Genomic DNA, 72089 nt, shown 5'->3' with positions numbered 1-72089 from the left:
CCGATATGCCCGGTATTGACCCCAGCCTTATAACTCACAAACTTAATACTGACCCTGTAGTCAGACCCATTAGACAAAAGAAACACAACTTAGCCCCAGAGCGCTGGAGGGCGGTCGATGATGAGGTCGAAAAGCTCCTCGCAGCAGACTTCATAAGGGAAGTTCATTACCCGATCTGGGTAGCCAACCCAGTGCTGGTGAAAAAGGCAAACGGCAAGTGGTGCATGTGCGTCGACTACACCGACCTGAACCGAGCTTGCTTGAAAGATTGCTTCCCCCTCCCCAGAATTGACCGCCTAGTGGACGCGACCTCGGGACATGAGTTGCTAAGCTTCTTGGATGCCTACTCAGGCTACAACCAAACCAGGATGGACTAGTCCGATGAGAAAAAAACCAGCTTCATAACCGAGTTCGGCCTGTACTGCTACAAGGTCATGCCCTTCGGATTGAAAAATGCTGGGGCGACCTTCCAAAGACTTGTAAATAGGCTGTTTCGGCCCTTAATTAGCACAAAAATAGAATGTTATGTAGATGACATGGTCGTCAAGATGCAGTTTTCACAGGAATTAATACAAGACTTAGATTCTGTCTTCCAAATTCTGTGTCAATTTAGCAAGAAACTGAACCCAAACAAGTGTGTCTTCGGTGTTACCTCGGGTAAGTTCCTAGGGTACATTGTCAACCGGCGCGGTATTGAGGCCAACCAGGACAAGATAAAGGCCATCCTAGATATGAGACCACCCAGAAAAGTAAAAGAGGTTCAAAGGCTAAACGGCCGCATAGCCGCTCTGAGCCGCTTCATGTCCAAATCAACAGACCGCTGCTTGCCTTTCTTCAAAGCAATCAAAGGCAAAGGGCTCGAATGGACCCGAGACTGCCAGCTCGCGTTCGATGAGCTAAAAAACTACCTCGCTAGTGTACCGATCTTAGCCCAGCCCGAGGAGGGCGAGGTCTTGGAACTGTACCTCTCGGCAAGCGACGAGGTGGTCAGTTCGGTACTAATAAAAGAAGTAGATCGGGTCCAACGACCCATCTATTATGTTAGTAAAATTTTGCAAGGAGCAGAGACAAGGTACCCGCAGATAGAAAAGCTAGCATACGCACTGGTGATAGTAGCTCGGAAACTCCGCCCATATTTCTCACACTGTCATCGTCTTGACTAACAAACCTCTGAGGCAAGTCTTACTCAAGCCCGAGGTTTCCGGTCGGCTGACGAAGTGGGCCATCGAACTCAGCGAGTACGACCTCCAGTATAAGCCATGAACTGCTATTAAGGCCCAAGCCTTAGCAGATTTTTTCGCCTAGTGCACGTTCAGCCTCGAGGTCCCCAGGCCGGTTGAGCCCGAGATCCCCAGTTCGGGTGAGCACGGAGCTCCCAAGCCAATAGAGTCTGAACCCCGTGAAGTAGCAGCTAGTGTGACATCTCTCCTGGTTAGGACAAACGCGAACTGGGATGAGGAGCCCTGGATCCTTCACGTAGATGGCTCCTCGAACCAACAGGGCAGTGGGTTTAGAATAGTACTACGTGGCCCAGGTGACACGAAATTGGAATACGCACTACGCTTTGAGTTTGCGGCATCCAACAACGAGGAGGAGTGAGGCACTGATAGCCGGACTGATCCTAGCGCAAAAAGTAAGGGCAAAACACATAGTTATCTGCAGCGATTCCCAGCTTGTAGTCAACCAGGTTACGGGCGAATACGAAGCACGCGAGCTGACTGTGATTGCCTACTTGGCAAAAGTAAAGGAGGCTCTGCTCAACTTTCAGTCACACTTCATCAGGCAAATACCGAGGTCAGAGAACACTGAGGCCGACGCCCTGTCCCGGTTAGCCAGCACGAGTTACAACACCATGAGAACCGTGTACATAGAGGACTTACCTCGGCCTAGCATTCTCGGTGGGGCAGAGGAGGTCGCTCTCGTCCTTGAAGCAGAACCGAGCTGGATCGACCCACTCGCGAGCTTCTTGCTAGATGGAACCCTCCCTGCGGACCACAATGCAGCCAAGAGGGTGCAGCACCTGGCAGCCAAATATGTCATAATAGACGAGCGGCTGTACCGAAGGTCCTACACGCTGCCCTACCTGCGCTACTTGCGACCTACCGAAGCCGAGCTCGTACTCTGCGACACTCATGAAGGGTCTGTGCGGCGGACACTTGGGAGGCAGGGCCCTCACTCAAAAGGCACTTTGACAAGGGTACTACTGGCCAACGATGAAGGCAGAGGCCGTCAAGCTCACCAGAAAATGTGACAAATGTCAGAAGCATGCCAATATCCACCATCAGCCTGCTGCCGACCTCAAGTACCTCACCAGTCCATGGCCCTTTGCGCAATGGGGCATCGACCTCCTGGGGCCATTCCCACCAGCAACAGGTGGGAGAAAGTACCTAGTGGTGGCGGTAGATTACTTCACAAAGTGTATAGAAGCTGAACCTCTAGCAACGTTTACAGCCCGAAACATATAGAACTTCTTTTGGAAGAACATAGTATGTCGCTTCGGGCTACCTCGGGTACTGATCTCCGACAACGGCAAGCAGTTCGAGGATATCAAGTTCCAAGAATGGTGCCAAGATATGGGAATTCGTCAGAACTTCACATCGGTCGCAAACCCGCAGGCAAACGGTCAGACAGAAGTAATGAACAGAGCCATCCTCTGCGGACTGAAAGCACGACTAGACCGAGCTAAAGGGTTGTGGGCGAACGAGCTACCAAGTGTTCTATGGGCTCACCGAACTACGGAAAAAACTGCCACGGGAGAGACCCCCTTTAACCTTACCTACGGCACTGAAGCGGTAATCCCGGCGGAGATCTTAATACCTACACTGCGACTAGAAGCATATGACGATCAGACAAACGGAGACGAGTTACGTACCAACCTCGACCTACTGGATGAGGTAAGAGACCTCGCGCACATTCGGACAGCAGCCTACCAGCAAAAAGTAGCTCGGTACTACAATGCCAGAGTAAAGAAGTGGAGCTTCCACGTCGGTGACCTGGTTCTCCGTAAGATCATGGTACCCAAACCCGGTGTGGGCAAACTTGGAACAAATTGAGAAGGGCCCTACAGAGTAAAGAGAGCGCTCGGGGGGGGGGGGGCATACGAGCTCGAAACCTTAGAGGGCAAACAAGTACCCCGAGCGTGGAACATCGTCAACTTAAGGCGATACTACCTATAGATCACCATGCGAAGTGGACAAAATCGCTACCAGAGCCTAAGGGCTAGGATGCCGAGCTAACGAAGAAACCTCGGCATAGGCAAGCAAAGGAAAAATGCGCCAACCAAAGGCTCAGGCGAAGTGTCGACCATGAACTAATAGAGGCATCGCCATCTCAGAGACTAAGTATTAACACCAAAACAGGCCGCGCAAGTGCAGTAACCCGGGCAAAAAAAAAACAGATCAGGCATATGGTCAGTTCGTCAAATACGGTCAGTTCGGGAGAAAGAACAACCAACACTTAACCAAAAGAAAGTCATTCCATTTCCAAATATGGGAGTGTACATTTCGAAGAAAAAAATAGGTATCGAGCTCACAGGCCCGGAGGTTCTTATTCTTCATCCGAAGGCACTTCAACAACACCCGAAGGTCCTGCCTCGCCCTTAGAATCCGGCTCACCATCAGCGGCGTCGGCCATCTCCTGAGTAATGCGCGACGTGGATATCGCTCTAATATCAAGCTTGAGGTATGTTTTCCGGATCATCCACCGGCTTAGTTTAAAGTCCTTTCTGTACGAGTCCACCATCAGGTCATCAAAGCGCAGCGAGGTGATGTATTCATCGACGGCCTTCTTCTTGGCGTCCTCAATGCCTTGAGAAAAGATCTGTGTCCTCTCCCTAATATCCTCTTGAATGTATTCAACCTGATGCTGCAAATCCAGCCTCAGGTCCGCCATGTGCTTCACCACAACTCCCATGGCCTCGGCATCTCTCTGAGACCTCGCCTGCCTGGCCTGCGCAGTGTGAGCAGCCGCCTCAGCAGCTCGGGAAGCCGCCTCGGCAGCCCGAAAAGCCTCTTCGGCAGCTCGCGCCTGCCTTGAGCTCCTCTCCACTTGGTCCGCCAAGGCATGGATAGAAGAATTCACCTACCAAAAGGGAAGAGCAAAATGATCAAAAGAACGACAGCAAGAAGGATAAAAGCAAAGAGCCCGACAAGAAATCTGACTTACCAGCATGGCATGAGTGGCAGCACGACAAGCTACCTGGTTCAATGGAAGCTCGGACCATGCCGCGACCTCCTCAGGATAGATGGCCTCCCTAGTCTTCTGAAGAGCGTGGTTCGATGACAACACGCTCCTGAACTCGCCTTGGGCCCCCGAGCCTAAGGGCCCAGCTCGTGTGTAAGCGGACTCAAAATTAGTGGGAGCCCCCGTGTAAGTAGCCTCGGCATAAGGGGCCCCTGCCGCTTCATGAACTGGAGGGCCCATCTCGGGCTCCCTGGGCGGATCCACAGACGGGTGGTCTGGTACTCCGGGCTCTGCGTCTTGGGGCGGCTCAGAACGAGTTCGTTTGGCGACCCGCTTCCTCCTCTTCATGTCGTGAAACAGGTGCCCACCATGAGTCCTCTCTAAGTCCATCACACCTGCAAAATGAGTTCGGCATTAGGAAAAAAACGAAAGAACAAAGCAAAACAAAAGACAAACCTGAGTAAGGAGCCTACCCGAACTCAGACCGGCCTCAATGAGCTTGGCCTCCGACAGATAATGATGGCATTTTAGCCCAAGCCGTGCCCATTGCCGGAGGCCCTTCGCCGTCTCTTTATCAAGCATAACACCGGAGTCAGGGGCGGCCATCCCCCACCCAATTTGAAATGGCCACCCCAAAACACTTCGTACCCCGAAGTAGTCCCGCTTCCACGCCGGGACCTTGTTGGGAAGTTCATGTAAAAGCTTAAAACCCGGGCGAGGAGACAGGTAATATGCCCGCCTACGCCCGGGAAGGGGACCCGCTTGCTTCTTAACCATTAAAATGGAAAAGAAGATCTCCAAGTCTAAAGGAAAGCCCTGTTCGCAAAATAGGGAGATTGTCCCCACCAAGTTACGAATAGAGTTCGGGTGAAGCTGTCCGACAGTAGACCTATTCATGGGCCGGGCCGGTCGGTGCTCGGGCCGGGCTTTTACTATGTATTAACAAATTTTTTTAAGGCCCGAGCCCGAGCCCGAGCCCGGCCCGACCATCGGGCCTACAATTTAGGCCCGAGCCCGACCCTCATAAAAAGCCCGAAGCCCGAGCCTTGGCCCGGGCCCGAAATTTAGCCAATATTATTATTATTATTATTGTTGAAGCAGATGAATAAAGAGAGAGATAGATTGAAATTATAAAGAAAAGAATAAAATATATATATATATATATTAAATTATAAATATATATTTCAATAAATATTATATTATTTATATATTTTATACAATATATAAAATACATATTATATATTTTATAAAATATATAATACTGAGTCGGGCCGGGCCGGGCTCGGGCTGGGCTTTTTTGACAAATCCCGAGCTTGGCCCGAAACACAGTCGGGCTTACTGTGTTAAGCCCGAGGTCAGGCCCGCGGGCCTAATTATATGACCAAGCCCGGCCGGGGTGCGGGCCAGGCTAGGCCGAGCCGTCGGGCTACCTGGCCCATGAACAGGTTTAGCCGACAGGAACACCGAAGTGGTTCATGACCTCGACAAGGAGGGGGTGGAAAGGCAGGTGCAACCCCGTAGCGAGCTGCTCCCGGAATATCACGATCTCATCAGGACCGTGTTCCCAAGGGAAACTACCCGAAGGTATGAAGTAGGCATACTCCCCAGGCAAGTTGAACTGGGTAATAAGGGATTGAAGCCCCTCAGGCGTCATGGTCGAGGGTCCAAACTTGTCCAACATCCGACCTCGACTAGAGGTGGACGCCAAACTACCCGAGGCCACTCGGCCTACGGATTCGAACTCTTCCTCGTGCTCTACCTCCGGTTCGCTAGGACCATCGGGGGATGCAACTCGGTTCGTAGAACCTGCATCTGACCCCCTTGAAGAACTGTCTGAGCTATCCAAGCTAGACATCGGGAGGAAAAGATGGATTCCAAGAAAGTACTCACCCGGAAAAAGGCTTGAACAAACTACGGGAACTTGAACACGAGCTAAAACCTTGAATGCGAACTAAAGGCTTGGACGCGAGCTGAAACTTGGACGCGAGCTCAAGAAGCAAAACGCAGAAGTGACAAAGTGACTGGGGTCCCCCACTATTTATACCCACAGTGATCGAGAATCAATGGCTCAGATCAAAGCCAATCCGACGACCCGCAGTCGCGCTGACCACACGTCTCCTGAGACCGAGACGTGACTGGCCACACGTCCCTCGAAACTGAAAGCACACGTCTCCTCACATTAAAGGTGGCAGCGGCACATTTTCAAATTTGAAAAGACGCCTGCTGTCGCGTCTCCCAGCGGCACGCTTTTTGAATTTTGAAATAAAGCGCGCGCTGTCACGTCTCCCAGCGGCGCACTTTTTGAATTTTGAAATAAGGCGCGTGCTGTCACGTCTGTCAGCATTTGTAGGCAGATTGGCGTGTTCCCGTCTTTTTGGCGCTCGAGAAACCCAAAAGAATCCTGACGATGTGCACCTCGCGCTATCAGTCAACCAATTCGAAGTACGGGACAAATCCACCCGCCACCTCGCGAACTCCCCGCGCCAGGGCAAGACCCTTAGCACGAGGAGTGAGGGGCAATTGATGAAGGAAGATTTGGCCCGACCTCGTAACCACTCAACACGTGGCAAAGGCAACAGCTCGGCACAACAGCTCGCCAAGGCGCGAGCTCCGAAAGGAGGAATCAGCGGTCCGAACTCCCTGTAAAGAGCCCGAACTCCCTGAAAGGAGCCCGAGCTCTCCCTTAGGCCCCGAGCCTTGCGAACACAAAGGACAACAACCCGAACTGGCCTGCTCCATGGCAGTTCGGGCCACACCTCTATCCGAACTCAAGACTTCACCTCGCACACCACTCCAGCACTTCGCCTCCAGGACGCCGAACTAGACAAACCACACCGTACCTGACGCCGAAAGAGTCCGTATCCAGGGGCGGCGCACCTGACTGACTTGGGATCTGACGCTTGACAGCCGCACTCCAATGGCCACCTGCCACCGCCATCTCCAGTTACAGAGACGGCTCCGACAAAGAGCTGTGGCGGTTCTGTCCCAGCAGAGGTGATGACACCCGAACTGGCAGAAGCACAGAAGTAATCATACCCGACCTGACAGAAGCCTAGGAGTGAGTGTGCAAAGTGGTTATAAAAGGCTCTCTACCCCCCGAGGACAAGGTGTGAACTTTGCGCCATCTGGTTTTATCTTGCCTTTGAGAGAATACTAATTTGAGCTTTGGAGTGATCTCACCAGATTCCTCCCTGGAGATTCCCCACTTTCTTCTCTGTTTCAGACCCCCCTGTCGCTCCAATCAGAGGCAAGGTTGTTAACAACTAGGACCAGCCGGATTGCACACCATCATAATCATTTTGAATTTTTAATTGGGGAAATTGGGACCTCAAGGTCCTCAGCGTTTAGCTTGAAGGAAAATAACATCAAATATTGAGAGATAAAGGTTTTGCTTTGAAAATGAAAGCCCTAATTGATGACATCATGTTATTTATCATCCTATTATTAAATATTGCCAATATTTGAGAGTTGGGGCAAATCAAATCTAGTGGGGTGTGAGCAAGTTAAGCTGGGGTCAAGCTTTTTGAAAATTGATTCAGGCGCGCAAGCCTGATAACTATTGAGTATTGACTAGCTTACTGCAATTGGTGCCCGTTTGGGAGGGCTTCTGCATTAACTGAGCTGTGTTGATCGAGCCATTTTGAACAAGTTACGTAAAATAGCTTCACCTAAAAGTAGATTTTGCAGCTTTCATTAGTACAATTCTGGCTTTTTAGACTTTTAACCAATACAGCTGACAGCTTCATGGCTTTCCAGGCTTTCTCAGATCATAGAAGGTTATAAGCAGCAGCTGTGTGAAAGTCCTCTCAATGAGATCCCATAATACCTACTGCTCCTGGGCTGTTTCTTCGAGAGAAGGCCATAGACAGGAAAATCAATTATGCAATTTTCATTTTTGAAAATTATCAGGATAGGCTCCCTCTCTCCCCTCAGTTTCTGTGGAGCAATAAATCAATAATTCCCTATTTCCCTACCTACTACGAAAAGATAGCATCTTGGGTTAGTGGATACAGGTTTAGGATCAATATATTTGCCACCTGTCTCATGTTTTCAAGCATCGGGAATTAAACGACTGTGCCAAGAATAAATTTAATCAGATGATCGAAGCACATGAAAGGTGGCAAGTTTGGGGTTGTGGGTTGGGTGCAGTAAACGGGTAGCATTAAGAAAAGTCTGAATAGAGAAACTGTCAACATGACACTTCAAATGGTTAGAAATGGGTTGGAACTTGTTCCGGAAAAATGCAGAGGTTAATACTTGCTTTGCTATAATTGTTGTCGGCATTTAGAAATTTCAACAACCCCGACTCGATCAGGATAGAAATTAAATAACCAAATTGAAATTAACCAAATCAGAATTTGGAAATGGACTTGGTGGGTCATGGTGGTTTGGTCGATAGGGTCTCGATATCCTTAACTCTTACTCTCCCTAAAACAAGATAAGATTCCTACAGAATTTCAAAACCCAAGGAGGGAAAATTAGTCATTTTTAATAAGTGATATTTGGCCAAACACCCAATTTGTTTATGGCCTTAACTCTCAACTCAGATTTAGAATTTGAGAGTAATTTAGGGAAAAATGTACTGTTGTTCTATTATAATGGGGCCATGTCTTATTACCTTCCCTCAATGTGGACAATGTGGAGGGTTAACATGGTTTATTCAGATTATTCAAAAATGTACTGTTGTTCTATTATAATGGGGTCATTTCTTTATCTTCTCCCAATGTGGACAATGTGGAGAATTAACATGGTTTTTATTCAGTTATTCATCTAAGGAGTACAAATTCAAATACGATCGATTAATTATTTTAGGCAATTGATAAATATATAAATTAAATGTTTTATTCATATAAAGCATATAAGTATAAAAATTATTTATATAATTTAAATATTATATATAAAGCATGTAAAATATTTAAATATTTTATATATTATTTATAAAAATTAAATAATTGGTTAAATTCAGATATTTATGAAATCAAATCAGGTTATATTCAAATTCAATTCAATACATCTGAATTCAACTGATTATGATATTCGAATGATCCAAATCAATTCAATTATATTAAATCTCGAATTCAAAATTGAATTTTCGAATACCATTAACACTCATTGGGATCATCACTAGTGACCACAGATGCAGTATAGCTCCAAAGCCTTTTTTTTTTTTTGGTAAATATAGTTCCAGAGCCTAGACAGCAGAATTTGATTTCTTACCTAAATGTCCATAAAATAGAAACAAGGGATAGATAGACAGGCTGAATCAAGTCATTAACTGCAGCCCATTAACTACTTGGCATGGCTAGCCATGGACTGAGCTTTTGATTTGCTCCTTAGGAGTTAGGACCGTCCTTTCCAGGCTGCATTTAGTGAAGCCGAAGCTCATCAGTCAATCACCTACACTGGCTATATCTGTATTGGGTTGTCCTTAATTTTCATTAACCTAAAAGCAAGGAATGACAACTTTGAGTTAAGACCATTTCTGTCTACTTTAATTTTTGTAAGGGAAGATGTCATATCTATGACTATTTCATTACTTTCACTTAGATTGGCTCATATTCCACATGTAGAACGACAAATACAATAATTTCCCTTGTATTGAAGTCTCTAACAAATAGGCAGAGATCTTCTAGCGTGTCTTTTGATGGGGCCCCATGTCTGTAGGGCCAAGAACCCAATTGGTTGGGAATGCAATTCGTTTCTATTATTTGAATTCTCCAATTCCAATCTATGAACTTTAACATAACTCTTGTTCCTAACAGAACATGCGTAAGTTTTGGGGTAAAGGGAAGTGTTGTTGTGTGGATAAGAAAATTAGACATAAGGCTAATTAAACTAACACTGAGTGTACATGCTCAATTGGGAGGCCACCATCAAGTAGCCCATAGAAAAAATTTGTTAAATCTTGTAACCCTACAAGTGGCATATCAACATCAAAATGGGTTTTTAGACGTTTGTGAGAACAGAAGATGCCAAGAGGCCCAAGACAGATTGAACTCATTGATTTGAACCTCAAAACGCTCCGTTTGTTTGTATTTTATAATGCAATTTCATTTGCATTAATTCAAATGTAGGGAGCACAAATCAGAGTATATTCTGATTTACTTTTGTTTCAAGTTTTACTCTGTTTTATGTTCTATTTTGCTTTATTTACTGGTTAATGCATGGTTTTCAAAACCAGACCGGACCGGACGGTCAGATTGGAAAAACCAGTAACCGTTCAGGCCCCCGGTCTTGGTTATACTATAAACCGCTAGTTCACCAAAACCCATTGAAAATGTCAGAGAACCGCTGACCCGGGTGGTCAAACCGCTAAATCGTTTCACCTGGGCAACGGTTCATGGGTTTATAATTTTTAATTTCATTGATTTAAGAAAAGAATAACAACAACAAAAAAAAGACTCCCATATCCCCGATCCTAATTCATTCGTGAGCTAGGGTTAGAACAAAACTCATTTTTGTTCTAACTCTAACCCTTCCCAGCTCTCAGCCCTCAGACCCCTCAGACCTGCGGCAGCCAGGACCTGTGGCGACCGAGGATGATTGATGGCAACTGGCAACAGTAGTGAGGCTGTATTCGGTGTTCTGAGCGCAAAAAATGTGATTATAATACAAAGCTACTTTAGGTAACTACTCTGAAATACAAGTGCTCAACCACCACATCTTTAACATCGCAACTCATTTCTGACACAGAAGTCATAACAAACAGGCTCTAGGGCTGAGCTGAATTGGGTTGAACCAGCAGGGGCTTCTTAGTTATTGAACTTCCATCCATCGTCATTCCTATCAATTAAAACTTTGGGATTCGACCAAAAACCTCACTAAGACCCTTTGTATCATAGCTTGATATAATAAAGCTCTGTTCCATACTTGCACAACATTGTGCCAAGACTCAGTTTGGATCAGGTAGGCACGATTGTTGTAACACATTAAATGAGCATTTAATTTTTTTTTTGACATTTGTCCTTTAAATATCCTTAACTTAGGTTGTTTGATTGCACTTTTTATATGTCTGAATCTGAAAATGTTACTTTTCAGACCTCATCTCTTGTTTCTATGTACTTCTTAAACTGGGTCTGAAACGGATTTTTAGATCTGAAAATCATAGACCTTAGGCCGACTCTTAACGCGCTCAGATGCGTTTCAGAGCCGGCCCAATGTCCAAAATATCCTTACAATTTTTTGTAAATGACCCGAGTTACCCCTAATACCCCTGATGAGGGCGGATTTGGCCCTCCAGTCATGTCGTGATGCATGGCATCTCAGAATGACTAGATGACACCTAGACACCACCTAAGTGATGATTTGGAGTTCCATATCATAGCTCGTCTTTACCCCGACCTGGCGACTTCGACCACAACTTAGATTGGCTTGCAACACCTCGTCCAGGTTTCTCTGAAGAGCTACCTAGCTCAGCAATCAACCCAGCTCGGCACCCAATCTACCCTCAGCTCGACCTAGTCAGCTCGACATCCAAGTCCTCATCCAGCAAAAATCCTCCACTTCAGCCTTTGAGTCGTCGGCCACCTAGAAATAGTCCGAACGATAGGGTGCTACCAAAAAACCCTTCATCAATTGGCACCGTTTGTGGGAAACGCTACAAGAAGCCAAGTTCTCACCTTCTAAAAGGCTAAGTCTTCTTCTTTCAGAATGCTAAAATCTCACCTTTTAGAAACTAAAGTTCTCATTTTCTAATTTCTATTTTTTATGAACTCAAAGGCACTTTTGAGCAGCATCAACACCCAATGAATACCGATTATTGGGGGGCAAAAACATCTATGAGAAACCTGGAGAACTCCCCTTTGACAAGAAGACAAGTTCAGGCTGACTCAACATCCCTAGTGCCCTAGATAAATACACCGCTACTGTATGTGAACACCCCTCTCCCCGCGGTAGAGCCATTAGTGGTTCCCGCCGGGATTGAAGCGTAGTAGTTCTATGAGATGAAGCATGAATTTCCAGATCTGAGCAAGGAAGAAGCCTGATGTAGACAACAATAGAACATCCTCAACTCATCCTCAACAGCATTCAGCCAGGGCGAGGCCTCATCAGCCCTGTTTCGCGAGGTCGCCTCTAGAAGATGAGCTCTTCGTAGCTTCCGCGGGAGTTGGCAACCAACGGAGTGCATGGAAGCCTTTGTAGGTCGAGCCTTCCAAGGCTCCTGTGCAAGCTGGTGACCTAGAGTCAGTAGTGCTGCTCCCGTAGGTTGAACTCCCAGTGGCTTCTTGTAGGAGTGGATGACCGGCGTCACTAACGAGGCTGATGCAGTGCAGTCATGGCCCTGAACTGCCGACTCACACCGACAACAACATTATGCCCTCGCAAGGGGGGTAGAACATGTACGTTGTGGTCTTGCAAGTACTCACCCAAGAAGATAATCCCAAGGGATGACGTAGAAGCAGCCATATGAGAAGTTACTACAGAATGACCACCCGCTTAGGCAGAAAGGTCAGGTCACACGTTGGCTAAATAAGGATAAGGAGAGTGGACCTCGAGTCACTCCCAGAGCCTAAGGGTTAAGGTGTCGAGCTGATAAAAGACCTCGGCACCACATTAGACCCAATCACCTCTTTAGCATGGGCAAGATCAAGGATAAGGAGGGTGGATTGTGAGTCGCTCTCAGAGCCTAAGGGCTAAGGTGCCGAGGTGATAAAAGACCTCGACACCACATAAGACCCAGTTGCCTCTTTTGCACGGGAGAAACAAAAAGCAGTTCGCATTCAACACGAGAAAAAGAACAAAAGAATGACTAATTCGCTCTCAACACCATGACGGATGCAAACTTGGACTATCTCTACACTTCGGTTTCAAGCTCCGTGTCGAACTCATTGGATACTCTTTTGAGAACCAGTTCGAGTGACATTGCATTGAAGTCTACTTAGGCAGAACGACCTAATAAAGCTATCACGTGGTTAGAACTCCTTATTGAGGACGGCATAAGGAGCTCCGCTCTTGAGGTAATAGGTCGGATTGTAGAACCCCTTGATGGTTGCATCCCTAATAAGGTAGATGTCCTCAGGATACCTGCTTCACCTCTCCTCGAGCGGATGAGTCCGCTTTCATGCCTCGAAAATCAAGATGGCAAGGTCCTACGTAAGGCTGCAAACACTTGAACTCTTCCGACCTGAGAAGCAAATTGGACCAACACATACGACTACGAGCTCATCAAACAGTCCTTCCGAGCCAAAAGGAATGATCTACTCCCTTCGCCGAGCTGCCCTCAGCTCAGGAATGGGGGGCAATTGATGAGGGCGGATTTGGCCCTCCAGTCACGTCATGACGCATGGCATCTCAAAATGACTAGATGACACCTAGACACCTCCTAAGTGATGATTTGGAGTTCCAGATCGCAGCTCGTCTTTAGCCCGACCTGGCGACCTCCCTTTACCACCGACCTGGTGACTTCGACCACAACTTAGGTTGGCTTGCAGCACCTCGTTCAGAGTCAGTCTATGGCACCTCGTCACCGGCCAAAGTGACCTTGACGCGAGGAGTGACCTCCCTCGAGGGCTTGCTAACCTAACTGGGGACCAGGCGGTGACCTGCGAGATGTGCTCGTTGACAAATTCGACATGCATATCCCGATGCTCCCAGGTTTCTTGGAAGTTGGCCCACGTACCGAATGTTCCAGAGGATGGTCAACATGCATGGCAGTTACCTCCGAGGATCTTGGACTGGTTAGGCACGACCTCCTAGAAATCCCGGGTGCGGTGTGTAAGGCCCACACCAAACAATGCCTATATAAAGGCACCAACCCGAATGACAAAGAAGAAGCGAGTAAACACATTCTAGCTCTCATACCTTGTGATTTTTTAGCTCACGATCTACTATGAGAGTACTAACTTAGTCATCGGAGCGATCTCGCCGGGTTAGCCACCCCGGGTCCTTTAACATTGATTCCTTATAGGTTTCTCTGAAGAGCTACCGGTTCAACAATCAACCTAGCTCGACACCCAATCTACCCCCGGCTCGGCCTAGTCAACTTGGCATCCAAGTCCTCATCCCGCAAAAATCCTCCACTTCAGCCTTTGAATCGTCGGCCACCTAAAAGTAGTCCGAACGATAAGGTGCTGCCAAAAAACCCTTCATCAACCCCCAAACCCAAAAAACCTAAACATAATGATAAGAACCCACTAGACGACCTGCTCTAGGAATTCTTGAATCAAGTTGTTATGTAAACCCAGAAGGTAGAAAACAAGTTGTAGTTGATCAGATTAGAACCTTAAGGAAACTAAGTCCTTAAAGAATCAAATCTTGAAGACGCCACAAAGGTTGATCACTCCCTTGATATGTCAAGATATTGTATTTTACCAAAAACACAAGAAGGCAAAACTAAGCTTGCTGAAAATATCTCTATACTATTGATGATCTCGTTTTACATAGTTGTAGCCTTTATATAGGCATCTAAACATCATTATCTTATAAGGAAACTCCTTAATCTAATCATGTAAACATCATTATCTTATGAGGAAACTCCTAACTAATGATGATCCCTTTAATTTAGGAAAACAAATCTGCCTTGATATATGATTCCTTCTAAAAGACTACAACTAATGACAACTAAGCATAGAAAAGTCAAAATAAAACAAAACAAGACAAACCCATCAATACATCTTAGCATGCGAATTGGGCATTTTCTTATCATGTCCATGCGCCAAGCCCATCAATACATCTTAACATGCGGATTGGGCCTTTTCTTATCATGTTCATGTGCTTTGGTCTTATGTCATGGATTTCAAGTTTTGTTCTTCAAGACCTAAGCCTTGCACAACGTCTTGCACATAAAGATAGGTGATCATCTTTGGTGAAGCTTTGGAAAATTCTAGAATAGTCTTAGAATCTTATAGAACGACCTCTTTGTCATGCACTTCCATGATTAAGCCTTGTAAAGCCTCTTTCATCCTCTTTGTCCTTGCCCTAGTCATTGGACCACCGATTCCTTGCAAAGGATCTTGAGAATATTTGGGAATATTAGCTTGAGCCATTTGGCCAACACCTTGATCTCCATTATTCCCTCATTCCTCGAAAGGTTTCATCTTTGAATAACCTACATCAAACAAAGATTAATCAGCAACATTAAAAGTCACACTAACATTACCATAGTTGCTTGGCAAATCTAGTTTGTAGGCGTTATCATTGATTCTTTCCAAGACTTGAAAATGTCCATCTCTTCTAGGCTGCAATTTTGATTTCCTTTGTGTAGGAAACCTCTCCTTACGCATGTGCACCCAAACCCAATCTCCAAGTTCAAAAACAACCTTTAAATGCCCCTTATTGCTCATTCTTCCTTTTAATGTTAGCCCAAACCTTGGCATGTAAATCCTTCACAAAAATTGCATTTTTCTTACTATCAAGATTAGCATGTTCATTAGTAAGCAAAGGTAAAATATCCACAGGAGTTAAAGGATTAAAGCCATAAACAACTTCAAAAGGTGAAAAAGAAGTAGGAGAATGAACAGACCTGTTATTTGCAAACTTAATATGTGGTAAACAGTTCTCCCACTGTCTTATGTTCTTTTGAATGATAGCACACAACAAAGTAGTGAGTGTCCTATTAACTCTTAAGGGAGGTAATCCATGGGGAATCTCCTCGGGAAATAGGTCATCAAACTCCTGCAATAAAGACACAACAACACTAGGTAAAGAGGGGTTAAGGTCATTAGTAGAAAAGTAAACATCCTTGTACACAAATACAAGTAGTTGCTGCATTGCAATCATGACACTCTTAATCTCATTTTTTTCAGCAAATACACTCATTCCCTTGTTTTTCTCTCCAATTTTCCTCTTGGCACTACTCTTTCCACTTGCACTTTTCCCCTCGGTCTCACTTGCTCTCTTTGCTTTTGCTTGTTCACTTTCTTTCTTTTTTTTTTCCTCTTGCTCACACTTTTGTTGTTCTCTCATTTTGCACTCTCTTGCTATCCTAATCTGATCTTCATAAACTTGCAAAGGTTTGAGAGGGGTTAGTACAATAATTCAGTTATTCATTACAAAAGAATATCGGTTTTTATACCCATCATGTGTAACCTTATCAAACTGCAATGATCAGCCAAGCAATATATGACCAGCATGCATTGGTGCCACATCACATAGAGCCTCATCCTCATACTTGCCAATTGAAAAGGAAACCAGAATTTGCTTGGTTACCCTCACTTCTCCACATTCATTCAGCCATTGCAATTTGTACGGTTTAGGATGCTTTATGGTATGCAAATTCAACTTATCTACTAACAACGTACTAGCAACATTAGCACAACTTCCACTATCAATAATCATAGTACATACCTTATCCTTTACATGGCATCTTGTGTGAAAAATATACTTACATTGTTCCTCATCACCATCATCCTTAGGCTGTATACTTAGGGCTCTCCTTGTAACCAGCAAATCACCATAAACGGGTTCTGCAACTTCAACATCAGAATAATCCTCCAATGGTGGCATCTCATCCTCACTTGAGCTAGCACTTTCTATTTCTCCATTCTCCAACACAATCATAACTCTTTTGTTTGGGCATTGAGAAGCAATATGCCTGAATCCTTGGCACCTAAAACACTTAACATCACGTGACTTAGAAGAAGTTTTAGTTTTGGTTTTATCTTTATGAACAACAATCGAATCATTTTGCTTTGCTTCCTCTTTTGTTTTTAAAGTAGCTTTGTTGTCATTCCAATTAGATTTCCATGAAGAACCAGATCTGAACCCTTTTGATTTGATTTGCTTCTCCACTTTAATGGCTTTGTGCAACAGCTCCTCCATCTCCACATAGTGTTGTAAATCCACCACATCAGCAATCTCCTTGTTCAAGCCTCCAATAAATCTAGTCATTGTTGCTTCTCGGTCCTCCTATATGTTTGCTCTAATCATGGCTATTCCATCTCTTTGTAATAGTCCTCTACACTCATGGAACCTTGAACCAGCCCTTGCAACTTTCTATGCAAATCTCTATAGTAATGGCTAGGTATAAATCTCTTGTACATTACCAATTTCATCTCTTCCCATGATCGAATTGGCCTCTATCCATTCCTACGCCTATTAATCACCAATTGATCCCACCATATGCTTGCATAATCTGTGAACTCCACGACTGCTACTTTTACTTTCTTTTCCTCGGAGTAATCATGGCAATCAAATACGTGCTCAATCTTTCTTTCCCACTCCAAGTATAGTTCGAAATCATTCTTTCCTTGAAATGTCAGAATCTTTATCTTTATCTTGACCAAATTGCTATATCTTTTGGAAACAACCTTTTTGCCTCGTTTAGAACTTGATTATTCCAAATTCGAATAATCTTCCTCTTCTTCCTCAAACACACGTCTTCTAGTGGACTTAAAAATAGATGGGGATTGCAAATCATCCAACCTCGCATTCAACTTTCTAAATTGTTCATTAACAGCCCTTATGAATAATTTTATGTCAATCTTTTGTGGTTCTCCTTCAATACTCATGGTTATAACCTGCAAAAACTCGTTGGAAATAAAAGAATTTTGTTCCTCACATCTCTTTGCCTTTTTTTTTGTTCCTCACACACTCCCTCACGTCTTTGCACTCAAATTAGATGGTTATCACTATTTGACTTTTCTCGACGATGATCTCACCTCTCTTTGCATTTTTTTTCCCACTCAAGCTAGCCCCCTTTATGTTCTTAACAAAATCAAGATCAACAAATCTCAAGGAGCAATCGGTTAGATGGTGGCAAATCTCAAAATCAGAACTTTAAAAACTTAGTTGAAGCAAACGGTAGAAATAAGGAAGGAAAAATTCAATTATAGGAGCGAAATAATAAGAAATTTCAAAAGGAAGCAAAAGACATGCAAAAGAAATCACAAGAATATGGAGCACGAAATTAAATTAATTTAGACACAAGAATCCTTATTTGATAAGGATTAGTAATAATTAATATAGTAAGACAACAGTTTAAGGGAAAAAAATCACAATTCAAAAAGGATTATACAGTTGGTTCTTGAATTAGTCAATTAGTCAAACCCAAAAAAGGAAATATGATCTTGCAATTCAAGAAATCCCATTTATGCTGGGAAAATGATTAAAAATCAAATATGCAATCTAATTCCTCCTTTTTTTTTTCGAATTGATATAGAAATCCTTCTAAAAGACTACAACTAATGACAACTAAGCATAGAAAAGTCAAAGTAAAACAAAACAAGATAAGCCCATCAATACATCTTAGTATGCGAAATGAGCATTTTCTTATCATGTTCATGCACCTTGGTCTTATGTCATGGATTCCAAGCTCTATTCTTCAAGATCTAAGCCTTGCATATCGTCTTGCACATAAAGATAGGTGATCATCTTTGGTGAAGCTTTGGAAACTTCTATAACAGTTTTAGAATCTTCTAGAACAGCCTCTTTGTCATGCACTTCCATGATTAAGCCTTGTAAAACTCTTTCATCCTCTTTGTCCTTGCCATAGTTATTGGGCCACCGATTCCTTGCAAAGGATCTTGAGAAGATTTCAAACACATTTAATATTTTTTAACTTTTTAGGTCTAAATTTTCAGATTGTTGTCAAAATATTTATTAAATGCTCATTTAATGTACTTACTATATCCCGTGCCCAAACTACTCATTGTAAGAATTTTATATTGAGCATTGGTGATAATTCGTGCTATACAAAGCACACTGGTTGGGCTTAGGGCTTGTTCAAGCCTAGGCTTCAATAGTCTTTGAATCCAAAATACGAGACCAAAAGTGATAGAATTGGGCCAAAAGCCCAGGCCAACATAAATATTTAACCTGGGTTCAAAACTTCATATTCCATTAACCCAGCCCATGTATACACATAGAGGTAACCTTAAAAGAAGAGACTGTCCCCCAAAAAATATCAAATCTAAAATATATACTCTGGATTCATGATCTGCTTAAAAACAATATACATGGATGTGTCCCCCCATATCATAAGATATTTGTTGATTCTTTTTTGGGTAATATTGACCCTACAATTTTCTTAAGAAACTTCAGTTAACTAGATACTGATCCTTTGGGTTTGGGTTGTAATATTTTTATGTTTAGCGATTTATTAACATCTAATGGCCTTATAGATTTATTTCTACTGATCCTTTGGGCTATCTTTGATTCTAGTGTAAATGCCAATTGACGTCAAAATATTTACACACATTTGTTGGAAAAGCGGACCGGTGTAAAACTCTACCCTTGGTCCATTTTTTCAGGTATTTGTTTCCAATGTAAATTTTATGTATTGAAAATTGATGTAAATCATATAATCCACTGATTTTTTCAATCAAATTTGAAAAAAAATCTCCAATAAACCATTCAAATTTTAAACGGATTGATTGACTTTTACATCGAAAATTTTTCCACCGCAATCAAACGCAGACTTGGGTTGTAATATTTTTATGTAAGCAATTCATTAAACAAACATAAGAGTACCCAGTTGAATTCAAGAAGCTAGAACAACAGATTTGAAGCTAAGAGGGAGACAGCCCAAAAACAAAAATATTGACTTAACCCAAGAGCTGAATGCTGGTGGGCAGCAGAGAACTTCACGAGGAACCCAAGAGAACCTCACTGGGTCGACCTTCACACAGATTCAAAATGTCGTTGATTACAAACACAATGTCCTGATGACAATTTGAAGATCTGGAACAGCAGCTTCAAGAGCTTCAAAAACAGCAGGGCTTCGGCCAACACAGCAGATGAAGCCCAGATCTGACCTCCACCAGCCCACGACACCATTACTATCACGAGCCAAAAAACCAAAAGAAGCTTTATCAGCAACGAAAAAACCTCCATCCACATTCACTTTAATCACCCCCCTGAACCCGAGGCAACCGAAAGGACTGAGGGTTGGGAGAAACAAAGGATCTAGGTCGAACAGCTTCTCAAGGTTGAGGGTAAAGAGTTAGTCAAGGTTTTAAATTCCGATCCGGAAACGGAACCGTTCTGGGCATCATTTTCCGGTTCGAAGGTTCAACTGTTTGGGTCGAACGATTCGACTTGTGACATCATAAATAAAGTAAAAAATAAAAAGTATTTATATATAATAAAAAATATCATAAAATTTAAATAAAATATAAAAAATATAAGAAAAAATTTGTAGTATTGCAAGAAATACCAGAAAAATACAGTGGTTCTCGTCTTCAATGGAATGGTCGCTAGTGCAAATGGTGATTCCTGATGCAAGAAATCGTAGTATTACAAAAAAAAAAAAAGGAAATGAGTTAACGGCTTAATGCACAGATATTGGTGGTTCCTGATGTAAAATTGGAAAACACAGATGAGTTTTTAGTTTTGGCAAAACAAAACCCTACACAGAGGAGTCATCGAATGTTTAGAAGTTGGGATATGTTTGTCATTTTCTTTTTTATTTTAAGATAAAATAATAAATGATAATAAATATAAATGCCGAACCGTTAACCATTGACTGGGTCGAATGGGCCGACAGGTCGATCATCTAGGTCAACAGTTTTTTGACCATTTCAACAATTTTGGGCTAGATGACGGTTCGGGGTAAAACTGGAACCATTCGAGTGATCGGTTTGCGGTCCGACCATCCAAGTCAACGACGGTTTAAAAACATTGGTATTAGTGACTACATTTATTTAGTCTAAGTTATGGGTGTCAATTGGATTGGATTTGGTCGAATCCGATCCAGTTGAATATGAATTCATTATAGATGGACCAAGTCAAATCCAATCCAATGAATATTTTGGACCATTTTGGATCAGTACATGTCAATCAATTCAAATTGGTTTTAATTTAGATTGATTCCAACCCAACCCCAGTTCATTGACACCTGTATTCTATCTTCAATCAATGGGCTAGATATTGGTTTAATCCGACCCATTCCAATACAAATCCATTATGGATGGACTAGGTCCCAATAAATACTTTGGATCATTAAGTCTAGACTGGTCCAATTCAATACGTCTTATTAGTCCATTCAAATTGATTTTGATTTGGATGGGGTCTAACGCAAAGCCGATCCATTAACACCCCTAATTAGTGTATCTATTGAAATGGCCATGTATGCATCACTTGTAATGGTTAAGTATGGGTTTCTAATGGCCGAATACCAATTTGAAACAGCCAAGTATAGTATGCATTAGCTGAGTATGAGTTTGTACCGATTGATTGTTGGTTATAATGGTTGAATATGGGTTAGTAATGCTCTATACAAATTAAGTATCGGTTTGCAGAATTTTGAGAGGTTGTTAATTGAAGGGGATTGTGAGCTGATAGTTGAGTGGTTGAAGTGGATGCTGCAATCTACAGGATTTAAATGGATGACTAGAAATATGAGCATAAGAATTCAGTAGGAAAGGAAATGGGCTAATGGGGTGACAGACTATTTAACTAAACAAGGGGTGCATAGAGATCATCTTTCTTGGGCTCAATTGAAAATCTTATTTGTAATCGAGGCTGCATCCCGTGCCTCTTTCTAGGAAATTTCACTATGTTATTTTTTATTATTCAATAAAATTTACTATTACTTTATAAAAAAAAAAAACATTGATTTGTTAATAGTTGTTATGAACCTTTATAGCAATCACATATCGCCTTCCATCCAAAAATCCTCAGAAATACATATTAAGTTGCTACAATCAGCATGGGAAATAAAGAGAGAAAGCTTATCACTAAGCAGCAGAATCTCGTAAGCCCTCTACAAATGGTGCAAAGACTGGATAGAGTTTTGTTTTGTTTTGTCTTTTTTTTTTTTTTTTATAAGTCGCAAAGGCTGGATAGATAAAAACACAATACATTTGATTATAACTAATGATCCTAACTGTGCCACGTATTGCTCTCACCTAAAACCAAGGTTTTTAAAACTGATAGGAAACATTTTGGGTTCGGTTTCTGGGTTGAATGGTCTGACTTTTCGGTTTGAATGAATGGCCTGTTCTGATAAAAAATAAAAAAATTAAAAAAGGCCAAAAATCATTGTTTGGGTCTATGCTTCATGGTTTAATTGCCCGGGTTAGTCGTTTGCTGATCAAATCAACGATTTTTTAGTAATATGGAATCGATTAGGTGACCGGTTCCCGATTTTCTGGTTCAATTTTGAAAGACCATATCGGCCGATAGGCAATCTTAATTAAAACTCATGTGGTCGTGTATTATTAGGAATTATCATTTCTGCCTGAGCCTACATTGCTTGATCTGGCCCAGCCCTTTTTTAAGTTTTTTTTTTTTATAAACTTTATAAATTTCAATGTAAATTTTTATTTAAATTTAATTTTTATAAAAAGTAAAGAAAAATCAATGATATAAAAAAAAACATTGTAGTGAAAGAGCTTTGACCAATCAAAACACCCCTAAAATTTGATGAATACCACCTGATTGGTCACCTTTTTTATGATACCGGTTGATTGCCAATAAATTTTTCTGATTCCTCTTTTTCTAAGAAAATATAATGTCTCTTTTTGATATCATAGTAGAACCTTGATATAAGCATGGCTTCATAAGTTGGGCCAGGCCTAGATGGGCTTAGCATCTATACTAAGGGCTTTAGTTTGAGATTCGACCAATCTTGGCTCGGAATTCGGGCTTACAGTATAAGCCAGGGCCCGGGTAGAGGGCCCCAGCTAATTCTGAGCCTATGATTATTCTGTGTGATTTAGATTTTGAATGTTTTATATTTCAGATTTTGAAATTTTTAGATTTAAATTTAAAAAAAAAAAATAAAAAGAGGAAAAGACATTTAGTTGAGAATTTTTTTTTATAAATGATGGTGTACAATCCGGCCGGTCTTAGCTGTCAACGACCTTGTCTCTGAACTGAATAGCAGGGAACCTAAAATGGAGAAAATGAGGAAGCTCCGGGGGGAACCCGGTGTAAAGGCTCGGAAGCTCAAGTTAGAATCCTTCAAAGGCAAGATAAAACCAGATAGCGCAAAGTTTGCATACCATGTTCTTGGGGGGTAGAGAGCCTTTTATAACCACCTCGCGCACTCACTCCTAGGCTTCTGTCAGGTCGGGTATGATTACTTCCGTGCTTCTGCCAGTTCGGGTGTCACCACCTCTGCTGGGGCAGAACCGCCACTGCTCTTTTTGTCGGAGCCGTCTCTGTAACTAGAGATGGCGGTGGCAGGTGGCCGTTGAAGTGTGGCTGTCAAGTGTCAGATCCCAAGTCAGTCAGGTGTGCCGTCCCTGGATACGGACTCCTTCAGTGTCAGGTACAGTGTGATTTGTCTAGTTCGGTGTTCTGGAGGCGAAGTGCTGGAGCGGTGTGCGAGGCGAAGTCTTGAGTTCGGATAGGGGAGTGTCCCGAACTGCCATGAGGCGGGCCAGTTCGGGTCACAGCTTTGTGTGGCTCGGGGACAAAGGGAGAGTTCGAGCTCTTAGTAGGGAGTTCGAGCTCTTAGTAGGGAGGTCGGGCTCCTCGTAGGGAGTTCGGGCTCCTCGATGGGAGTTCGGTCTCCTCGAGGGGAGTTCGGACTGCTGGTTTCTTCCCTTTGGTGTTTGCACCCTGGGTACGCTGCTTTAAGTGCCGAGCTACTTGTTTTTTGCCACATGGCGTGATTGCGAGGTCGGGCCAAATCTTCCTTCATCAATTGCCCCCCACTCCTCGCGCTAAGGGTCTTGCCCTGGCGCGGGGAGTTCACAAGGTGTTAGGTAGATTTGCCCTGTACTTTGAATCTTGGTTTTGACGGCGCGAGGTGCGTTATCAGGGTTCCTTGGGTTTCTTCGAGCGTCCAAAAGGTGGGAAGCGTGCCGGCCTGCCTAAACGCTGATAGATGTGGCGGCGTGCGCTTTATTTCGAAATTTAAAAAAAGCACGCCACTTGGGAGGCGCGATAGCAGGCGTCTTTTCAAATTTGAAAAAACGTGCTGCTGCCGCTTTTATTGAGGAGACGTGCACTGGCGTTCCGTCGGTCTCGAAAAGACGTGCGTCGGCGCTCTGTCAGTTTCAGAAAGACGTGCGCCAATCACGTCTCGGTCTCAGGGGACGTGCGGTCAGTACGACTGTGGGCCGTCGGATTGGCTTTGATCTAAGTCGTCGCTTTTCGGTCACTATGAGTATAAATAGCGGGGGGGGGGGACCCCAGTCGCTATCACTTCTGTATTTCTCTCGAGCTCGCGTCCGATTTTCAGCTCACATCCAGTTCGTGTCCAGTTTTTTCAGTTCGCGTTCAAGGTCTTCTGCTCGTCCGAGCTCCTGTGGTCTATAGCCTTTTTCCGGAGGAGTACTTTCCTGGATCCCATCTCACTCCCCGATGTCTAGCTTGCATAGCTCAGATAGTCTTTCCAACGGGTCTGATGCAGGTTCTACGAACCGAGTTGCATCCCTTGATAGCCCTAGCGAGCCGGAGGTAGAGCTCAAGGAAGAGTTCGAACTCGTAGGCCGAGGTGCTTCGGGTAGTTTGGCGTCCACCTCTCGTCGGGGTCGGATGTTAGACAAGTTTGGTCCTTCGACCATGACACCCGAGGGGCTCCAATCCCTCATTACCTACTATATCTTGCCCGGGGGGTACGCTTATTTCATACCTTCGGGTAGCTTTCCTTGGGAACACGGTCCTGATGAGATCGTGATATTGCGGGAGCAGCTCACCGTGGGGCTGCGATTGCCTTTCCATCCCCTCCTTGTCAAAGTCTTGAACCACTTCGGCGTGACGGTCGGCCAGCTTCACCCGAACTCCATTCGAAATTTGGTGGGGACAATCTCCTTATTTTGCGAAGAGAGCTTTCCTTTGGACTTGGAGATTTTTTCTTCAATCTTGATGCTTAAGAAACAAGCGGGTCCCCTCCCCGGGCGTAGGCAGGCATACTACCTGTCTCCTCGCCCGAGCTTTAAGCTTTTACATGAACTCCCCAACAAGGTCCCAGCATGGAAGCGAGACTATTTCGGGGTGCGAAGTGTGCTAGGGTGGCCGTTTCAGACCGGGTGGGGGATGGCCGCTCCTAACTCCGGGGTCACGCTTGACAAAGAGACGGCGAAGGGCCTCCGGAAATGGGCGCGGCTTGGGCTGAAGTGTCAACAGTATCTGACGGAGGCCAAGCCCATTGCAGTCGGCCTGAGCTTGGGTAGGTTCTTCACTTATAGATTCTGTCTTGTTGTCTTTCTTGCTTTTTACTGATGGCGAACTTCTTTTCGTAGGTGTGATGGATTCTCGAGGGACCCGGGGTGGGCACTTGTTCCAAGGCATGAAGAGGAGAAAGTGGGTTACCAAGCGAACTCGCGCCAAGATGCCCCGGGATGCGGAGCCCGAGGTGCCGGACTATCCGCCAGAAGATTTGCCTAGGGAGCCCGAGATGGTTCCTCCAATGCAGGAGCCGGCAGGGGGCCCTTATGCTGAGACTACTTACACAAGGGCTCCTACATACTCCGGTGCTCTTGCTTACTCCGGGTCTGCTCATACGCGAGCTGGGCCCTCGGGCTCGGGGGCCCCGGGGGATTTCAGGAGTGTGCTGTCGCCGACCCATGCTCTTCAAAAGAGTAAGGAGGCTATTTTCCCCGAGGAGGTCGCGGCGTGGACTGATCTCCCTCTGCATCAAGTGGCCTGTCGTGCCATTACCCATTCCATGGTGGTAAGTGTTCTCCCTTTTTTAGAGCTCTTTAGCTTTCGTTTTGTTGGTTCTTTTGATCACTCGGTTCCTTTAGGTAGGTGAATTCTTCTATTCACGCCTTGGCGGCTCAGGTGGAGAGGAGCTCGAGGCAGGCGTGAGCTACCGAAGAGGCTCATCGCGCTGCCGAGGAGGCTGCTCGTTTTTCATGGATCAGGCAGGCGAGGTCTCAGAGAGATGCCGAGGCCATGGGAGTGGTGGTGAAGCACATGGCGGACTTGAGGCTGGATCTGCAACATCAGGTCGAGTACCTTCAGGAGGACATCAGGGAGACGACGCAGATATTTTCTCAAGGAATCGACGATGCCAAGAAGAAGGCTGTCGATGAGTACATTGCTTCGCCGGGCTTTGATGATCTGATGGTGGATTCATACAGGAGGGGTTTTAAACTAAGCCAGTGGATGATCCGGAATACGTACCCCGAGCTCGATATTAGCACCATATCCACTTCGCACATAACTCAGGAGATGGCCAATGCTGCTGACGGTGAGCCAGACTCCGAGGGCGAGGCGGGGCCTTCGGGTATTGTTGAAGTGCCTTCTGATAATGAAGAAATAGCTCCGGGCTTGTAAATTTTTTTTTTTTTTGTACTACCTTACTTTTGAAATGGAATGACTCTTTTGGTTAAGTGTTGGTTGTTCTTTCTCCCGAACTGAGCATATTTTCCGAACTAATCATACGTCCGATCTGTTTCCTGTCCAGGCTGCTGCACTCGCGCGACCTGTTTTGGTGGTGGTTTTATCCACTTTGCTTGGCGGTCTATAGGTAGTATCGCCTTAGGTTGACGATGTTCCATGCTCGGGGTACTTGCTTACCCTCTAAGGTTTCGAGCTCGTATGCCCCCCCGAGTGCTTTCTTTACTCTGTAGGGTCCTTCCCAATTTGGTCCGAGTTTTCCCACGCCGGGTTCGGGTACCTTGATCTTACGGAGAACTAGGTCTCCGACGCGGAAGCTCCTCTTCTTTACTCTGGCGTTATAGTACCGAGCTACCTTTTGCTGGTAGGCCACAGTTCGGATGTGCGCGAGGTCTCTTACCTCATCTAGTAGGTCGAGGTTGGTGCGTAACTCGTCTCCGTTTGTCTGCTCGTCGTATGCTTCTAGTTGCAGTGTAGATACGTCGATTTCTGCCGGGATTACCGCTTCGGGGCCATAGGTGAGGTTAAAGGGGGTCTCTCCCGTAGCGGTTTTTTCCGTGGTTCGATGAGCCCACAGGACACTTGGTAGCTCGTCCACCCACAACCCTTTAGCTCGGTCTAGTCGTGCTTTCAGTCCGCGGAGGATGGCTCTGTTCATTACTTATGTCTGACCGCTTGCCTGTGGGTGTGCGACCAACGTGAAGTTTTGACGAATTCCCATATTTTGGCACCATTCTTGGAACTTGATATCCTCAAACTGTTTGCCGTTGTTGGAGATCAGTACCTGAGGTAGCCCGAAGCGACATACTATGTTCTTCCAAAAGAAGTTTTGTATGTTTCGGGTTGTAACTGTTGCCAGAGGTTCAGCTTCTATCCACTTTGTGAAGTAATCTACTGCCACCACTAGGAACTTTCTCCCACCTGTTGCTGGCGGGAATGGTCCCAGAAGGTCGATGCCCCATTGTGCAAAGGGTCATGGACTGGTGAGGTACTTGAGGTCGGCAGCAGGCTGATGGTGGATATTGGCATGCTTCTGACACTTGTCGCATTATTTGACGAGCTCGACGGCCTATGCCTTCATCGTTGGCCAGTAGTATCCTTGTCGAAGTGCCTTTTGAGCGACGGCTCTGCCCCCCAGGTGTCCGCCGCACAAGCCTTCATGAGTGTCACGGAGTACAAGCTCGGCTTTGGCAGGTCGCAAGCAACGCAGGTAGGGGAGCATGTAGGATCGTCGGTACAACCGTTCGTCTATTATGACGTATTTGGCTACCTGGCGCTGCACCCTCTTGGCTGCATTGCGGTCCGCAGGGAGGGTTCCATCTATCAGGAAGCTCGCGAGTGGGTCGATCCAGCTCGGCTTTGCTTCAAGGACGGGAGCGACCTCTTCTGCCCCATCGAGAATGCTGGGCTGAGGTAAGTCCTCTATGTACACAGTTCTCATGGCGTTGTGGCTCGTGCTGGCTAGCCGGGATAGGGCGTCGGCCTCAGTGTTCTCTGACCTCGGGATTTGCCTGATGAAGTGTGACTGGAAGTTGAGGAGAGCCTCCTTTACTTTTGCCAAGTATGCAATCATAGTGAGCTCGCGTGCTTCGTACTCGCCTGTAACTTGGTTGATCACGAGCTGGGAATCACTACAGATAACTACGTGCTTTGCTCCGACCTTGTGTGCTAGGTTCAGCCCGGCTATCAGTGCCTCGTACTCCGCCTCATTGTTGGATGCTGCAAACTCAAAGCGTAGTGCGTATTCCAATTTTGTTCTGCTCGGGCCGCGTAGCACTATTCCAGCCCCGCTGCCCTGCTGGTTCGAGGAGCCATCTACGTGAAGGATCCAAGGCTCCTCATCCCAGATCGCATTTGGCCTAACCAGGAGAGGTGCTACACTGGCTGCTACTTCACGGGGTTTAGACTCTATTAGCTTGAGAGCTCCGAGCTCTTCCGAACTGGGGATCTCGGGCTCGACCGGCTCAGGGGCTTCGAGGTTAAATGTGCACTCGACGATAAAATCTGCCAAGGCTTGGGCCTTAATAGCAGTTCTTGGCTTGTACTGGAGGTCGTACTCACTGAGTACGATGGCCCATTTCGTCAGTCGACCGGAAACCTCAGGTTTGAGTAAAACTTGCCTCAGAGGTTTGTCAGTCAGGACGATGACGGTGTGAGCCTGGAAGTACGGGCGGAGTTTCTAAGCTGCTATCACCAGTGCGTATGCTAGCTTTTCTATCTGCGGGTACCTTGTCTCTGCTCCCTGCAAAATTTTACTAACATAGTAGATGGGTCGCTGGACCCGGTCTGCTTCTTTTATTAGTACCGAACTGACCACCTCGTCGCTTGCCAAGAGGTACAGTTCTAAGACCTCGCCCTCCTCGGGCCAAGCTAATGTTGCCACACTAGCGAGGTAACTTTTTAGCTCATCAAACGCGAGCTGGCAGTCTTGGGTCCATTCGAACCCTTTGCCTTTGATTGCTTTGAAGAAAGGTAGGCAGCGGTCTGCTGATTTGGATATGAAGCGGCTTAGAGCGGCTATGCGGCCGTTTAGCCTCCGAACTTCTTTTACTTTCCGGGGTGGTCTCATATCTACGATGGCTTTTATCTTGTTCGGGTTGGCCTCAATACCGCGTCGGTTGACAATGTACCGTAGGAACTTGCCCGAGGTGACACCGAAGACACATTTGTTAGGGTTCAGCTTCATACTAAACTGACGCATGATTTGGAAGACAGAATCTAAGTCTTGTATTAATTCCTGTGAAAACTGTGTCTTGACAACCATGTCGTCTACGTAACATTCTATTTTCGTGCCAATCAAGGGGCGAAACAGCCTATTTACAATTCCTTGGAAGGTTGCCCCGACATTTTTTAATCCGAAGGGCATGACCTTGTAGGAGTATAGGCCGAACTCGGTTATGAAGCTGGTTTTTTCCTCATCGGACTGGTCCATCCTGATTTGGTTGTAGCCCAAGTAGGCGTCCAGGAAGCTTAGTAGCTCATGCCCCGAGGTCGCGTCCACTAGGCAGTCAATTCTGGGGAGGGGAAACAATCTTTCGGGCAAGCTCGGTTCAGGTCGGTGTAGTCGACGCACATGCGCCACTTGCCATTTGCCTTTTTCACCAACACTGGGTTGGCTACCCAGCTCGGATAATGGACTTCCCTTATGAAATCTGTTGCGAGGAGCTTCTCGACCTCCTCGTTGACCGCCCTCCAGCGCTCTGGGCTAAGTTGCGTTTCTTCTGTCTAACGGGTCTGACTACAGGGTCATTGTTAAGTTTGTGAGTTATCAGGCTGGGGCTAATACCGGGCATGTTGGCCGCGGACCAGGCAAAAATATCTAAATTTTGAAGTAAAAAACTCACCAGTTCGGTTCGTTGTGGTTCCTCGACGGAAGCACCGATCTGTAGTGTGCGAGCTAGATCTGTAGCCGAAGTCGGGACTATGACCGTTTCCTTTGTGGGCGAAGCTCGTTCCTCGCCTTGCTCCGCAGGCCGCTCCAATTCGAGGTCGTCGGCCACCTTGGTTTTTCCCTTCAGGGCGGCAACATAACACTTGCGGGACTCGAGCTGGTCACCCCGCGCTACCCCCACACCGAAGTCTGTAGGGAATTTCATGGCCAAATAGTAGGTGGAGACCACTGCCCGCAGGATATGCGTGATTGGCCGCCCTATTATGGCATTGTATGGGGAGGGGGTCGCGACCACCAAGAAATCGTGGTTGAGTCTGACAGTACAAGGCCATGTGCCGATTTCCACAGGTACTATTATTTTTCCGAGGGGCCTGACTTCCTCTCCGCTGAAACCCACCAGAGGAGTGTTCACGGGCTTCAGCTCACTCCTCTATAACTGTAGCTGGTCAAATGCTGACTTGAAGAGGATGTCCGCTGAGCTGCCCGAATCTACGAGTACGCGTCTGACCTCGAAGTCTCTGATCCTCAGTTTAATGACAAGCGCGTCATCGTGGGGGTAGTGGACCCCTCGTGCATCGTCTTCCGTGAAGAAGATCAGTTCTTCAGTCTTCAGTCTTTTTGGGGGGGTTCCGTTCCTCGAGGGTCGCTTCGCGAACTGACGTCCGGGCCGCTACCGAGGTACACATTGCTACCACCGAACCTCCCACAATTACATAGATGATTCCCCGAACTGGCCTCTCTTTCGGAGGCTGTCGCTGCAACGGTTCGGCAGGTCTGCTGCTAGATTCGGGGGCATCTTTTTCGTGCTCCCCTTGCCGACCTGCCTTATTGTTATTATTGTTATGCTGTACAAAATTTCTTAAGTATCCGCGACGGGTGAGTCCCTCTATCTCGTCCCGGAGATTATTACACTATTTGGTACTATGATCATGGTCTCTATGGAAACTACAATACAAATTCTTATCTCTCTCGTTCGGATTTCCCTTTAGGCGAGGTGGCCACTTTACGTATGGGGCGTCCTTGATCGTCATTAAGATCTCGGTCCGCCTCGTGTTTAACGGCGTGTAATTCGTTCGAACTGCTAGGGGAGCTCGGAACGACTGGTTCGGCTTCGGCTCCCGGGTCGGGTTTTTTCTGTCGACTGGGTTGGAGAGCTGCCTTCCCTCTTTCTTTTCTCGTTCCTGCTTTCGGTTCGTTGGTTGATTTCTTCCTCTATCCTCATGAACTTGTCCGCGAGCTTATGGAATTCGGCCACGGTTGCGGGCTGGTTAGCTACCATGTGTCATTTGAACTCTTTGTGCGTTACTCCTCTCTTGGCCGCCGCGAGCTGCACCGCGGGGTCTAACCGCGGTATCTATAAGCATGCTTCATTGAATCGCTTGATGTAGCCCCGGATGGATTCTCCTTCCCTCTTGACTACTCCGAAGATGCTTTCCTCTGTTCTGGGGCACCGTTTGCTAGTGACAAAGTGTCGGTGAAGACCTGCACGAACTGTGCCCAGCACTTTATCGACCCGGGGGCCCGGTTCCTGTACCAAGTGCGGGCTACCCCCCTGAAGGTGGTGGTGAAGGCCACGCACATGTACGATTCACTGGCCCTGGCGAGGTGCATTTGGGACTGGAAAGCGTCAACGTGGTCGTTGAGGTCGAAGGACCCGTCATACTTGTCCAAAGGTGGGAGCTTGAAATCTCTGGGCAAGGGGACCGCCAGGAGTTCTGATGCGAGGGGGGAAGGAACTGAGAGAATCGGGGCAGCTCCTACCTCATCCGATCTCGTCTCTTCCTTGCCTCTGAGCTCTGACAGGACATGGGTGGCAGTTCGGCGACTTCACCGGCACCTTCGTTGTTGAGTGGGCCTGGTACTGGCGCTGCTAGCCTCCGTGTTGCCGAGCTCGATGGGCCCGGAATGCTAGTAGTCTGCTGCCAGGGCGCCTAATCGGTTTTCCGTGAGCAGGAACTCGGGCTTGGAGCACCGAGGTGCCGATCTTGCGGGCGAGGTTCCTAACCCGCCTACGAGCTGCGGGGCGGGGATGATTTTTCTCTCTCTTCGGCCTAGGGATGAGGCCTGGTTGTTAGGGGGGTTCTGGGGCCGGGAGGCCTTTCCCTGGTGGGGGCGTCCATCCTGTGGGGAGGCCTTAACCGGCCTCGGAGCAGGGTGCCGAGGTGGAAGTAGTGGTTGGTTCAGCGGCAGTTGGGGGAACTACTGTTGATAGTGATACTAGGAGATGTTGTGCAGTAGTTGGTGCTGATGAAGCTGGTGTTGCTGGAACTGTTGCATTTGGGCTTGCATTGCCCGCATGCACTGCATCAGGTCGTCCAACCGGTTTTGGCTGGCTGCCAGGGGGATGACAGTTGGTTTAGTAAAGGTTGTCTCCATAGGGGGAGGAAAGGGGATGCTCATGGTAGGAAGGTTTACAGGCGCCACTGCTTGTGGCGCATTCAAGCTGGGGATTCCATCCACCGAAAGGGGGATGGTGAACTGTCCAACGCACACCACGGGGACTTGAAGTTGTTCCCTGGTGGTGTTTGTCTCCGTGCCACATCCGGCGTTGCTGGAAGAAGCCCTTAGTGTTGGGTTTTTTGAAAAAAAGAGGTTATGAGAGTTTGGAGGGAAGCTTTTTGAAGCTTTCCCACAGACGGCGCCAATTGATGGTGCGCAATCCGGCCAGTCTTAGCTGTCAACGACCTTGCCTCTGAACTGAGTAGCAGGGAACCTGAAACGAAGAAGATGAGGAAGCTCCGGGGGGAACCCGGTGTAAAGGCTCCGAAGCTCAAGTTAGAATCCTTCAAAGGCAAGATAAAACCAGATAGCGCAAAGTTTGCATACCATGTTCTTGGGGGGTAGAGAGCCTTTTATAACCACCTCGCGCACTCACTCCTAGGCTTCTGTCAGGTCGGGTATGATTACTTCCATGCTTCTGCCAGTTCGGGTGTCATCACCTCTGCTGGGGCAGAACCGCCACTACTCTTTTGTCGGAGCCGTCTCTGTAACTGGAGATGGCGGTGGCAGGTGGCTGTTGAAGTGCGGCTGTCAAGCGTCAGATCCCAAGTCAGTCAGGTGTGCCGTCCCTGGATACGGACTCCTTCAGTGTCAGGTACGGTGTGGTTTGTCTAGTTCGGTGTTCTGGAGGCGAAGTGCTGGAGCGGTGTGCGAGGCAAAGTCTTGAGTTCGGATAGGGGAGTGTCCCGAACTGCCATGAGGCCGGCCAGTTCGGGTCACTGCTTTGTGTGACTCGGGGCCAAAGGGAGAGTTCGAGCTCTTAGTAGGGAGTTCGAGCTCTTAGTAGGGAGGTCAGGCTCCTCGTAAGGAGTTCGGGCTCCTCGAAGGGAGTTCGGTCTCCTCGAGGGGAGTTCGGACTGCTAGTTTCTTCCCTTTGGTGTTTGCACCTGGGTACGCTGTTTTAAGTGCCGTGCTACTTGTTTTTTGCCACGTGGCGTAATTGCGAGGTTGGGCCAAATCTTCTTTCATCAATAAATATTTAAATATCTACCTAATTAAAGATTGAAATACTGAGACCAACATAATTGCAAAAAGTTGATAAAACATCTAATTTCCGTTCACTCTCTCCCTCGTTTGGGGAGTGCTTATTCTGTGAGTTTTCTTGGTCCTTTTTTATCTTTAGGTAGTGATTGGGGTTTATGTTTAGCATGAAGTATAAGAAATATATGATTCAAAGAAGAGAAAAATATAATTGTATTACATTTTCAGCAATTATTTATAGATACAGGGGAGATAGAGCCCAATTGATTTAATTCACTTGTACAAGACAGCTATGCACTGTACACTTGGAAATACAACTGTAACAATATTCTAACTAATTTTAGTTATCTGTAATATGCCCCCTCAAATTGGAGCATTGGAATGATGAATGCCCAACTTGGGAATTAAGGATCGGTCATGACCAAGAGCCTTGTAAATATATCAACTGGTTGTACTGTAGAAGAGATATGTGCTGTGGTAATTGTATTGGAGAGTAACTTTTTATAGATTAAATGATAGTCTATCTTGATATGCTTTGTTCGTTCATGAAATATTGGGTTGTTAATTTTGAAGGGACGTTTGAGCCATAACAATTCTACCGTAATGGCTGCCATAGCAAAGTATTTAGTTTCAGCTGAGGAATGAGCAACAATAGACTGCTTCTTGGTCTTCCGAGATATTGGAGAAATACCAAGAGTAGTGAAGTGAAGTGATCAGATGTGAATTTTCTTATAGAGGGACATCCAGCCTAATCGGAGTCACAATAAGCCCTCAACTGGAAATCACAAGTAGTAGGAAGTAGGATTCGAGATTCTTTAAGGTAGCAGAAGACATGCATAGCAGCATCTTAGTGTTGTTAACATGGGTCCCCCATGAATTGACTTAAGATGTGGACAACATATGTGATCTCGAGATGAATAATTGTTAAATATATGAGTTGTCCAATGAGTCTTCTGTACTGGGTTGGGTTGTCAATTGGTGTCCCATCATCTAGCATGAGGTGATGCTGCTGTTCTAGGGGGAAGGAACTTGGCCTAACATATCGCAGTCTTTGTTGACTCAAGAAGATGCCATCAAAACTACGACAGACCTTAATCCCTAGAAAATATCGTAAAGGACCAAGATACTTGATGGGAAAGCAATGACGGAGATCAGGTTTAAGGGCAGCAATACGTGAGGAGTTGTTCCTAGCAATGACCAAATCATTGACAGAGGCAAGAACAACTAGAAAACTGTCGGATTGAATACATGTCAAGAGGGAATGATCAACAGATGATTGAATGAATCCTTATTGCTTGAGTGCTTGTGCAAGGGTCTCAAACTAGTTGTGAGAAGCCTGTTTGAGATAATAAATGGATTTATTAATGCAACAAACTCGAGTGCCATCAGTTAAGAGCAAATTGGGGGAAGGTACCATGTAAACATCCTCATGTAACTTTCCGTGAAGGAGCACATTGTCTATATCCATTTGATGGACTTTCTAGTCCCAGGTAGTGGCTAGTGCAACAAACACCGCATAGTAGTAAGCTTGGCTACTAGTGTAAAGGTTTCATTATAATTAATTCCAACCATTTGTGTGTAGCCCTTGACTACTAAGTATGATTTATAGCGCTTGTCAGAACCATCGGTAACTTTACCTATTGAAAGCCAATGGGGACTTTGCTAGAGGGTAGAGAGGTTAGGGTCCATTTGTGTGTTCGTTCCAAGGGCTATAAGTTCAACAGCCAAGGCTTTGCACCAATAGTCAAACTGTTTGGCTTGATGGTAGGTAGTGGGTTCAGTAGGTGAGTCCAAGAGAGTTGTGGTGAAGGCTGATGGGGGTTCATGGTGATGCATCAGAAATGGGGTGGCAAGTAGATAAGGGATGAGAGTTCGCAATGGTGGACTTTGAGATGTGCTTAATTGAGGGACAATGGAAGTCAACTAAGTGTGGTGGTGGTCTTTTGGTGCGAGTGGGGCATTGCTTAGTGGTTTGTAAGGGCGGTCCAGGCAATGGATCCGATGGGTCATGTAGTGAAATGGATGAATTAATCTAGTGATGGACTGTCAACATGTGATATGGGCTCCAGATTACCATTGGATGTGGAATTACTAACATCTTCAACATCGTTGGTAGTGTTATCAACACCTCTGACATTTCCCATAGTGCCGTCCACGATTGGTGTGTTGGCAAAAGGAAATTTGTCTTTGAAGAACAACACATCATTAAACCATAATTTAATGGTTTATATAAAGTGTGAATAACTAAAATGTTAAAAAAAAAACAAAAAAAAACTAAAATATGAATGTCAATTTTCAAAAAACCAATATAATTAATCATAATATTTATTAGTATATAAATTTTAATAATTAATTCTAGCATTTATTAATAAACACTTGTCACTCATTAAGAAAAGTGAAAATTTACTTAAAATTAAAAATACATATGGTCATAGCAAACAAATATGTGGCTCATTGGCAAACTTGTGGTTGTTAAAATCAAGTGACTAGGGTTTAAATCTTGCTATAGCTAAAATTTGAAGTTTTTACACTAACAAAATGAAATTAATGAAAGGGGATAATTAATTAAAGGAATTAATGAGAGAATTTGCATTAGGCGCTTGGAGTAATTGATTAATTAATGAAAGATAAATTAGAGTTAAATACATGAGTAACAACATTAATGAGAGATTCAGTATTAAATATTGATTAATGAAATTAATGATGAACAGAAATGATCAAATGTACCGAATTGTATCAGACTGTTTCGGGCCCATATTGAACGATATAAATCCGAAACAGCTTGTTACGAGCCCGTATTGGCCGATACATACGAAAAGAAATAAAACAAATGATTTATTTTGAACCTTGGTTGCAAGAGTCATACCAGAATATTCCTAAAAGGTCTTCCCATATTTTGAACCTTGTTACGAGCCCGTATTAGCAAGTCTCCACTATAATTTGGGTTAGCAGAAAAAGGTCTTCCCATGAATAAGAGTTGCTTTGATAAAGAAGGGTTCAAATGTGGTATTTTCTGTTCACACCTACACACCAAAAAATTTAACATAATGACAAATTATAATAGTTCCCTTATTTAGGTATCCAAAATAGAAACAGTGGTAAAGACAAAGAGAACCTTGCAATACAATGAATTTTCAATACTATGAAGAATATATGATATTATATATGTGCCCAAATGTTTTCTACAAAATTTTTATATTTTTTTGTTTTTTATTTAAATTTAAAATTTACTATTTAATTATGACATCAAGAGTTTTACATATTGATCCAAAAGGTTGAAATATTGACCCGCAAATAAATAAAAAAGTAATTGGGTTAATTTTAAATTTGTATTTCATTTCAATCATCAATAGAATAAATTTTTGTTTATCAGACTTTTTTTCTTTAATATGATCAATTTAAAATATTACAGATGTGCCCAAATTTTTTCTACAATTTTTTTTTTGTAATTTTATCATTTTTAATTTTTATTATTTAATTATGGCATCAAAGATTGACAGTTTGACTCAAAAGTTTGAATGCCCATCACAAAGTAAGAAAACAATTTTATTTTTAGGTCAACTTTAAATTTTGTGTGTTCATTTTCATCATCAATAAAAACATTTGTTGTTTATCCCACTTATTTTTCTTTAATATGATTAAAATAGATGCATCCAATCCTTTTACTTTTTAAATTTTTTGTATTTATTTTTATTTTGAAAAATTTATTATTCAACCATGACACCATAGGGTTAATCCATTTGACCTATATGGTTGAATTGCTTATTTGCCATCTACACTGAAGAACAATTTCGTTTTTGTGCTAGTTTTAAAAAACATGGGTTTAATATTTTTAGTTTTTTTTATTTGGATATAAAAAGCAATAACTTAATTGCTTAAATTATATTTTCTTAATTAAAGAGGAACCAAATTCAAAATTAGGGGTATTTTAGTCTAGGAAAAAGTACTATGATCTCAATTACCTTTAATAGTGGTATGGATTTTTAAATTTGACTCATTTAACACTCGGGTCATTACAAAATTATTAAGTTTGATGATAGCTTGAAAGCAAGGTTCAAAATATCGATACGCCCGATACACCGGTAGGGGCGTATCGGGCAAATCGTTACTTTTTTTTTAACTTTTTTTTTATTTTTTTTCAAAACCGGTTCAGGGGGGGCAGACCCCGATACACCCACTGTAGGGGCATATCAGAGGGGTCCCAGAAGGATACGTATCGGCCGATATGTGTCGATACTTTGAACCTTAGTTGAAAGTTAGTATTGTTTGACAATGACTAATCAATCAAGTATATATCGTAAGGAGATTCTTAATGCAATGGTTATAACAAGATTTGATTACCAATTTACCATATCAAATAACATTGACAACATTTTCCTTCCTCGACATCCCTGCCTCTATGCATGTTCTTCCAATAGCTTCTTTATCTTGTATTCCTTATGCGATCTGTTTCTTGACATGCATCAGATTGTTGTTCCCTTTTTCCCCTTCAGTGATTCATCAAAGTTGATCTTCCCGGTTTTCATTTAACTAGACTTCCTTATCCTGTTTTTTCCAATATTTTATTTAATGTGCTGGTTGATATTCAATTAAAAGCATTTGGGGTGGACTCCACTGCTTTACATAGGTATGGTTCTTCTCATTGAAAATTAAATCATCATTTTTTATAGCAGAAATTAGAAAACTTTATTTTTATAGGCCATTCTATTTACTTTCTTCTTACTCCATTCCATTTTCTTTTTTACTATTTTTTTGAGGAACCATTTTTTTAACTATTGATAAGCACTATTATTTCCATACTTCAGGCACTTCTACCAATAGCCAAATTTATGTTCCCAATTTGTAGTTTACATTTTACAAAAATAGATGTCATGCATCTTCATTTTTCTCTGCAAAATTTGCAACTAGGGTCAAATTCCTCTATATCTCCCATTGACCATCTAATTCCATTTTAGATTCTCTCCTATAGGCATTCCTATTCATATACCTTTTTTTCAGGGCTACTTTTAAAGATATTTGAACTTTTTTTTATCACTTGATTCCAACGTGCAGGGGGGCCAACAGGACCATGGCACACAATCCGCAGGGCCATGGGATATAACAAGATGTTGGTAGAAGCACTGAGCATGGAGCCCCCCTCTTTCCCTACCAGCCCCACCATCTGCAAACTTCTCTTGCATACACCCTGTTATCCTGGTGAAAAGCAGTACAACAATGTCTGTGATGTTCTAAGCTAATAAATTAAATAAAAGAAACAAGAAAAAGAGGAATCGTATAACTTACAAACACACCAATTTGCGAGTCCCGCGTGGCATTTAAGAAGACTCCTTGGCCATCATTCTCTTTATATACAACTAGCCGTTTCTATGCACCCGAAAACAAAGAAAATAAAAGAAACAAAAACGGGTGGAAGGGAGAATGAAAAAAAAATTACAAATGTATATATGGCTATGAACAGATGGGATAGATCAAACCCAAGGATATATTCCTGCCATGAACCAACTGAATTCATGGGGCCGTAATATACAAGGTGTGCATTGAACCAGATCTAATTGTCTGAGAAGCCACCAAAGAGGAAAAGTGAAGTGTTCACCCGGTGAGCCTCAGGCAAGAGCTGCTCTGTTATTGAAACAGGCTTCACAGTGTGTTCCTTGCTGGAGAAAGGGAAAGCAAGAGAGAGAGAAAGAGAAGCTGAGACACCATCGTCGTCAACCTTCTTGTTTGCCACTGGGTCTCTGGTATTTCTTTTGTCTGCCGTCCCAACAAGCCATGGTAGCATTCCCTGCTTTGGCGGTCTCCTCTCAGCCCCTAAAGCAAGCTCTAGATTTGGGGCTTCAGATCCCAGTAGATCTTCATTGTTTGATGAAAGAATTTGTGATGACACAGAAGTATCTCTAGGTTTACAGTCCTTCACAGAACCTAAATCTAAAGGAAAGAAGTGCCTTTCAGTAGTCCTCAAGTTCTCCATGCGCTCATAAGGCTCACCATATTGCTGCTGCTCATTGATAGGGAAGCCAGAAGCCACATCATGTACCTGAGGTGGAAATCTTTCATTGAAAGAATTTTGTTCGCTAGAACTATTACAACCATACACTACACTTGAACACCTCTTTATCTTCTTCATTTCACTTTCTCCACCAACCAATAGATGATCCTCCCCCATCCAAAGGGTTGCCCGACTCCTAGAACTTGAGGTTTCACCAGAAACTTGTTGAATCATCAGTGCAGAATCCATGTGTAGCCGTTTCCTGCTATTGCTCTCCCAGTTGCAATTTCCTTTGTCCAGTGATTCACTTTTCAGTGTCCTCTTCAAAGCAGTTCCAATATCCATCAATCCATCTGGACTCATCATTTCCTTCTGAATTTTCATTTCATCTCTGATTTCGTCCTGCATTCTCTCCGGGATTTTTTGTTTATCTGTGCCCCCCACAACACCAAACCCTTGGGAAAGAGATGTACTGAAGGGAGGTGTCTTTAAAGAACAAGATGAATCATCTTGTCTATCTAGTGAATTATTTAACTCCACTGGCACCGATTTACCTTTATAGAGATTACCATTTTGTGTAGTTGCTTGAGTACAGGTTTGAATCTTCCCTTCTTGCATGCCCTCTTTATTTGTCTGTTCTTTCTGCAGGTAGACCAAACAATCATTAGAGAAGATTGTACATGATGAACTACTTTTCTAGTCTTAGATCATGCATATGGCTTGAATGTAGTCTATGAAGAAATTTGATGCAACATTAAACATGATTCAAGAAGAATTTACTATTTCGTAAGAACTTTATTTTATTATTATAAAAAGTACATTGTTTATCAAGTATGACGAGTGAAAACAAATAAAAGCATAAAAAACCTTCTTACTAGAAAGACCCTAGAGAGGACAAAACCCAACATGAAAATTGACTCCAAAAGTGGAAACAATAAAGAAAAACAATAATGGACGCATCAACATCTTTGCTGTGGCCTAAGACCTGACAAGCCCCATTGTAACCATCCCAACCTAGACCTTCCCTTGCTCAATAATCACCAAGGTCATTGGCCAATCTCAGAGTCCATTTGAATGAGATGCTCAATCTAGAGGCTAATGACCTTGCTTCTTGAATGTGAAGAAATATCCAAGGCCCTTCATTGTTTAGCAGATATCTAATAAATTACTAATCTACATCTTCTCCATCTATCACCAGTCCTTCGCATTCTTGAGAAAATGTCAGTCAAAATCCTTGCTTGAGAGATAAGATTTCAACATAAAGGAGATTCTAAATGTCAAAAGCAAAATCCACATTATGGTGCCTATCAACACACTTTAGGCTGCAAGTACCAAAAAGGTCAGATTCAACAAACACAAAGTTGACAAACTGGTTACCTGCAGATGATCAACCAAACATCTGGATGCTATGTTGCCTTAATCACGTTTGCTTGGATCCCGCCAAGCCAGGTAAAAGGGTGTGGGCTCCTAGACCCAAAGGAACCTTTACTTGTGCTTCTAATTTTAAGTCCATCTCTTGGGCTAGTTCCCCCAAAGATTATGGCGTTTTGTTGGAAAGTATTCTATGGGAAAGTAAACACTCTAGATAACCTACAAAAGAGAAGACCTTTCTTCTGTATTTCTTCCAACTGGTGTATCCTTTGCAGAGCTCACAGGGAGGATTGTTACCATCTACTAATATCTTGTCCATTTTCTGCATACCTTTGGGCTTGGCTACTTATGTTGTTTGGGAGTAGTTGGAGCTTACTAGCATAAGTTCGCATGGTCTTTGACCATTCTACTTTCTCTTGGCCTACAAAAAGAGGGAGACTTATGTGGAAATGCGCTTGCGCTGCCCTAATCTGGACTCTTTGGGAAGAAATGAATGCTAGAATTTTTCAAGTAAAGGAAAGGAGCAGTCAGGAACTGAAAGACTATGTTGCATAGGGCAACCCTTTGGCTGAAGACTTTGGAAATCTTTCATCAATTCTCTTTTAATGACCTTTGGAGAAACTGGTCAGTAGTAGCAAGGTGTTCACCCTTAAAGGACAAGTTAATTACAAGCTGATTTCCTCCATCTGAAGGCTCATTGAAGTTGAACATTGATGGAAGTAGCATGGGTAATCCAGGATTATCCGGAATGGGAGGTGTTCTGAGAGATGAGAATGGAGAGACTGTCTTGCTTTACTCGGGTCCTTTAGGAGTTGGAGACTCTATTAGGGCAGAGCTATTAACTACGGTACAAGGGGAGCAATTTGCAAACCAGTTGGAGGTACAGAATCTGATAATTAAAGAGGATTCCAAGGTAGTGGTGGGCTGGTTGAAAAATCCTGAAGATGCAATATGGTGCTACAAGAATGAAATGAAGAAATTCAGTTGGTTGACAAGGAATATGTTGGCCTCACTAAAGTTGGTGGGGAGATCAGAAAATACTTTGTCCGATGTGTTAGCCAAGCAAGGGGTAAATAGGGAAGAATTGTTTTGGGCTCAGTTGTGATTCCTGTATTTTTTTTCCTAGTATAATTTTAAGATTCTAGGAGGGGCTGCAGCTCGCGCCTCTCCCTTGGAAGTTGTATGAAATCACAATTCTAAATCAGTTGGAGATTCCCTTTTAAGGACAAATGTAAGATTTTGGGAACAGGCTTGGAGACTCCCTTTTAAGGACAAACTTCCCGCTCTCTTTGCCCTCTCAAGGTTCAAAAAAGAGCCAGTTTCTAAGTTCCTTGTCCAATCTCCAGCTTCACTCATGGGGTTAATTGGAACTTGGGTTTCCGTAAGGGTATCCAAGACTCAGAACTTCAGTATCTTCTTAGCCTCTAACATTTACTGGAAGAAGTTTTCGTTGAACCTTCAAGACCTGATAACCGAGTTTGGACTTGTACCCCATTGAGGTCCTTCTCATGTGCCTCCTTTAAAACTCTGCTAGAATCATCCTATAGTGGTCTGCCTCCTTTTCCGGCGAAAGAGGTGTGGTGAAAAGCTGTTCCACCTAGGATTGCTGCATTTTGTTGGGAAGTGGTTCATGGAAAGATTAAAACTCTTGACCTACTCCAAAGAAAGCGGCCAAATTGGTGTTTATCCCCTCATTGGTGTGTATTGTGTAAGGCTGATGGTGAGAGTTGCCTCCACCTTTTTATCTCTTGTTCTTTCACTACCTCTATTTGGGATTGGTGCTTTTCTCTTCTTGGGTGCAGGTGGAGTCCTCCGGCGGATGTTCAACGCCTATTTGACACAACTACCTTTGGATGGACAACAAAGAGAGGGAGGTTAATGTGGAACTGCATTAGAGCTGCTGTTCTTTGGACTGTTTGGGAAGAAAGAAATGCAAGAATCTTTACAGATAAAGAAAGAAATAAAAGTAATATCTTGGAAACAATCAAGGTTAAAGTGGTGTATTGGCTGAAATCATTAACAGCCTTCTCTCATGTGTCAACAAATGATCTCATGAGAAGCTGGAAGGAAGTAGCAGATTCTACAGCCCATAAGACAATTATAAATCATACTTGGTCACCTCCAAACAGAGGTTTTATCAAGCTTAACTTTGATGGTATCATCTTCCAGTTGGAGGAGACTCCATGAGAGCAGAAGTTTTGGCAATAGTGGAAGGCATTCAAAAGACAAAACAATTGAACATCCAAAAGCTATTTGTGGAAGGAGACTCCAAACTGGTGATTAGCTTGTTACGAAATGGGGGATCAGAACTGTGGATTTTCAACAATGAAAGGAAGAAGATCAGGTGGCTAACCAGAGATATGGAAATAATGGTTGGGTGGGTTAAAAAATCTGCTAATTCTATAACAGTTCGACTGTATTTGATGTATTGTATCTTCCATTATATTAATTAATAAAAGGTTGAGTTATTGATAAAAAAAAAATCAATTATAATAAGGATTATTATTATGAGATCCACCATTTCCAACCTATCCATCTATTATCTTGACATTTGATAACACTTTCTACATGTCTAACGTCAGACATTGGAGGCATTTGACATGATCATGTCTAACCTCTAATTAGAGGGAAAATGTCTGGATGCGGTTAAACACGGTCTCGCATCTAATCAATTTCAAACACATTTCAGAGGTGATGAAATAACGTTAATATAATTATGTAGTTAATGTCATTATTTAATAATAAAATAATAATGAATAAATAATATTTCTGTAATTAATAAATAATAACATTATTATTAAATTAATATTTTATTTAATAGAGAGATTTTTAATAATATTTTTATTTAATATTTTGAATTTTATCAAACAGTCTATTCAAGAGAAATTAGTAAATTTCACAGTTTCAGACATTGAAGAATTGTTTTAACTCAAATGATCTTATCTTTTCAGAGCCTCTAAAAAGCAGAAAATCATTTCTACTTCTTTTTCAGATTTCGGACCTGAATAATAGCTTTTTGACTTTTCAGACATCAGACATCAAATTTATCAAACACCACCTCAGTTTTAAGATTCCAAGGTCGGGGCAAAGACACTTGAGAAATCAATGAGGGAATTTCTTTGGAAACCTTGGGATTCTAAGAGAGAGCATCTCGTCAAGTGAGAAACTGTTGACATCTTCAAAGACATTTCAACAAATGATATAGTAAGGAAATGGAAGGGAGTAGCACAAATGGAAACGCATAAAGAAATTATAAAGATGGATTGGAAACCACCAGAGCCAAATAGATTGAAGCTGAATTTTGATGGAAGCTCCCTAGGAAACCCTGGGAAGGCAGGAATAGGGGGAATTTTCAGAAATCATCATGGAGATGTTGTGGCTTTATTCTCAGGACCAATTGGGTTTGGAGATTCAGTTCAGGCAGAGACAATGACACTCTTACAAGGCCTGAAATTAGCAGAACAATTAGAAGCAAAAGAATTGGAAGTGGAAGGCGACTCGCTTTCGGTCATCTCTTGGGCTAAGCAAGCAAAAGCAGCACTATGGAAATAGACATGCATTTAGGGAAATCGACATTCTTGCTAAGAGTTTTAACACTACATTTGGGTGGGTTAAAAGGACAGCAAATGGAATGGAAGATACTCTAGCAAAACAGGGAGTTGATAGGCCTACTTTATTTTGGGCAAAACTGTAACCGGCTGTATCAAACAGAGGGGTGCTTATCTATGTAATATGGGGGTTTTTGTAAAGTGAGGTACTCTGGAAGCAGAGTAGCAAAGTAACTGTAATATACTTTTAAATTAATAAATAAAATCTACTTTACTGATAAAAAAAAAAAAACTGTTTGCAAACTTAAGCAAGTTGGAGGTTTAAGAATGGGTAATCCAGAACAAATGAATTTAGCTCTACTTGGGAAATGGCTTTGGAGATTCCCTTTGGAGTAGAATAACATGTGGCGTGCCGTTATTGAGACTATATATGGCTGAAATCTCAATGGTGGGGATGTTGGAGGGCTAGAGCGGCACTTGTCAATGGCTCCAGCACATTCAGCATGATGCTTCAGCACGTAATAGAGTGAAACTATGGAAGGGTCTTTGATTGGGTGATGACCTTTTTATTTGATAATTGAAAGTGGGGTAATAACCCATTGAGGGATCGGCTCCACAAAATTAATTCCATCTTTATTTATAAAAACATGCCTATTTTATTGGTTCCCTTTTGGATTGTGTTTTTCTTGACTTTTCCTCTCCTGACTAGAATTTGGTCCCTCTCTTCATTGGGTTCCTTTTCTTGTGTTTCATTCTTCTTTTCCTTAACTTTCTTCCCTTATCCCTTATTGGCCTTTCCTGTTGAGTTCATTTGGCATGGCCCAATCCCTCCTAAAAGTAGATCTTTCTGATGGGAGCTAAACAACTGGAAAATCAATTCTTGTGAGCAAATGTAGAAGAGAATGCCCAACTTGTCTCTTTCCCGCCATAAATGTGTTCCTTGTGCCTCAGTCAGGCATGCGCCTTTTGAAAATTTCACGCTTTTTTGCTTTTTTGCTTTTTTTGAACCTAGCAGCTGTGAAGGCTGAGTAGAAGACTTCATTTGAGTAACAAAGAAGTGGAGGGAAATTCTAGAAATGTTGTGGGATGAATAAGCAAGAACAATCAAGGGACTTGGAATTGTAGCCACATATAAGAGAAGAAAGTAGCCTAGTATGGGAGGTGGGAGCAAATGACCAATAGCCAGTAGGTACCAAGAACAGCTAACACTCTTGTTGACTTGCAAGACAAGGAGTTACTAGGGAACAAACTAATGGAGAATAAATGCAAGAAATTCAGGGAGATAGGTTATCTAACAAGGTAACTCAATACCACCTTCAGCCGGATTGGAAGAAATGCAATGGGAATATGGGATGACAGATATACTAGCAAAACAGGGGGATGATAGACATCATTTGTTTTGGGAAAAAATGTAACTTCATATTTGGGGTTTGGTTGGAGTGCCGCAACAATTGTACTAAATTTTAACTTCAGTTTAATTAGTGAATTCATTTTACTGATAAAAAATTGTAAGAAATTTGTAATGGAAAGGGGTTAGGTAGTGAAGACTAGCCTAACGAAAGGGACAAACTCTACTACATAATATCTTTAAGAATAATCGATAAAATAACAGGTAAAATAAAAAAAGTAACATTTTATATGAAAACAGCTTTCATCTTGTACATTAGTCATTCATAATGTCAAATAAGTGAGGAGAAAAAGAAGGAAATAGGGGTGAGCATTTGGTTAATTTGAAATTTTGGAAAAGTGTAAAAGGGAAAACCAACCCAAAACCAAATTTTTTAAAAACCGAAATTTTCAGTTTGGTTTTCAGTTATTTTGATTAAAACCGAATTTCATTAATCTATAGTATAATATTATATTATATTATATTATATATCTTAATACACATTATACAATGAAATTTGGTTAATTCAGTTTTTTTTGGTTAACTGAATTTCCAATTCTGAAAAACCAAAACCAACACTTTTGGTTCAATTTTTAAGTTTTAATGGAATAATTCTCATCCCTAGAAGGAAAAGTTGCTTAAAAGCATCCTCAAGAATTTGTGGAACGTCGGTCCAATGCGTATCCAACATAGACACATCAACCTCATCCATTAGAATCCATGCAATAAAGTTCATCATCATCATCAAAGCCTTGCCCCAACTATATGGAGCCGGCTACATGAATCTTGTTTCGCCATTCCATTCTGTTCACTGTTCAGTGCCATATCCATTTTCATATTATGGGCGTTCAAATCATTTCTTACTAGTTCCACTCAAGTCCTTTCCATTCTGCCCCTAGCTCTTCTAGGCTCTAGCCCCCTTCAACTTGTTACAATTCTTATAATGGATGCTGTTGATGGTCTTCTATGCACATCACCAAACCACCTCAGTCCACTTTCATTCTATCACCCATTGGAGCTACTCCTAGCCTCCTACATACGACTTCATTTCTGACCCTATCCTTCCTAGTTTTACTACTTATCCATAGATTCAACCAAACATGGTACTAGAGATATAAGTAAGCATGTCATAGATGTAACCAAACATGCTAAAATGGGAATAACCACTAATGAAATTAATTTCAGACATAAGTGACAATATTTCAGACTTCCAAATGCAATCCAAGTAAAGGAAACATAAGGAGAAGATATTCTCCAAGTATCTCCTTAATGTTTTCTTCCTCCATACCCAAAGTCATCCCATTTAATTAATGTAAATCCAACCTTTTTTTGTTCAATAAAAAATCCAACCTAATACACCTTCAGAAATTCTTTTTTTGTTATAATTAACGTATGCATTTCATTAGAAAAGGAAAAAACCCTACTGCTTACAAAAAGGTAGAAGGATTGTAATTATGAGAAGGAAAAAACCCCTTCAGAAATCTAAAAATCAGAGACAGTCTCTGAGATCACACAGTGTTAATTTAGATGTCAACTAAACTGGTTAGAAAATTTAATCAAACTTTAAGCAGCCAAACGGCCTAACCAAGTGTCAACAGAATGGTACTATTAACTTGTGTTTGGTTTGAAAGAAAAGGTAGAGAAACCTATACAAATATGATAATTTTAACACTGAATTTATTCAGAGTTTGCAGAAGAGGATATAAATGAAACTATTCAGAGTTTCATTCAAATTTTAACCCGAAGGATGACATCATTCAAATTTTATTGAAATTTTTAACACTGAAAAATATGTGCTACTTTCTATATTTTGCAGAATCTCCCCTGTCCAGTTATTGAATAAACATGCCAACTATATGAAATCATCTTTTTAATTTTTTATCCAAGAGACACACAACCACCAATTAAAGTGCAATTCCCATAGTTTCTCATAATGGACTGAAAGTAGGAAAAAGTTAGCTACTAGCCACAGAAGTTTAAACCATGGATTACACTCAAAGAGAGATATTTCACCAAAAGCAACCAATAAGGAACTTGGTATATTCTACTACGACCTATATATGATAAAATAGGCAATTAAGTTTTACCAAAGTGTTGCTGTTGGATTTTGTTGACAACTGCTCATCGCCTGTATGGATCCTTGACATGGAATTGTTGTCAAGTCCACTACCTTGCTGATCAAAATTCTTATGTGAACTTGTATACTTATGGTCAAGAGAAGATATATTTGGTTCACAATCTCCATCCAGTCTTCCAGATGATAAAAATGGCAGTTCCACCGAGGCAGTGGATTTGTCTGCTTCTGGCCCACAAAATGATTTATTACTTGCAGATAAATCCTCCATCTGCCCAGGCAAATGTAATTGCTTATGTACAGGCTGGACACTAGCTGGCAAGTTTTGGTGAGCAAATACCGTATCTAGATTGGCTTGAGAGACCTTTTTCTGAGGCCCAGGTGTCTGTTCCAAGCAATTTGGCCTCCTTCCCCTAAAAACACCCCAGAGGAAAAATAACATGTTCCAACCTGCCAAAGCATCATGTAAAAATTAGTAAAGGAGTTGTTCTACATGTACCCATACAAAAAAAACCAGAATATAAAAAAGAAAGAAGAAAGGTTTCCTTAGCTATCATGACGCGTGCAACATTAGACTAAAATAACACCAGAAAAGTTCATATTCCGCATAGATACCATGTTGATAGGAGAAAATATGCATGCAAAAGTTTAGTCCAGCATCAAAGTAAAGGATATTGTTATCAGTTCTTACGCTGGGATTTATCTGGTAACTTATTTGATGGGAATATCAAAAGTTCAGTTCCATCAAAATTTCCTTTGAGAGCTAAGTCATTCCTGATCATCTTATCCACCAAGCACTTGTAGTATCTTTCATAGCTGTGACAAGTCAAAGCATGACAAGTTCAACAAGTATATCAGTATGAAAAACATCACTTCAAACAAGGAAAGAAATGTCATAACAACAACAGACCTCTCAATATCTTTGGCAAAGAAATAGAGAGCAACATTATCTTCTGTTGCATGGTTATCATCAAATTGTCTTGGCCATGTACTCAGGCAGGGAACTTCCTCCAACAGGACTTTGCTAGGAAACTTTTTCACCACCTCAGGGACTTTAGGCGATGCACAGGTTGACAAGTGTGCTTGAATCCCATCACAGAGATCAGGTAGTATTCCATTTCTTTGCACCTCAAAACAACCTCTGCATACAAAGACCTAGTCAGCTAGATACTCTAAAAAAAAGCAAGGCATACCTAGATTATAAATTGGATAAGTTTCCATGAGACAACGATTTAATTTCAAACAGACAGGAACAGATAAAGGATCATACTGCCATAAGAAATCATGTTCAGGAATTACTGAAATCCCTGAAGGAGCAGCCACAGAAGATTCTAGAAAAGGAAGGTTTCTTATGGAAGAACTCGTCTTATTTGCATCCACAGAGAAAGAGGGATCTGATTCTCCTGCTTGGGGGGAAATTATTTCTTCTCTTAAGTGTATGGCATACTGCTTCACATTATCGACAGTTGTAATTCTACTGATGTCAGCAGCAGAATTCCTGACAATTTCTTGTCCATCACTAGTCCCTTGACTAGAATTATTTCTCAAGCAACTTGATGAAGCTGATAATTGATCTTTAGAAACTTCAGTACTCAAATCAGTACTTGACATGGACAATTCATCCAGCTGCTCAGGTGACCTATTCTTTCTGCATATTCCAGGTCGTTTTAGTATCTTGGGTTCAACTGCTTCTTTCAACTTGCAACTTTTATCCATCATCTCTTTTGAGATTTTCTCAGCAGAAGCTTCTAGAACTGAAACCCGAGAATTAGAAACTGGGCAGGATTGTGCAACATGACCCATCCCTTTACATTTTTGACAACGGGCACTTTGACCCCCAACAGAGATACTTTGCCTTGAATGGCCTAAATGAGGTGGCTCCCTGGACTTTGCCCCCTGATTCAAGGATTCACGAGATTGAGGTAAGCCATCTTGCAGAAGAGTATCATGTTTACCACATGCTCTATCAGCAGACACAGAAGAACTTGATGTAGGCTCGTCCTTGGGACTAACTTGGCTTGGCTTTTGCTCAGTAGAACTGCACCTTCCATTAGATGATAGAGCACCAACCACACTCTGTCTCTTCACTTCATTGGATGCAGCTGAGCACAAAAAGAAAACAGTGTAAAATAAAATGACCAAAGAAAATAGAAAGAACAATAACCATTTGCAAGCTTCATAGAAAGAGAAGATAAATTCTACCTAAAGCATTTCGAATATCTGATCCTTTATTTGCAAGATTGGCCGGTTTTGATGAAGTTTTTAATTTACCGTCAGCTTGAGCAGGTTTTGGATCACGGAAGTTAGTTGCAGAGGATAGAAATGATGCATTTTCAGCACGAGAATTAATTTTTTGATCATTCTTCAGAGTAGACATGCTAGAAACAGCTCTTGGAGAACTGACCAAAGGGCGATCTGATTTGAATGAATTTTTCCTTTCAATTAAGTTCTGCTCTTTTGCTTGTTTTAGTCCCTTTAGTTCTTCAACACGAGAGAGATTAGGGGAAAGAATTTTCACTTTTGATTCAGTCACATTTAAGCAACCCAAGTTTTCCGATTTGAATGACATAGATTTACCTAATGTTCTGACAAGACCCTCCTTTTTCATGTCACCTATCACACAGTTTCCAGCAACTTTTTTCTTCTGGGAGACATCCTCCTGTACCAATTTGACCTTTGATTTCAAGTTTAACATATTGAATGATTTTGACTTTAAAAGAGTACCTGAAAAAGCCACAATTTTAGAGTTCAGAATAGATTCTAACATTAAAAAATTGACACAATATGAAATGTCATTTTCTGTCAGTGGCATAAAACAAATTTACTTAAAAGAAATGTTTGTCAAAAATACCCCGGGGTGACTGAAGTCGTGATTGGATCCTTGAAGGGTTAGGACCTGTAGTAGTAGGAGAATGTGCAATTTCATGAGAATTATTAGCAAAGTGGCTTCCAAATGAAGCTACTTTATGGATGGTCTTTACTTTCCCCTTATCCAAACTCTTAAATGAACTTTCTCGAGACAATAAAGGCTTTTTGCTAGGGCTGGAGGCCTTTGGAGATCCTACGCTTGTATCAAATGCCTGCCTTTTTTCTGCCGAAGCAACCTCAGAATTGTCTAGATGCCTCTTAACAGACAGAAGGGAACTTGAGATAACTTTGGCACTCCTGTTTCCCTCGGAATCTGGCGCCTTCAATTCCACCTTCATCATCATCTTTGAACTGACAGTACTGGCACCTCCAGAATTTTGACTTCTTTCGCTTAGGTATGGTTCTTTAGAAAACCCTGATGTAGTTTCGACCTCATCCTGCTTTTGTTTTTCAGTATCCTCCTTGAGCTTGCATTCTTCACACATCCAGTCACCTTCTGGGACCTTATCCAACATTAATCGCATGCAATAACTGATTGACAAAAAATAGAACAAAATGTGCCACCTTAAAGATGTGCATCCAGATAAAAAATAGATAAAAACAGAAACAATACTTGAATATAATAAGAAAACAGATTCAAAGTGCTTACGTGTGCTCAGCCCCATCACTGCACCTACTACAAAAGGCAAGCAAGTCTTCCCGACCTGCGTCACCACAGATATCACAAACCTTTACCTGTTTCCAGATGGCACAAGTCAGTATCCCACTCTATCATAGAATGGCATTCTGATGAGAAGTAAATAGTGCTGTAAAGATGAAAATATAGCCCCAGAAAACTGTGAGAAATTGGGCCCAGTCAGTGCCTTCTCATGGAATTAAAATACAGGTGAGACTATGGTGCAAATGCAGTTCCATTTCTCTTTCAATGTGCATTAAGAAACTCTGCTATATAGGTAGTGGATGGTTTCTTATGAACAGAATGACATTGTTTTTATTCTCTTGGATTGCCAAGGGAAATTGGAAAATATATTTTCAGACTTCCGTCTTCCTAATAATCTGCCCAAATCAACAATACAAAAATTTAGGCAACCAAAAATACACTATAAACATCAGATTTTATAGCTTCATACCAGATTTGGACTTAAAACATGGAATTTATTCAAACAAATATTCTCAAAGCACATTGCTCAAAACCAATGTTTCCAAACTGCTCTTGGCCAGGATGGTCAATGAAACCATGACCCAAAATGCTGACCAGGTCTAAGTTTTTTGACGGTTTTGATAATTATAACTGAATTAACCACCTGGGGCTTTTACATTTTGTGTCAAACTTCATTGCACCATCCGCTTCACATTTTGGTTTTGATTGGGACTTCAGTATTCATCAAGGTATTACCATATTAGGGACTCTGATCTCTTGAAATGTGCTTAGACTCCATCAAATTCTCTATGGAGTGTTTCTGAATCCCCTTAAACCCAACTCTAGGATTTGGACTCCATACCCTACTGGCTCTTTCTTTTGTGCATTCTTCTTTGAGGTCCTTTCACAACTGTCTATGACCGCACATTCTTTCCCTATGAAAGAGATTTGCTGTAGACACTTGCAATATCTAGGGTTTTATTGAGAAAGAAAACAAGGAGAAGAAGAGGGAAGAGAAGAAGAGAGAAAGAGAGTTACAAATGGAGGAGAGTTACTGTTCACTCTCTCAAACTTGAGATTTTATATTTTGAGAGAAATTACAAGCCCTCCCATGGGTACCCAAATACAAATGAGCAAAAATGACAAAAATACCCTTGCCCCCAAACAATCTCAACACTCCCCCTCAAGCTGAGCATATGTCAATCATGCCCAACTTGTCTAGGTTCTTGGCAAACTTTGGATGATGAAGGCCTTTAGTGAGACAATAAGAAAGCTGGTCTTCTGACCATACAAAGGGTAAGCAAATCTCTCCACTGCCTATCCTTTCTCTAATAAGTGTAACCACCAATATGAGAAAGTTTAATGAGTTCATAAATGCTTGTGAGTTGAAGGTACCACTTAAAGATCAATTCCCTTCCTTATTCTCCCTTTCTAGGTACAAAAATAAGATTGCATCCACCTTTGTTGCCTCCTTTGGTACAGGGTCTGAACTCAATTGGGATTTGAGGTCAGTGTTTTAAAAGCGCAAGGTGCAAAAAAATCAAAAAATTATTAAACATAATATTAATAAAGATATAAACTTAAATTTTAAAATAAATGTTTTAAAAAAAACCTATTATCTAAAATTAAAATACATAACCATAACATGTAAAGCATATTCAAATGAGAATTTAAAAATAAAATCAAACATGTAAAACATTTTCAACCATATAAAACACACAATCTCTTTTTTTTCTCAATTACATTACTTCAAGTAGCTAATGTGACATATTACATTCCTAATTCTACGAGCTGCCTTTGTGCCACGCCCCTCAAGGCAAGCCCAAACAAGTTCGTGTTAGGGTCTTAAATTCTTAGTTTTCACCACTGTTTTCAAAGCTGGACCGGACCGGACGGTTGGACCGAAAAAACCGGGAACCGGTCACCTGACCGGTTCCGTTTTCCTCCAAAACCGCTTTTTCCCTCAAAACCGTTGATTTTGGTCAGCAAACCGCTGAACCGGCCGGTTAACCGTTCAAACCGGTAACTGGACCCCTGATCGGTTCGGTCACCGGTTCATTTTTAAAAACCATAGTTTTCAAAGTTTTAATTACTTTTTAAGAAGATATTTTATTAGGATGAATGAATAGACAACATTACCAAATAGAGGATTCTCGAAGCTTCAATGAGCGAGCGAAGTCGAATTTAAGACCCTAACATGGACTTGTATGGGCTTGCCTTGAGGGGCGTAGCACAGGGGTCCGAGGGCGGAGCCCCGACCTAACCGCTAGACTCAAAAAGAAAAAGCAAAAAAGCGTCAAATTTTCAAAAGGCGCATGCCTGGGCTGAGGCGCAAGGCGCACCAAGTGCACGCCTAGGCGCACCAGGCATGCGGCTTTTGAAAGGGCTATGCCTAGGACCTGGGGGAAGCACCTACCCAAAAATGCGCCTCACCTGTGCGCCTAGGCACGCCTTTTGAATCACTATTTGGGGTTTAGAAGAGGTCTTGGAGAATAAGAATTGGTTTCAATTTTGTCTTTAGTTCAAACTTTGCAAAAAGTCTTCTTAGACCCTTCTATGGCAGATACTATTTGGACCCTTTCCTCCTCTAGCACTTTCACTTGTGCCTCTTTTTCAATGCCCTAACTCAACCTACTCCTTCTGCCCTTCCCTTCCCTACGAAAGAAGTGGGGGGGAGACCAATCCCACCTAGGGTTGGAGCTCTTTGTTGGGAAATAGCTCTGGGAAGAATTAATACTTGCGATCAAATTCAAAAAAACAAAAAGAAACTTTTTGATGCTTGTTCCCACACAGGTGTACCCTTTGTAAAGCCAATGGTGAGTCCTGCTTTCACTTACTAATATCATGCCCCTTTGTTTCTTCTATTTGGGAGTGGTTTCTTTCTTTATTTCGTTGCAGGTGGACTCCCCTTTCAAGCACTTAAAACCTCTTCGTCTATTATGTTGGTAGTTGGATCAAAAGGAGGGGAAGAATCCTGTGGAGGTGCACTAGGACAGCGGTTTTATGGACAATATGGGAGGGAAGGAACCAAAGAATCTTTGTTGAAAAAGAAAGAAGCAGAGAGACAATTATAGAGGTGATTACTATGAGGGTGGTCTAGTGGGTAAAAACAGTGAACATATTTGATGACGTTCCCCTAGAGGCCATTGTTAATAACTGGCAGTAAATAGCAACCTCAGCTCCAAGCAGAAACTATCACCCAGCCTTCATGGCATCCCCCAACGGAAGGCTTTATCAAGCTCAATTTTGATGGGAGCAGTGCAGGAAGCCCAGGGCCATCAGGGATAGGTCGTGTCTTCAAATCGGAAGCAAGATCGGTGGTAGCTCTTTATTCAGACCCAATTGGATTTGGGGACTCACTGTGAGCAGAAATTCTGGCCTTGATAGGGGGGGTGAAAATGGCTAAGGAATTAAATATAAATAGGTTGATCATTGAAGGAGATTCACAAGTGGTAATTGGCTGGATAGAGAAGTCAAATGATGGGTTATGGACATACATTAATGAGTGAAGACAATTCAAGTGGTTAACTCAGGGAATGGAAGTGCATATACAGTGGGTTAAAAGGTATATCAATTCTTTTGCAGACGCAATGGCCAAACAGGGGGTGGGAAGACGGCAATTGTTTTGGGCTACATTGTAATTTTCTCTTTAGGGGGAGAGATAAGAGAGTTCACCTCCCCTCACTTTTGTATTTAAATTTTTTTATTAATAAAAGTTTTTCTGTTAATCATCAAAACAAATTGAAGCTTAAGTTTTTTTCCTTCTCTTCTTTTCCAAGACCAGTCGGAGCTAGTACTTCCTCCTCTATGAACAATAACTCAGTAGCTCTGAAAAAAAAAAAAAAAAAAAAGGCAGAGGTTCGGAAGTTTACCTAATAAGAAAATTGCTGAGAAAGCTGTAGAGGATGGCAAAAGCCTTGGCTTGTTTTTCTGGGGTGGTAAGGAGTTTGCTAGAAAAGCCTTTGAGGACTTTGATAGGAGAAAGAAGGAAGACAGGATGAATAAAGTTGTAATTGAGAAAGGGGGGAGATTTGGGATAAGGATGATGATGGGCAGGAGGAAGTGTTTGAGGGGGGGATTAGGAAGATGGCTTTTCAAGGTGTTGCTTGGTTTCGGAGCAGGTGGAGGTGTGTGGAATCGTCGGGAGAGTCTGGTGTTGTTTGGTTTTTGTCCCTTTTTGAGTCTTGTCATCTGGTTTCAATGGTTATAAGCTGTTTCTTAGTGTATTTCTCTTTCAAGTGATAACTAAACACCTTCCTTTTGTATTCTCTTTTTTTTTAATGAATTTCTTTTATAATTCGAAATAAAGAGGAAGATTTTGGGTGGATGTAGCACGTAAGTATATTTAAGACTTACATTTACCTAGTTACTAATGCAATTATTCCATTTCTTTAGGGGTTGGAGATGGATACTTGGCTGGAGGGATGCAGACAGTGAGGTTCTGAAGCAATGACTCTGAAACTCTGAAGACTGAATGCAGAAGAAATCAGGAAATATTCTTTTTTTATCAATAACAGAATCAATTCATTAGATAATTAAGAATAAGTACAAGGGCAGGGGGGATAAACTCTCTTAACTCCCCCCAGAAATCAGGAAATATTCTAGGTACATTTTCTCCTGTAAGAACAGAAACTAGAACTCTCTCTCCCCAATGTGTGTGTGCGTGCGCATGCACATGCATGTGAGTGTACTAACAGAAGCAAGAGCTCAGTGCCTTTGTTTCTCTTCAATTCTCCTTATCTCTTCCTCCCCCCCCCCCCCCACTCTGTGCAATCTCTCCCCATTCTCTGCTATTGTTTCACATTTATGATAGTCAGAGAGAGAGAGATTTTAAATTTGTTCCCCAAAATTCAATCTCAAGATTTTATAATCTTGACATGAGGACATATGCAAGATTGCGGTCGCTTTCACAGGGACATGTAAACACAATATTAATTCAGATTCAACAAGTTGTAAAAAATGAACTTAATAATTATAATACTGCAAAGAACATGGAGAGCCCAACAAATTCCAAGACAGATATTTCCTATTAGAATCAGAACAAGAATAGCATCTAATAGAGAAAAGGTGTGCTTGTCCCAGAAAACCATGAAAATAAGAAAATGTCAGTACTTACATCATCCTCAACAATATCTGATCCATCACTCTCATCAACAGGCTCAGACTGCAAAGGAGGCTCAAGCATATCAGCTACCTTGGCCAATGCACATGGCTTATCAACTTGTTCATTTTTGACAAAACAGTTTATGGTTTCAGTTGATGGGTCCCCGTTAACCAAGGCAGGTTCAGATTCTAAGCACGGATGAACTTTCATTGAAGCCCCACAAGAGTTACTTCTGCTAAGGCTAGCTTTACCGTTTTCTAACTGTGGAACAATTTTAGCACACTTAAGTGGAACAGTTTTTCCTGTAGCACTGTTGGACTCTACAACTTGTCCTAATGAAGATTTAACATGTTCTGTGGAACATTCAGAGGGTTCTTCCCGGTGATGTGAACTTGAATCTTCTTCCAAATCCTTCCCATCTGTATCATGGGAGACTGAGTTACCATTTTGAGAATGAGAATAGGGACTCTGAACTTTTCGTGAAACCCTGATAGGATAAACATCTTTTGAGGAAGGTATATCTAATGGCTCTGGCTTTGGAGTTAATACTGGGGGTGTAGCAGCATTAGTACTTCTCTTGTATAGAGATTCTATGGCGACTGTGCTTGGCCACCTAGAGTTATTTCTGCTCTCCTCTATTTTACAATTCAAATCATCAATACAACTTGAAGTATTTTGAGCAGAAAGTGTTATGTCCGTACCCCCTGGAGAAGAACTGCTAACAGAAGCCAAATTACATGGTAAATTTTTCCTGTTTATGTCCACATTAAGATCTACAACTGCCACATTTGCCTCATTAGCTCCACTAACACATGAAATATTATCACCATGGCATTCTAAACCTTTCTGCTCCTCAAACTGGTTTGAATAAGTTCTCTGACCCAAATCTGATGCAAGACAACCTTGCAATGATGTTACGGCAGTCTGAGAAATCCACTGTACCTTTGAAATAGGTTGATCTTCCCCACCGGTTCCACCTGAAGAGAGTTTCGGAAGCATCTCAACATCTTCAGACGCATCTGACGCATCAAAGGTCTTCAAGGTTGCTTTACTTTCAGCGTTTTCGGAGATTGAGTCATGACTTGAACTGGCACTGAGCAAGTTACTTGTTTCACTAAATGTAGGTTGTCCATCACTGCATGCTCTGCTCTTCGAAGGATGTGGCACATTGGCATCATTTAAAGAACACCGACTAGCTGCTTTTCCTTGAGAAGTTTCATCTGAAAACTCAGACTTTGATCCCATGAAGGATGCAGCTCGGTTAAAATGCATACAGGATGAGCAAGGAGTAGCGCAGACGTTACATATCCCGGATTCTGCTCTCACATTAACTTTCCCACTTACATAATGCATACTAAATCCTCTTTCAACTTGAGATGATCCCTAGTGAGTTAAAAAGTATAAATACATTAGCAAAAGGCAACTTATAAACAAGGAATCATGTTATACAATATAAGCATAGTAGCTCCAAACTGCACAAATACTTCCATCATCAGAAAATAGGTACAACATTCAATGAGTATATTACAAAACAAATGCACTACCAAGAAAAAGAATGTCTAGATTATGGTTACCAGACCTAAAAGCACCTATTTCAGAATGTTCATTCCTAACTTATGTTTACCCAGATATGGCAATGACACAGTTGGATAGGGGTGAGCAAGAAAAACTAAAAAACCGAACCGAACCGACGAAACCGAACCAAAAAATTTCAGTTAACGGAACTGGTCAGTTCAGTATTGGTTTGGTATTTTTAAAAACCAAAGGTACCAGTTCTGTTTCGGTTAACCAAGAAAAAACTGGCAGTTAACTGAACCAACTGGTATACATATATTTCTATATATTATATGTATGTTTATGTAATTATATATTTTATATTATCCACATATTATAAATTAATAAATATGCATTATATATAAATATATATTTACAATATATAATATATTAGTTATTATTTAAAAGATAATATTTTATATGTATTTCTAGGTCTTTATTATATATTTATATATTATTTATAATATATAGTATAACATAAAAAAAAACCAAAAACCACAAACCAAACTGGTCAACTGGTTAACCAATCAGCTTCAGTTCGGTTTCGGTTACCAGTTTCTGAAAAACCAGTAGTACCAGTTCAGTTTCAAAAATAAGCCAGCACCCCCTACAGCTGGGCATGTAGGATACAGAATTTATACTGAATATGTAAGTGTCTGACACAATAAGATGCCAACTCCACCAGTGTGAGCTTGTAAGTAATAAGAAGCATTTTATTAAAGATCAAATAAGAACTATCAAAGGATACAGCATAGAAATTCCATAAAGAGGCATGAGCTGCAGCCTCAAAAACAAATCAGGATTACAATTGAGGCCAAAATAAATGATCCCTATGCACCCCGTGATTAGCTAGAAAGTCTTCCAACCCATTAGCCAATCTCCTGTCCCACTTAACTCTCACTATTATGTTGGAAGTTAGCCACTTGAATCTTCTCATCACCCCCCTAAAGGACCAAGCTACAGTCTCTGGCTCTTTCAGCCACCCAACTACCAGTTTAGAATCACCATAAATTAGCAAACTCCCAAAGCTCAGCTCATTAGCAATCCCTGTAAAACTGCTTGAACCACTGCACTAACTGCATCCCCCACTCCAATTAGACCAGAAAATAAGGCAACAATTTGACCCTCTGCATTTCTAAAAACTCATCCAATACCAGAAGGCCCAGAATTATGAGACTGCTACCATCAACGTTTAGCTTGATAAAGCCTTCTTTAGGGGCCTTCCAAGCATAGTTGTCAAGGCGTCGCCTAGGCGACTAGGCGCCTGCCTAGGCGACTAGGCGCCTGCCTAGGCGACTAGGCGCCCTTGGCTGGGCGCCTTGCCTAAATGATTTGACTTTTAGCAACTAGGTGCCCGCCTAAGTGACTAAGCGCCTACCTAGGCAACAAAAATGACAAGGCAGGCACCTTTTATAATATCATTTATATTGCTGTATCTTATTAATGTATGTGTTAATACATTTTATTATATGCTATATATATATATATATATATATCAATTATACTTTGTTTTAATGTTTTACTATTGAAATTTAAAAAATCAAAGGGTTTTGAGGAGAGAAAAAGAAAGAAAGAAAGAAAGAAAGAAATGAAAGAGGGAAGAAAGAATATAATAATAAAGTTCTTTTTTTTCTATTCTCTCTCTCTAATTAAATAAAACACAAACTCCATCCTTGTTTTTTTTTCTATTTTACTTTCTATCTTGAATATTTATCATATAAAGTTAATAACCTTCTTTAGCTGCTAATTAATATGAATTTCCTCTATTAAATACCTATTATAGTAGTATTTTTTCGAAAATAATGAAATTAATATATGTAAAAGATTCTTATCTTTTAGATGTGATGATTTGCCACATTTTTAGAGGAAATTTAATGTTCTTAATAAAGAGAATTGCTATTTTTTCAATTAACATACATGCTGAATGGTATATAAAACTAGGAAACTAGCCAAAAGTCAGTTTTTTATATTATAAAATTTCTATCGCCTAGGCGACTAGGTGCCCCAGTGTTGCCCAGAATTGCCTAGACGCCTTGAAAACTATGCAAGCTACTATAGATTTGTCCTTAACCAAAGAAGATTTAGCAACCAATTCCCAATTTCTCCAAAGGTCGAAAAAGGAGAATTATGAGAAAAGATCCATAGCTTTAGTCTGATTGGTCATTAAAGATCAATTAAAGATCCTAGCCCATCCCTCTCCTTATCATTAAAGATCCTAGCGTTTCTTTCCTCCCAGACTGTCCAAACCAAAGAATCCCTAGAACATCTCGACAACACTCTCCCTCTTCTCTCAGCACATCTGAAGGTAGACCAATGTGAGCTTGTCTTACACCATCTATCAGGTTGGAAGTTGGGACTAGAACATTTACCAAACTCTCACTGTGCTCATGCTAGCATGGAATGCTTTAAAATGCGGAGGCGTGACATGTGGTGTTCCACTACCTAGAGGCACGAGGCATAGTTTAGAATGTAAGAGGTGTGAGGTGCTCATGCTAGCACGCAATGTTTCTTTCTTTTTTTATTATTATTTTACATGAGGTGTGCATGAGGCGTACGCCTCTAGCACACCTCATGAAAAAAGCGTATGAGGCGTACGCCTCTTGCACCTGAGGCATAACACTTCAGAGGTGTCAGCGCCTCTGGCATATGCCTCAGGGCGTTTTGGGGGCACCTCGCCTGGAGGCGTATGCCTCCCACACTAAAACACTGCTAGCATGTTCTCTGGAAATGGCGCATTTCACCCTAACCCAAGTATAGTGTCAAATGGGCAAGGGTTTGCTAAGATGGTACCCATAAGTGACCCATGACAACATCACCTGGTTGTGGTTACTAACTTCGTTGTTAATGCATCAACAGGACCTACTCTGGTAAATAGACACCCCAAGAATGGCATTGTAAGTAGTGATTAAACAATCAGGAAATGGAAAGCACTTGCCTCCTAGGCAATTGTTGGAAAGATGGCTAGGGGAAGAAACCTAGAAGATATAGATAACTGACAACCGTGTTGCTTTCTAGTAGTATACATAATTTTGACATTTGATTGTGTAGACTTCTTAATGCATGTGTGCAGGACCTAAAAAATCCATTATGTTCTGAATATGTTAATTCATGAAAGGGAAAATTTGTTTTCACAATATAGAATATGGATTATTGGATAATAACCATGATGTATCAAATTTAATTTTCATGAAAGAAAACTTGTTTCCTAGCAAATTGTTCTTCAAGAGGCCAGACTGCATCCTAGCAATTATTTTCCCAGCCACACAATCTGGTGCGGTAGTGCCTAGTAACACCATCTAAAGTGAAGTTCCTGGCATGGACTGCAACTCTAGGGAAATGTCTAACTGTTGGTAGGCCAATGAGGAGAATGCCACTGGAAAATGTTAGTTGTGGCCTCTAATTAACTGGTGTGGACAGAAAACCATCTAATTCTGCATTCCATTTTATAGTAAATATGTGGTATGTGGTACCAGATATTTTTGGGTGGAGTGGTTGTTTTCCAGAGTCTAGCACTCATTTTCTGCAATGTTGGCAGCTTGAAGGTTGAAAAAAGAGAGGGAAAGCAATATGGGGTCTAGTATCGTTGACCATGTTCAGGTGTGTGTGGTCAGAAAGAAATGCACAAGTGTTAACTAGCATATGAACAGTGGTGTTTGGGAGAATCGAAGGCACTCTGTTATTTCTGTGTTCATAGCTAGCTTCTCAATAAATACTTTAAAGGTTTATCCAACAGATTTTTTGACTAGGATATTTTGTTAATATGTTAATATCATACTAACTATAGTACTATACCATGTAAAGATCCACATATATTTCTTTTGTGTACATAGCTGATGGATATGTAATCAGTTTATCAAAGCAGTACACTACCTCACCTATTCAAATATAACAACAACAATAATAATAATAAAATATTACTGAACAGTGTATTTCTAATTCATTTGAATTTAATGTTGTAATCAATGATACTTGGATATCTGTAATGCCTACCCCAACATTGTTGAATACAATACATAAAATAGAATTGCATGGGCACTTCTAGATATACTAACACTTACAAAACACATAGAACTATATGTTTTAACAAGTCAAATTATAAAAAAACTATATATGTTAAAAACTTGATTACATTTAGCAAGAGACAAGTCTTGAGAAATAATACTTGCTTCGAAAACTATATACTAAAAGCATGATATAACATATAAGCATTAAGCATATTTATATGGGATACACTTGTCAGCATCTAGGATTTTAAAAACTGGATAGGCAGTTTCCTGCTTTCCTTATCTGTTCCAAATCCGTATCTAGGAATCATATGTTATAATTTGAGAAGATGCACCAGAACAGCAGTGGTTTGGACAATTTGGGAAGAAAGGAATTTAAGAATCTTTGAAGACAAAGAAAGGAGTAAGGAAGCTGTGATAGAGGTTATAACTCTAAGAGTGGCACATTGGGTGAAAACAGACTTTAAAGTTGAAGATTTCTTCAGTTCGTGGGGAATAATTGCTAATTCTTCCTCCAGAAGACAAAAAATATATGAGGCTTGGTCCCCCCACCCAAGTGATAGGTGGAAGAAATTGAATTTGGATGGTAGTGGTTTGGGCAATCCTGGCCCCTCAGGTATTTGAGGGGTAATAAAGGAAGAGGATGGAAACATATTAGCCATGTATTCAGGCCTTGTTCAGCAAGGTAATGTGGTCAGATCAGAACTAATGGCAGCAGTTTATGGGATAGAGAAAGGTAAAGAAAGGGGATTGTGAGGCTAATCATTGAAGGTGATTTGAAAATAGTTGTGGTTTGGCTGAAAAGGGGGGAAAGGGGTAATTTAGTAATTAAGGAATGAGTTCAGGCACTTCAAACAGCTATCTAAAGACATGATGCTCCAAATAAAATAGGTTAGGGGATCTGCATACAGTATGGCTGATGATTTAACTAAACAAGGGATTATAGACAAACCATTTCTGGGCTTATTTGTAATAATTGGGATGGTTTATTTCCCTGGGTTTGTTGTTTTTTATCATAACTTGTTGTATCTCTCTTTTCTAATTTAATGAATTAATTTTTGTGTTTCTAATTAAAGAAAAATTCATAGGTTATAATTTACATTGCTATATAGAAAGTCAAGATGCCTTCAATATGTTGTCACATCTCATAGTTATAAGCTTGACAAATTGGTTATGTATGAAATAATTCAGTATGATGTCATATGCTTTGCATGTCAAAGGAAGTTCATCACTGATTATTATTGAAGAGGTTTCTGATGTGGAGCTCCAGGGGATATTACTGAAAGAAATGAGTCTGGATATTTTAGTTAAGGAGGAAGAGGCAGTAAAGGAGTCAGATATAAGCCTCCAAGACAAAGTGAAATATCAGAAGTCTACTAGAAATGGTCTGATTATGGAAAAAAAATGTCAAGCAGAAAAATTAGAAATTGAATTTAAATATGGTGATTGACAAGGATGTTCATACTAGTAAAAGTTTACCTTTATGCTTTTTGGGGAGAGAGGAATTTATCAGGAAAATGTAAATGGATTTAAATGAGAAAACAATTTAAAATTCTGAGACTGCCCATGAGGATGATACATTCCAGACTGGACTTAATACAATGGATAGTTAGATGAGTGAGGAGTCTGAAAACCAGCATTTTTGGGAAGTTTACTTTATTGCAAAGTTCGGAGAGAAGGTTTATTTTGGAGAATTCTATGGGGATAGGTGATGTCTGAGATGGAGTTGCATAGCCATTCTCTGCCAGTTGGTCCTTTTGTCTTTTGCCTATGCCTTATGGTTTTATTTTGACATTAGGTTGGTTGCTGAAAGCTGTAGGAAGTTGGTGTGGATTGTAAATGTTAGATTGGGGTATTGGAATTATTGGTTTTGTTTGGGTGTTGAATGATGTTTTTGTTTTAGCATCTAAGCCCAAGAGTATTTCAAATGATGCTGAGGCTGCGATGCTTGTATACTTCAGAACTAGAAAAATAAAGACCTTTGATGGTGAAATTGAGGAATTCAATTTCCAACCCCCTTTGAATCTTTTTTTTGATAATTAACCCCCTTTGAACTGTTATTTAAAAAATTTGGAAGGACTAATCCAAGAAATTCCAAATGAAGAGAAAATTTTATAGGAGACTTAAATAGGCATGTAGGAAAAAGAAGTGTGGGATATGATATGGTGCATGGAGGATTTGAGTTTGGGGAGAAGAATGAACCAAGAGATACTATATTAGATTTTGCAGACATTTTACTTGCTTGACTTTGATTAGGTTAGATGAGAAAACATCCTAGTGAGGTTAATGGGCGTTGAAGATCAGGAAAAGTTGGGGTTCATGATGGCGACTAAGTAGAGAAGAGAGTCACAGGTCAAAGCTAAGAAATTTATCTTTGAAGAGTATAGAATCCAGCGTCAATGGGCATTGAAGATCAGGGAAGAAAGAAAGGAAATGATGTTCTTGGTCGGAGAAGCAGCAATACAATGGTTGAAGGGTTTTATTGATGGTGTGATGTTCTCTGTTAGAATGCAAGGGTGGAAAAGTTCTCTGAGTATAGCAAATAGAAGGTATGAAACAATGTTACGGTGGACTAGGAAAGGATGGTGCGTGACAATTGCAGAGTTCTTTGAAAAAGTTAACAGGCAAATGATTTGCCTGCCAGAAGCGAAGAAAGCAAGTGGCTGGAAGAGGATTTCTGAAGAACTGCAACAGTACTTTGTGTTTCATCGCTTTAGAAAATCAGGGAGAGAAACAGATTGATAAAGTTGTAGAAGTTGTTCGCCTTAAAGAATCAAAGGAGAGCCCAGAATCCAACAGGGATGCTGCGAGTTCCTGCAATGACCAACAAAAGAAACAGGGGTTGGTTATCATTACCAGCTCGCATAACGTACCAAAACTGTTGATGGAGGTGGAAAATGGCGACTGGGAGAAACGGTAAGTTATTACTGCAAAAGAGAAAGTGAACAATTGGAAACCAATACTGGATTCAGTGGTGGAACAGCTTAAGATTAAAAATACTGTAGTGTTTTTACCATTCAGTGATAACAGGATCGTCGACATAGGAGATGAAGAGGTGGAAGTTTCAACAGTGAAAACTGTTGTAGGGCTGGTTTTGCTCGAAAGGTGGAAGATGCCCTGTGAGATTTGTTGCATGAATGGTCAAGATGGGCCAAGTGGGCCAGTTGGCCCAAAAGGTATTGTGCCCATGCCAACTAATTCACTTGATTCTTCTTTTGGCTACGTGATATTAAAGGGAAGGATGATTATGGACAGTAACTTGCATCCATTTTCTTCCCCTTTGAGCTCTGATTGTGACTCCCTCTCCATTTGTCTGAGACAAACAAGAAGATAAGCAGGGGTTCGGTCATCTAGACGGAGTTTGGTGAGGGTTGGTGACACTAAGGGGGTGTTCTGTAGTGTAGATGAGAAACCACATCTGTGGTGTGGATGAAAACACACTACCCCTCAATAGGGTAGATGTCCTGCACCGTGGACAAAGATGTGTGGATTGAACCACACCATACCTCCGTAGGCCTTCTGCAATGTGTGGTGTATTTTCAATCCACACCCAGTGTTATGATTCCATGCATCTCGATTACAATGCTTGAGATAATCTATGTCGTTAAACATTAAAAACAATAATTTTTTTTAGTAGTATACATAATAGAGAAATATTAGTAAACTGCTAACAATATTAATAATTAATAAAAACAATGTTAATAATATTAAATAACAAATAATAATATTAATAATAATTAAAAATGAGTAATAATATTAATGATAATTGATAATACTAACAATACTATTAATAATATATAATAATAATTAAAAATCTTATTAATATGAATAAAATTAATATTTGAAACTTATTAATTAATAATAAGTAATCTTACTAATTATTAATTATTGATAACATTAATTGATAAAAATAATTATTTATATTAATAAAAATAATATTCAAAAGAAAAAACTCTAATTCCATGGTCGTTGTTGTTTGTTACCACCTGGATATGAGTCCCACCCACCATCAGGTTCCTTCCGCCTCACTACCATTCCTGAACTTAATGACCATGATGCAGGCTTTATCTGTTCCTCTTTACTCCAAAATAATTAGTTGCTGGGAGCCCCCCAATTCCCTGCTCTCAGCTTTGACTGTTGTTAAACCTGAATTCAAATCAAGGCCTGGATGTGATGGCCCAACACCATTCAACCCTGATGGAGGGCCGGGCATGCTCATAATGAATGATGGTTGGGAGTAAGAGGGGCCGGAGGCTGGAGAGCCCACTATCTGTGGCACCACAGGGTCTCCCCTTGAATCAACCATGTATGGAACAGAGCCAGGTCCATACATAACTGGTGAAAGAGATATAGAAGGCCCCACGTGAGGCCACTGTAACTAAACACCGGAGGTGTGGGTGTATATGTCATCACTGGATATGCTACAATGCCACTACCTAAGTTTGCTGAATTGGTTCCCATCACATATTCAGCAACGTGCCCATTTGGCAAGAACAACCGAGTTGGAGGTAGAAACTCCTTTTATTAACATCCACTTTTGTACCCATGATAGAGATGACAGGACCATTCATGCCTTGGAATTTGGTAAGTTGATTTCATCTCAGCACATCGATCATGAGAATCATCAAAGACAGAAAAGCTATAACTCAAGTTTATTCCTCATTGAAGGTTGTCTTGATGAGGAAGGAGACGAGCTTTGATTGCCATTACGGTGATGATAAGGGGATTTTTCATCCATCCTCCAGTCTGCTGATGGGGCATCTACATTTTCATCAACACGATTCAAGTCCAGCTTGAGTCTCTCTGCCCTTCTTGAACTCACTTCAGTGGAAGATTCCCCAGAAAGAAGGCCAGAAGATACTGGCATTTGTTTCATCAGTGCCATATCAATGACCTCGTTGTCAACTTCAGCCACGTTTTGATCAATATCAAGAACATCCTGCCTCTGCTTTGAACTGTAGTTGCTTCCCTCGCCAGAGGCCATCTTTTCACCATCCAGAGTCCTGTAGGGAGGTGGTGGGTGGAAAACACTTGTTGCAGTAGACCCCTTCCATCCAGTGTTTTAAAAGCGCAAGGCACAAGGCGTGCGCCTTTTTAAGCAAGGCACAAAATTACAAAAAAAAAGCTAAAAAATAAAAAAAAATAAAAAAATGGCAAAATTTTCAAAAATATTAAACATAACATTAATGAAAATATAAACTTAAATTTTAAAATAGATGTTTTAAAAAACCTATTATCTAAAATTAAAATACATAAACATAACATGTAAAGCGTATTCAAATGAAAATTTAATAATAAAAGCAAACATATAAAGCATTTTCAAGCATGTAAAACCCACAATCTCTTTTTTTTCCTTAATTGCATTGCTTCAAGTAGCTAATGTGATGTAAAACATATTGCATTCTTGATTCTATGAGTCACCTTTGTACCACGCCCCTCGAGGCAAGCCCGAACAAGTCTATGTGAGGATCTGAAATTCTTATTTCTCACCTAAAAATAATGATTTTATAACTTTCATTGCCTTTTAAGAAGATATTTTATTGCAATGAATGAATGAACAACATTAGCAAATAGGGGGTTCTCGGAGCCTGTTCGGGCTTGCCTCAAGGGGCATGGTCAGGGGTCCAATGGCGGAGACAGCCCAACCGTTAGACTCAAAAAATAGCAAAAAGCGCAAAATTTTTAAAAGGTGTGCGTCTGGACTGAGGCACAAGGTGCATTAGGCGCACGCCTAGGCACACCAGGCGTGCACCTTTTGAAAGGGGTGCGCCTAGGACCTGGTATGCACCTCACCTATGTGCCTAGGCCCACCTTTTAAATTATTGCTTCCATCCCAGTGCCCCCTCTACAGAGGAGTCACAGAGTAATGCAAAGTATGGGATCAAGTTGGAAATAGATGTCCACGGTAGCGTGGACCTATCCACGAGAAATAACCATGGACGATATTTTGGCTTGTGGTGTAGACCAATCCACGATATAGTGTGGCTTGATCCACACCACAATGCAACCCAACAGTAGGTTTTGGTGTTGTGCATTTCTAAACATAATATATCGTGGTGCATCCACACCACTGAACACCACCTAAGTAATTGAAGGCAAAAAATCCACTAGGGTTTAAAAATCATGTCTTAAGATCTCTCATGGGATTAGGAAAGAGGAAGATTGAGGTTTGAGAGTGGGTGACCACAAAGTTTGTTTGCACTAAAGATCTGTGCTCGTCAAATTGTCTGAAAGTTTTGAAGGTTGAAAATAGGCTCAGATAAGGTCCCACATGAATCTCAAGCGCTAATACTAGCTATTGATGATAGTGTCTTACAAGGTAGGGCTATGGTAGAGGATAGTTCTTTGGTTTCAGCAACAGGTTTTTCCTCTAAACCAGTCAAGAATGAGGTTGGTGGCTTAAGTGCTCTAGGCAAGGCCCCAAAGAGTAAGGTGTTTTCTAGAGGGTTTGGTAGGTGGCAGCAAGGAGTTGAATCTGGAATCATGAGGAGATACGTGTAGTGGATTTTGAACAGGTGTACGAGGAGGAAGATTTAAGGGACTCGGTCTTAATAGGAAAAATAGGGGTGGATTTACTATTTAGGTAGGAGAAGGACTGAAGGAGTTTTGAAAAAAAAAATCTTATTAATGACACTCTTAATACATGGGAGTTGAGAAAGTCAAAAGAATCGGGAAATGGGCATCTTGTTCATGTGACCAACGGTTTTCATCATCTTAAGGAAGAGCTTGTTGGGGATGGCCCTTGAGGAGGAAGTGGCAGAGGTGGCTGATGATGGATTGACGAAAGGTGAAAGAATAGGAGTTTTGAAAAAATTTGTAGCCACAAAAGTTCATATTGAGGAAGAAGAGGAAGGGGAACCAGAGGGGATTGGAGTTGAAGAGATTTCAAAGGATGGTAACTCTAAGAAGGGGAGAGTGGGAATTCATCAACTAGTGGACAGAGAGCTAGCAATCGAGAAGTCTCTCAACCTGTTCTTTTTGGGGGTGGAAGCAGTGGTAAGAAAGGCAATTGAACATTTTGGAATAAAAAAACAGAAGGGAAGATTATAACAAAACGATAGCACTTGGGAAGGGGATGAGGTTTGGGAGGAAGGTGAAGGGGGAGAAGAGGAAATTGTGAATGAAGAGTGATGGGGGTTGTTTGTATTGGCCATAGATGGGGGGGAAGTTAAGAGATTTAGCAGAAGTTTCAAGTTATGGTGAGCGGGTTCGTATATTTTGCCTTCAAGGATATATTTCAAGTTTGTTTTAACCTGGTTAGAAAAAGAAGAGAGTCCTTTTTGTTGTCAAAGTTTAGAAGCAGGACAAACTGATGGTGTCTACTTATTTTATGTCACAGTTTGGTTGAGTCTTTTACTCTGAGTTGTCTAAGGTCAGGTGTTTGATTCTGGTGAAAGCTATGGGAGGGGTTGGATTTCAAATCTGTATTTTGGATTTTTGAAGATAAGTAGTCTTTGTTTTTGTTGTGGTTGTTTGGTGATATTCCATCACCCTCCTATTATGTATCCTTTTTTCCCTTTAATGAAATTTTATTTTTACTTATCAGGAAAAAAAAAAAAAAAAAAAAAAAAACTACCACTGTTAGCTATGGAGAGTAAACAATATATCCTCTTCAAAAATTAGGACCAACCAACCATAAGGTAGGATAGTGGAAAAGTTGGTGATCTAGTAGATAGTACAGTCATACAGGTTAAAGACAACTTTTTAGCATCTTGAACTTTTCATGAATAAATTGGGAATTTCTGGTAGACAAAATCTTGTTTTAGGAGGAAGAAAAGATATATTATTACAAAATAAACTGATTCATAAAAAGATATTCAAAGTGAACCCAACATTCTTTCTACATACCAATAGCTAAACTGCTATAAGCTAACCTAATCTTTAGAAAACAAAGAACTCAAGTAGACAACCACAATATCCAATACCACATAAAGAAAACTATTCTACGGCTATACGCTCTCCTCACATGAATTGATTGCTTTGTGCTACTACTATGGAAATGCTACTACTATAAATGTAAATGAACCATGTATTGCACATATGACTATGGAAGTTCCATAATGGGACATAAAATGGTCAACTAACACAACAGACTTCACAAGCACATCTTTCATTCAAAAGACAAATCGCTCAATAGTTCAATATACATGCACAAACACCCACAAGGAGAAATAGTTTAATAGTAGAGGGTTCCCAAATGTTTTTTGAAACCCAATATATAACCTCTCGCATGCATGATCATAGGATGGCTGGGGTAAGGGGAGGGGCAACAACTTCCTAAACTGAGTTCATATTCAAACTAAAATAACTTCATTAAGAAATTAAGATCAGGTTCCCTGCATGTTTGTGCATAAACAACCAAAGGTTACATAAAAATACAGAAGTTATTACTGTTTCAGGAACTCAACACTTCGATTAAGAAATGTCAAAATGATATGAACTAAACTTGTAAAGTTCTGCACGAGGGCAACGTGGAAGCAGCTGAAGAGGTTTGAGCAAAAATTAACAGATGAGATTATCTGAAAATGAAATTACCCTGTTAATGTCAATGATGTCTCACCGTATTCATCTGAATGTCATGGTCTGCATCATCAACAGGTCCTTGTATTCGGCAACTCCCTTTCAAGACTGGCGTTATCTAAAAAGAAGGTGGAATTCGCCACAAATCATCCTCCCCAATACCATTTCCAATAACAAATACAAAACCTCTAGATGACATTGACCAATTATAATTACTGAACCGCCAAAAGAAGAGCATGCCTTTGAAAGTAATGCCGGTGCGATCGAAATACAAAAGCATTCACAGGTACTCTAACGATGATTAATTGAACATGCACATTCTACAGAACTAAATCAGTAAATGCCCCCACGACCTACTCAAAACGATAATTTCAATTCCCTGAGTAATCAAAATACCAAAACAAAACAATTAAAACTAGTAAATTCTAGAAATTTAGCCGACTTTTTCCACCTTGGAAAACCCTAATACGAACGACGATTAATTAATTAAGCAGCTAATAATCCAAGACAGCATATTTATAAAAAAATTCCAATGAAATCGAACCCCAAAAACTTCACTTTCATAACAAAACCCAATAAAAATCAAAACTTGAATTCCAGGAGCACGATCAAACAACACAAAACTCCACGGAGACACTAATAAACGAATCCAATAACCCTAACTGAACCCAGAAAGACTGCAAAAGACAGCATCTTTACATGCCTCCGGTTCCGCAATCTTCTCGGTTATGTCGTACAGCTCCTTCAGGATCCGTTCCTTCCGCCTCGTCATTGCCGAACCGATCAGACCAAAACCCGTTTCGCAATCGATCAGATTCAATTCCAGAATTGGAGTTTCATCCACATGAACTTAGGGTTTATCTCGTTCTTCCCCCAATAACTCCCCGTTCCAGAATTTCATCCCATGCCACAGACGTTTACGAAGCAGAAGAAAAGAACGAAAATATAGTTAAGCAGAGATTAATAGAAACAAAACACAGCAAATGCTACTGTGAATTGTGCAGGTGTATCAGGTTAAACTGCGCCCACAAGAATCAGCAGGGTCCGTCTGACGAAATTGTTACTGATCTGACGGGCAGTCTTTAGTTGCCCTCCTCCTATTAATCCAGGTCGCTCCTACTCACACACACAAGCGTGTTATTTTGCCCCTCTCTCTCTAGTTTCTCTTTCTAGTCTTCTCTCTCTTCAATCTTCATTCTCTCTCTATCTAAATTCAGGAAAAAAATTAATTTTATAATTTCTGATTTTCGTGTTTTATTTTTGTGGGGTTTCGATTTGATTTTGGAGCGCCGAATACGTTCATAAAAATAAAATTAAAAGGGTTCACTATGATATATGGAAAAGATATGATTACTGAAAAACAATCGACCGACAAACCAGAATCATAAATGTGGTTAGAACATGGTGTGATTTATCAAAATTCATGAATGGATTTTGATTGGTCAAAATTTTTTTCATATCATATTTTTTCTATATTATATTATAGACTATTTTTGAAAAATTAAAGCTGCGGAGGTTACAAGCCATTGGAGTACGTGCGTGTCGCACGTGTACTGAATCGTGCGGTTTCTGATAGGTTAAGAATGGGTAGTATTGGACGTCACACACGTCAGAGATTCACGGTGCTCGGTCGTACCTACGTGCCCGTGCTCTCTTTACCCATAGACGTGTTCCTCAGTAACATCAGATCAGAGTCTCTCAGACAACGGTTTCTTTCTCTTGAAGTCAATACATCCAATAAAAAGCGACACGTGTATTACGTCTCATGGGCTCCACCTGTAGGGTTTATAGACGATGGTGAATG

The 72089-nt window shown here is 41.5% G+C and overlaps 1 protein-coding gene across 15 annotated transcripts; it reads right to left on the bottom strand.

The window, feature by feature from the left end:
- Positions 1-38038: 38038 nt before the first annotated feature.
- LOC104606480 (protein PARALOG OF AIPP2-like) lies at positions 38039-71469 on the bottom strand. 15 transcript variants are annotated; one of them, XM_088889699.1, is made up of 12 exons: positions 70985-71469; positions 70301-70393; positions 56220-57590; positions 51113-51198; positions 50447-50994; positions 49798-50319; positions 48866-49697; positions 48506-48736; positions 48287-48411; positions 47609-48045; positions 38513-39857; positions 38039-38422 (listed from the first exon to the last, which is right to left on the bottom strand). In XM_088889699.1, exons 3-11 carry the CDS (start codon positions 57558-57560, stop codon positions 38778-38780), a joined length of 5202 nt encoding a protein of 1733 aa, XP_088745825.1. In that variant the 5' UTR covers positions 57561-57590; positions 70301-70393; positions 70985-71469; the 3' UTR covers positions 38039-38422; positions 38513-38777. The 15 variants fall into 15 exon arrangements, with proteins under 15 accessions (XP_088745825.1, XP_088745824.1, XP_088745829.1 ...); XM_088889698.1 differs by having other exon boundaries at positions 70989-71467; XM_088889703.1 differs by having other exon boundaries at positions 50173-50319; positions 70989-71467.
- Between the last annotated feature and the right edge of the window lie 620 nt (positions 71470-72089).

Source organism: Nelumbo nucifera, chromosome 6, assembly GCF_055504915.1.
Source record: "Nelumbo nucifera cultivar China Antique chromosome 6, China Antique-T2T, whole genome shotgun sequence".
Classification (NCBI taxonomy): Eukaryota; Viridiplantae; Streptophyta; class Magnoliopsida; order Proteales; family Nelumbonaceae; genus Nelumbo; species Nelumbo nucifera.
This window is presented reverse-complemented; position numbering and strand designations above follow the sequence as displayed.

Coding starts and splice junctions, on each gene's coding strand:
- LOC104606480 (XM_010271702.3), bottom strand. CDS start 71,057: ATGACGAGGCGGAAGGAACGGATCCTGAAGGAGCTGTACGACATAACC. Junction 50,995..51,112: donor AGTGATGGGGCTGAGCACAC/GTAAGCACTTTG, acceptor TTTGTCAATCAG/TTATTGCATGCGATTAATGT. Junction 48,046..48,286: donor GTTACCAGATAAATCCCAGC/GTAAGAACTGAT, acceptor ATGCTTTGGCAG/GTTGGAACATGTTATTTTTC.